The following is a 66,212-nucleotide window of genomic DNA, read 5'->3' as shown; positions in this document are numbered from 1 at the left end:
CATGAGTGTCACTGGTTTCGTTCCTCCCGAAAACCCAAACCAACACAGGAAAGTAAGGAAGCGAGGCCCTGCGGTCTGAAGATGGAATCTACGTATGACTTGGGGACCAGGGAGGAAGGAATGTGGGATCCAGGGCGAATAATGTCAAAAATAACCTTCCTGATGTCATAGTTGTGCTAAGGGTCAGCTGACTGTTGACCAGACCACGCTGTTCCTTTACAACTACGGTGTCCAAGGAAACCCTTCCAGGGAGTCTGGGAGTGGCACCTATTCCCAGGAGGGCCGAGAAGCCAGGAAGTGTCTCCCCTTCACCTCCATGACTGCTGGGGGCCAGTCAGGAAGAGGACACAGAGCTAGCACCAGCGGGATTAATTACTGAACAAATAAAAGGGATACATGCTTGGGGTTCTCATCCCAAGGGATTAAAGGGAAATGATGTCCTTAGGTTCTCGTCACAAGGTCCTTCCACCGACTGTAATTGAGAAATGGACAAATCTTCCCCATCCTTCAACATCCAGATCCCACAAGACACATGCAGTGAAGTAGCAAAGTATGGCCCTCTCTTTGGGGACAGTGAAATCCAGGGCCCAATCATGCCGGGAAAGGGGCCTCACATTCCCTTTGAAAGGACTGTCTGGCGATGGGCAGAATGAAAGCAGGCATCTGGAAAGGCTCATTGCCCTTATCCAACATGTTCAGAGATACGGGACTCCAAGCATCTTCTCTACAGTCAGCAGGCCTTCAATGGCACCGACCGGGATTTGTCGCTAGAGCCCCAAGAGCTCAGGCTGTTCCACAACAAAGACCAAACCCAAACCAAATGAGCCAGTTGAGTCCCACTCCCAGTGACCCTGGAGGACGGATCTTGTAGGACCAAGCCTGTAGAACTGTTCTATAGGGTTTCCTCTCTATGGGAGCAGACGGTCACATCTTCCCGGCTGTGGGTCGGCTGTGGGCTAGCAGCTGAGTACACGGCTGCTGTACCTACCAGCATCCTGTCATGGTGACCAAACACGCCCCTAAATGGTTCCCATCCATGCTTTGCCAAATTACCACAGGACAATTGCATAAACGATTCATCTGAGACTTTTTAAAATGGAAGACTCTTACACATAGAATCACTGGCTTCCTCTCAACTAACCTCCCTGCCAGTAAATATGTATATATTTATATGATATGATATATATGTATACACTTATATTATATGTATTCTTTATGTACACATATACATATGCATACATATATTCTTTGGGTGAGATCCCAGATAGTAAGCCCAGCCCACGCCTAAGTTGTCACAGAACAACAGTCTAGTTCATATCTTCTTACCTCACGTACTGTATCCCATGATTAAGCAGCTCTTCTTAACAACTTCTTTTTAGCCCTCATGACATGAGGGCTTATGGAGCCAGTGGATGTTATTGAAATCTTACAGGGGTCAGCTGTCCTTCCAAAATTGCCTAAATAAAAATATCCTACTCGGATTTTCAGGTGAAAGGTGCAGAAGTGGCAACGATTTCATTTTGGGGTTGATGGTCTCTGGAATAGTCTTACAGTAGCAGTGGAAGTCAGTGAAATTTTGAAGTTTAAACAGACTTTCAACATGTCAAAGACACATTTGCAGTCTTTCTCCAAAGCCCAGTGTCAACATGAGGATTTATTTCAGACGTGGTCTTTCTTACCAAAAGTTGAATTTCATAAGCTATTCTTTATGAGGTATCTTTCCTATTTGACTTTCTTTGTGTGTGTGTGTAAAATATATATAATAACATTCGCTACTCTAGCCTCTTTATAAAGGTACAATTCAGTGGCATTAATTACATTACCAGCATTCACAGTGGCAATGTGATTTACTTTTGTGAACAATTTCATTTCTATAAAATATATTGTTGGCACCTGGTACAACCACTTAGCTTTACAATAACAGCACATTTGAAGAGGAAAGGCAAATGTGCATGATGAAGAAACTTTGAAATCTGAATTGAGCAAATGGATAGAACAAACCAATATATTTAAGGAAACTCTTCCAGTCAGATTTTAAAAATATGTCTGCAAAATAATTCCTTTAACTTCTATCAGAATTTTAAAATATTTTAAATGCATAGAGAAACTTACAAGAGGAAAATACAGGGCCATCACAAGCCCAGTGAGACCTTGTCTCATACTCATCTTATCAGGAGGGACCCGTCTCTGCAGAAGGACATCCTGCTTGGTAGGTAGAAGGACCACGGAATAGAGGAAAGCCCTCCAGGACATGGAATGACGCAGGGACAACTAAGGGCTTATGACTAGCAATGGTTTGGAGGCAGATGCCGGAGCTGGCTGTGTTTGGGTCTGTTGTACACAGCGTCACTAAGAGTCAGAACTGCCTTGAAAGCACCTAACAACAATAACAATCTTCTGATAATCTTCTCCTCCTTCACTTTTAAGACCATTGCATTGGGGGCTCTTACAGCTTTTATAACAGTCCATACATCAATTGTATCAAGCATATTTGTACCTATGTTGCCATCATCATTTCCAAGACATTTTCTACTTGAGCCCTTTATAAGCTCCTCTTCCCCCCCTCCCTCCCCCACCCTCCCACCCTTGTGACCCTTGATAAATTATAAACTGTTATAATTTTCATGTCTGATACTGACTGCTGTCTCCCTCCCCCCGCGGTTTCTGTTGTTTGTCCCCCTTGGGGTGTGGGGAGTGTTACACGTTGATCATTTGACCTCCTCTTCTTCCCCTCCTTCCCTCACCTGCCTCTACTCTCCTGGTATCACGACTCCCATTTCTGTTCTGGAAGGGTTTATCTGACCTGGATTCCGTGTGTCGAGAGCTCTTATCTGTATCAGTGTCATGATAGTGGGGGGGGGGGCACGAGGAAACCTCAAAGAACCAGAGGAAGAGGGTGTGTTTCATCAGTGCTGTACTGCACCCTGGTTGACTCATCCCTTCCTTGTGACCCTTCTGTGAGGGGATGTCCTACTGTCCACAGATGGGTTAGGGGTCTCTGCTCTGACCCCCTCTTGTTCTCAATAACATAGTTTTTGCTGGGGGTATTTTGATGTCTGTTACCTGAACCCGTTGGCACCTCATGATCACACAGGCTGGTGTGTTTCTTCCATGTGGGCTTGCTGCTTCTCTGCTAGATGGCTGCTTGCTTAACTTCAAGCCTTTAGGACCCCGGACACTATATATTTTTTCCCAGACACTATATCTTTTGATAGTCAGGCACCATCAGCTTTCTTCACCACATTTACTTATGCACGAATTTTGTTTTCAGCGACTGTGTCAGGCAAATGAGCTTCACAGAATGCCAGGTTATGAGAACAAAGAGTTCTGATAATCTTCTGATGTTGTTTTACAGTGTCCTTGAAAGTCAGTAATAGAACTTGATCGAGCTAGGAGAGGAGCTATTGCTGATAAACGCCACTAAGTCGGTTCTCACTCATAGCAGATGGAAACCCTGCCATCTACAACAGATGGAAACCCTGTCATCTACAACAGATGGAAACACTGCCATCTACAACAGATGGGAACCCTGCCATCAACAACAGATGGAAACCCTGTCATCTACAACAGATGGAAACACTGTCATCTACAACAGATGGAAACACTGTCATCTAAAACAGATGGAAACCCTGTCATCTACAACAGATGGAAACCCTGTCATCTACAACAGATGGAAACCCTCTCATCTACAACAGATGGAAACCCTGCCATCTACAACAGATGGAAACCCTGTCATCTACAACAGATGGAAACACTGTCATCTACAACAGATGGAAACCCTGCCATCTACAACAGATGGAAACCCTGTCATCTACAACAGATGGAAACACTGTCATCTACAACAGATGGAAACCCTGCCATCTACAACAGATGGGAACACTGTCATCTACAACAGATGGAAACCCTGTCATCTACAACAGATGGAAACCCTGTCATCTACAACAGATGGAAGCCCTGTCATCTACAACAGATGGAAACACTGTCATCTACAACGGATGGAACCTTGTCATCTACAACAGATGGAAGCCCTGTCATCTACAACAGATGGAAACACTGTCATCTACAACTGATGGAAGCCCTGTCGTCTGCAAAGATGGAACCACTGCCATCTACAACAGATGGAAACACTGTCATCTACAACAGAGGGAAACACTGTCATCTACAACAGATGGAAGCACTGTCATCTACAACAGATGGAAACCCTGTCATCTACAACAGATGGAAACACTGTCATCTACAACAGATGGAATCCCTGTCATCTACAACAGATGGAAACACTGTCATCTACAACAGATGGAACCACTGCCATGCCTGCGCCGTCCTCACATTGTTCTTGGACTGGAGCCCATGGCCGCATCACTGTCACTCATCTTGTCGAGGGACTTCCTCTCTTTTGCAAACCCTTTACTATGGTAACTTAATTATGAGATAATTAGGAAAACAATTTACCGTCCATAAGGAGGCAGCAGGAAAGAGGTTAATCTCAGCTAAGCTCATAGTCAGCAAAAGGGGAGGGGGCTACGAAGCTAAGATGGCTCGGGCAGGACTCCTCTCTAGTTCCCTGGGATGACTTCAGGCTGCTGCTGTTAGTCTCCTTGAAAGGACCAATATTAACAAAGATTACTGATGGCTATGCTTGCCCGGTCCACCATGGCTAGGTGTCCCTCTCCACAGGACTATCATAGTCTCATTTCCATGTGGGAGGGATTAAGACCTCCGTAAACACTTACCATCCAGTGCTGTCACGTAGATTCTGATCCATAGTAATCCTATGGGACAGAGTACAATTGCTCCAAGGCTGTCAATCTCTATGAAAATGGATAGCCTCAACTTTCTCCCACAGAGCAGCTGGTGGGTTTGAACCACCAACCTTTTGGTTAGCAGCCCAATGCTTCATCCACTGTGCCACCAGCACCTGTCCAACAAACACTGATGCTGACTCAAAGTAAAGTTATCCAAACCAAACCAAATTCATTACCATCGAGTCAATGCTGACTCATAGAAACCCCCTATGGGTTCCTGGGACTGTAACTGTTTACAGAAGTAGAAAGCTCAGTCTTTCTCCCTGGGAGCTGCTGGTGGTTTCGAACTGCCTACCATGGGGATCACAGCCCAATGTGTACCCACTACACCTCCAGGTCTCCTAAGTAAGGTGATCCTGACTCAGAAAGAGTTTGGCTTAAATCGCTTCATGAAATTAGCAGCAGTATACAAAGGACTCACCCTATTTGCTCCCGATGAAGTTTCAGGATGCCTATCAAGAGCAGTCCTCAAAGTATTTCACGGTCTCAAATTTTATGAGTGAGAAAGCAGGCAGAACAGTTGCACTTGATCTATTTGGGGCCAAAGTTTAATGAAAGATAAAGTTCATCATTTACTCGGGAATCACTCCTCCCTCCCCAGTCCCCAACTTGGTTTTTTATTTGCATTTTTCTTTTGTAAGAGTTAGGACTTTTCAAAATTTGGAAAATGTTTCCTCTGGTCTGCATCCAGCTCATCCTGCCTGATGCTCATTAGGATCCAACGTCCTACACACGGAGAGGCCCCAGCAACAGAGACATAGATTCCACAGACATTCATCCTCATTGAGGATGGAAAAACACCTCTTCTCATTTTTCAGCTTCATAAAAGGCGTAAGAAAAGACAGCTAGATGTCACCCTCCTGGCTAAGAAGCTGATAAAGCTTTCATCAAATATGCCTCTTGGCACTTCCCATAATTGCTTCAAGGCATCATTCTCCCTCTCCAAGCAATTTTAGGAGCAAAAACAAACAAACAAAAGCCCCTAAACTCACTGCCTTCCAGTCAATTCTGACTCCTAGTGACCTTGCAAAACAGTAGAACTTCTCCAGTGGGTTACTGAGATTGTTGCTCTTCAAGGGAGTAGAAAGCCTCATTTTCTCTCCTGTAAAGTAGCTGGTGGTTTCCAATTGCCAACCCTGTGGTTAGCAGCCCAATGCATTACCTGTTATAACAGGTTGACACATGGCCATTTAGACACTGGAGTATCGCCTAGGAAATATTGCTTGGGATCCATCAACAAAGTAGGGAGTGAGGGGTTTCTAAGCCAGACTGATTTAAAAAATGGTTTCTTTCCTAAGGAAGTGAGATTAAGAATGATCAGATAAAAATACATTCCAAAACTCCTTACAGAGTTCTTCAGAAACAGCCAAACAAGCACGCTTGGTACGTGTGAAAAATGATCCCAACAGGAACAGAATCACAGGTAGTACCAGCAATGATCCATAAGATGGCAGGCCTAGATTTCACAGCGGTTTTCCTAAAAGCATAAACGCGCTGGTTCTCTTAAAGTAGATACTGCATATTATCAGTGGCCTGTGATTAATAATAATGCCAAGGGCAATTTACCTTAATCTGTGGCTTATTTGTAAATTAGGAAGCATCGGGATTCTTACACGATCCGTGCCACCTATTCGTTCACATTGAATCAGAAAGCATTATGGCTGAGGGAACAGAAAGGCACCTGGTTGGCTTCTGCTTTCTCCAGATCAGATTCCAGAGCCCTGGAGCACCCCCAGGGGCAGGGGCGGGGGGGCAGTGTAGTGGGTTAGGGGTTGGGCTGCTAACCAGGTTAGTAGTTCAAAACCACCAGCCACTCCTCTGCAGGACTCCCCTAAAGATTGACAGCCACGGAAAGCCACAGAAACGCTCTACTCCCTCCTAGAGGGTTACTGTGAGTCAGCGTTGCCTCCATAGCAGTGAGTCTGGTGCTTGATTGCCTAAGGTCCCGTGGCAAAGGAGTAGCAAAGACAGGCTCAGGATTCCCTTCTCCTCCTCCCAAGGCACCTTAGTCCTTTCCCCCACTCTCTCCAATTCCCCCGGGCGCCCTCTTGAGTCCCGCGGGGGCGCGTCGTCTCCGCCTGCCTGTTGCTTGTCACAGTCTCTCAGGGGTCACTTGTTCTCTCCACCACACCCCTCAGCTCCTGGGCTGCACACGCTGCAGTGTGGGCACAGGACGGGGGACCTGCCCTGGAAGCCACAGGGTAAATACGTCCCATCTCCTTAGGCGATGTTGAAGGGGATAATATTCTTTGTGTGTGAAGACCCCTGGCCCAAGCCATGGCATTTTCGATTGCCTCCTGTGCGTGTGGACGTTGGACATTGAATAGGGAGGACCGAAGAAAAACCGGTGCTGCTGAAGAATACTGAGAGCACCACGGACCGCCAGAAGAGCAAACAGAGGTGCGTGGGAAGAAGTACTGTCAGAATGCCCCTCGGAGGCCAGGTGGCAAGACTTTGTCTCGTGCACTTTGGCTGTGTTATCAGGGGAGATCAGTCCTTGGAAAAGGACATCATGCTTGGTGAACGGGAGGGACATCAAAACAGAGGAAGCCCCCCCGCCCAGAGTTGGATGACTGGCACAGGACTGGCAGCGTGTCCTTCTGTTGTACATTGGGTCGCTGTAAGTCAGAACCGGCTTGATGGCACCCAACAACGATGAATTTTAAACATGAAACACGCAGAAGTGTCGGCGCTTTAGGGAGGACACAGAGTGTCCGCGGGTTGTCCAGCCTTAGGGAGGACACAGTGTCGACCTGCTGTCTAGCTTTCGGGGGGCTAGAACATGCCACACCCTCAGGCCGGCCAGAGAAATGCTCTTCTGTCTGCTCTGCTGGCGGAGATGGTGCTGGGCGCGTGGTTACTGCTGATGCAGACCAGTCCCCCGCGATGGTGTGTAACTTCCCCGTGGGGTTTCCTTGGCTGGAATCTTTGGTGGGGGCAGGTCGTGGGGTCTTTTTTGGTTAGTGGACGAGCACTTAACCCTTTGGCCACTGGAGTTCCTTGCTCTCAGGGACACTTTGATGGGAAGCTCGGAGCAGTCCCTGATTAAAGGTTCCTTCTGAAAACAGTCTGGAGCTCACCTATCTGCCACGAGGCACCCAAGGCCACATTATACTTGTATCTAAGAGACAAAGACTCCTACTCTATCTAAACCTCATGCCAATGGTTTGAATGAATCCAACTTAATACATGATAAGCAAGGATCCCTGGTGACACAGTGGGCTGCTCACCATGTTGGCGGTTCAAACCCACCATTCCCTCCTTGGGAGAAAGATGAGGCTGCCTGCTCTGGAAAAGATTTCCGATCTTAGAAATGATATATAGGGACTCAATGTCAGTGAGATATATATTTATGTAGACATAAAACTGCATCACAGACACAGAGTTGGCAGTGGTGGTGGATGCTTACCCTCAAGTGATTACAACAACTGCTGCTGTAAACCACGGAACTTGTGAGGGCTGTAGCTCCGAAGGCCTCCCTTGCTTTACCAGGCCTCCTTGGATGGGGTTCAGTCTGGCCATCTTCCTGTTGCTCTCCACTCAGGGGAAAGACCTGAGGTTTTCTTCTCAGACAGGGTCCGGCCTGACCCAGGTCCTAGCAGGTTTTCATGTCTATGGCCTGTGTGACAGATGGAGACACGCTCGGGGCAGATCCAACACAGCAGAGCAGTAAACATCAAGCTCTAGAGCAGTGTTTCTCAACCGGTGGGTCACGACCCCTTTGGGGACCCAACGACCCTTTCACAGGGGCCACACGATTCATCACAGTAGCAAAATGACAGTGGTGAAATAACAACAAAATCATTTGATGGCTGGGGGTCACCGCCACATGAGGAACTGTATGAAAGGGTCGCGGCATTGGGAAGGTGGAGAACCGCTGCTCTGGACAAAGGAACCAGGATCCGGAAGCAGGAGAGCAGGACTTTGGGACAATGACTCCCTATTTGGCTCTGTTTTCTCATCTCTGAAAAAAGGGATTGCACTGGGTTAATACAGGAGTGGGGAAAAGCTTAGGATTCTAGCAGTTCTTTTTGACCTCGTGATCCACCATTTGGGGGGCATGATTTGTGAAGGAATGTAAGTTCATTAGCACCTAAACCATTTCCTGGTTAGTTTTTTTTTTTTTTTTGACAATGGGTCATTGTGGTAGTTGACATGTACTCACCTTTCAGCATATGGACTGCTGAAAAGTCGTGGATTAGTCAGTGTCATACAGAGACAAAGGAAGACTGAGAGCGATTCCTGATTCAGTGAGACTGGAGATGAGGCCTCTGGAGACAAGGAGGATGCGGGCTTCACTGCTCTAAAGAATGTTCCTGGGACACCTGGTGAGCATCGTATCAGGTCTGTGGACAACAGTACCCTGCCTGTCCCTTTCCTGCAAGAGAATGGCCTCGCTCGCTGGAATTACACCCTAAAATATGTAGGGGCAAGGGGCATCCTGTCTGCAAAGGCAGAGAGAGCCAGAGCCAAGACATTAAAATGTGAACACTTGGGGAATCTGGGCAAAGGTTCTCTCTGTGTTCTTCTGGTGACATTCACACACGTGAAATGATGTCAACAGAGAAACCTGAAGACACAAAGGGAATGAAACCAAAAAATAGCTTGTTTGATGGTTGCATATAGAACTGCAATGGAAATTAATAGAAAGGCCAAAAAGCAAAAACAAAAACCATTGTGGTGTAAAGGAGCCCCATGCGTGTACGCTTCTCTATTGCTTTGGAATTAGTGAATTTCAGATAGGGGACACATATCTCTCACAACGTATTGCACAGTAAGAAGCATGTCATGCAGATAGGCCTAAGAATTCAGGGCTGGTACGATAAATACTGCTGAAGAATGAACGGCATTTTGTGTTCGGCTTACCCACCCCCCCTTCACACACACACACACACACACACACATACACACACACACGGTTTTAAGGAGCGCTGGTCATGTGGTATTTCAGCGGTTCAAAATCACCAGCTGTTCCTTGGGAGAAAGACAGGACTTTCGCCTCCTGTGAAGAGTCAGTCTCAGAAACCCGTAACGGGCAGCTCTACCCTGTCCTACAGGATTGCTGAGTCAGCACTGACTCGATGGCAGTGGTTACTGGGAAATAATTTGCCTATCATACAACTGAATATTTCAATCATATCAAGACTAGTTGTATAATCCTGACAAATTTAGAACATCTTCTTTCTTATACTCCTTATTAGTGCCCACTTCCCCCCAGCCTCCCCTGCCAACCCCCAAGAAACAATTAATCCAGTGACTGTAGACTCGCCCTCCCAGATTCCATGCCCATTTCTTTGTTTTTCCTCACTCGAGCTCTGCCAACAGTCTGTATTTCAACATCACATGGCTTCACCGACCGCTCACAGGAGAACTTCCATTCAGCGTCTGTAATTGTTCATTTAAAAACGAGGTCGATTTGTCTTCTGTAAATCCTAGTTTCTGACTTATGTAACTCTACGTGAGACGCTGCCTGAAGTTGAGGATTTAATCGAGGGAGGCAGGGAAGTACCCCTGCATTTCCCAGTCTGGGGAACTTTCCAGGTCTCTGGGGTGGGGAGGGGACAGGTGGTGGACTCACTGCAGCTTACTTTAACGCTATGCTTAATAATGTGTTGATTGTGTACGTTTCTAGGTATCAAGTATCACTTACGTGAACATGTGATCATTTCCTTTCCAAAAACCACACTACAAAATCTAGTCTCCCCCACCCCAACTATTTCAGTTGATTAAAGTATTCAACATCCATTTCTTTAGCAGCTAACATATCCTAGACATGGTGCTAAGCACCAGTCACATGAATAAATATAAATATTACAGAAATAAACCGAAAGGATGCCTTCCCCCAGGTAAGCAGTAGGCCAGTGATGAGCATGGAGTCAGACTGTGTGGAAACTCGTTGAAGTCCCGGGACCTCCCAGAGAGCCATGCACATAAAATCTCTGTGACTCTCCTCGAACCTACTGATAATCTTTGCATTGTCTACAGATCTTGCTCATGGGTTGCAAGAGGTTCTTCACATTGCAGGATTGCTTAAACTGTTCAGCACAGATGTCATCCAGTAACACAGAAACCTGTCACACTGGATTTCTACAAGCCATTTGGGATCTCATGAACTTGGGGAAATCTCTAGTTTTAAGATAGTTTTATCTTAAAAACAAAAGGCTTTAGTCATTTGGGTGAAAGTTCAAAGCCCCAGTTGGTTTTCCATCCCACAATTCACCCACATGGACTCAGGTCACTGACTGCAATCCCCACCTTGGAGGAGTTCTCTCCCCCCTGCCGGTCCAGCTGACTGTTCACCCCTCTTCCCTATCCTGTTCGACCTTCAGAGCTTTAGCCTCTGATACCTGCTGCCCTTTTGATCTCAGATGGGGGAGCGTCTGTCCTAAGGCCTAGTGTGTCATTGCTCACCATAAAAGCCTATCACTGGGCTGAAAACTGAGCCACAAGACTGGGTTCCACTCCAGACCTGAGGGTGGCCGAGAACCATAATCTTGGGGGTTCCACCCATCTCTTGCAACCAGTAAGCCAAGTTTTGTTTTGAATTATTGTTACCTTGAATTGTGCTCCACATTCTTCTCCTGCTCCATTCAAGTCCCTCTACTACCGGTATAATCTTATTCAGAGAGGCTGGTAATGTAGCTGGGCACCATCTAGATCTTCTGGTCTCAGGGCCCTGAAGGCTGTGGTTTGCATGGTCCGTTAGTCTACTGGACTCATTTCTATGTATCTTTGATAATCTTCAGGGGGGAGGCTAAGAGTTACTTCAGATGGTCACACACAAGCTACTCTCCCAAGATGTAGGATCTTGTCTTTGTGGACTAGGTTAAGCCCAACTGACCTTGAGACCAGGGTCCTAAGCCTCCACGCCCACTAATGATGCCCTCTCGGTGAGTGATAAAGGCTCTGAAGTTTCTGTAACTCTGCCCCCTTGGGAACTCCACTGTTTACTTGGCGAGATTTGCATCCCATATAAACACATGGTAAAAATATCCTGTCAAACCTGTAGATACTGGTGTCTGAGTCCCATTTGCCTACCCACACCTCTTCTGCTTGTGTGTCTACTCAGCTCCGGTGGTTACTGCGGATCATAGTCATTTACCTTTGTTGCCATGAATGCTTGTGCGCCCGGCAGTGTCTGCCTTTACCTTGATCATTTTTTGTCGTTCTCCCGCCAGGTTTACCTTCTTGGCTGGAATGTAAAACCTTTCACTATTTAGTCAGACCCAACCTGACAGCCTCGTATTGTTGCCTCCTTCTCACTAGGTGGCTTGATCCTCAACTTATGACCAACTTTTCTTCTCGGGACTCTTGTCCTACCTAAGTCGCTGCTAGGATTGCTTCTTCTATATGGTTCAGTTTTGTTTTCTGTGTGTGCGCGCGCATGGGTATGTGTATGTATGTATGTGTATAAACACACGCAACAAAGGCTTCAAACAACTGGTGGAAAATGGAATTTTTTAAAATGGAGAATCTCCACAAACTTTAGTGAAGCCCCCTCCTATGTATCAAAGGGTATACCTATTGGGGGTGGTGGTGTTGTGTTCAGAAAGTTTGTGGAAGTTTTTCATTATCCTTCCATGTCATTTCCCAACAAACTTTTTGAAGCCCTCTTATATAAAACTAATGGGCATAACTGTTACTGAGACCACTCTGACTCACAGCAACTCTTGAGGACAGAGTAGGCTGGCCCTTTGGGTTTCTGAGACTCGCCTGTATAGGGCAATCCCATCTTCCTCCCCTGGAGTGGCTGGTGGATTTAAACTGCTGACCTCCAGGTTAGCAGCTCAATCCATAACCCATTAGGCTATCACAGAGAGGAGGAGGTGGGAAGGCGAATGTGTTTGAGAGAAAGTCCCTGGACGGTGTACATGGCTAGTCCTGGACTATGGAAAGCTGACTGGTCCAGTCCACCCAGAGGTGCTTAGAAGGCAGGCCTGATGATGGTGGGTCTGAAGTGCCACCACTTTGAAAACCCCGCGGAGCAGTGCTGCTTGGCACACCCGGTCAACATGAGTTGGGACTGACTCTGTCACAACCAATGACACACACGCACACACGCACACATAAAAGAGCACGTGTGGGAAAAGGGCAATGAGGACAGAAAACCTTGTCAGTTTGACTTTGGACATCCTGAGTTCTAGGTGTTGGCCCATGCTTATCTTCTCCAAGGACATCCACTTCCTGGCACCCAGCACTCTGTCAGTTGCAGGGAGACCCAGCGGCCTCTTCTCTCCCAGGTCCCAGGGTGTCTGGCCCTCCTGCATGATTGAGGACAAAGATTTCTTAGAATGTGGAACCTCTGATGCTAAAACCAGGACCTTCTCAGACCCTGACAGTGGCCCCTCCCAATTTATCACTGCACGAAAACCACACTGCATCCAGGCCATAGCCACTGAAGGGAAGAACCAGGCTATTTAAGGTGGCGTGTCCATCTGTTGTTACCTGGAGGCAGGGAAGAGTCCGCACAAGGTCAGCAGTTCAATCCCTACAGGAGAAAGATGAGGCTTTCTAGGCCCGTAAAGAGTACCTGTAACCGTCTCTGAAGCCCACAGGGGCCATTCTACCCTGTCCGCAGGGTGGTTATGAGAATGGACTCGCTGGCGCTGAGAATCGGGGCTTCAGTAACAGAGGCCGTCAGCAGCCCCATAAAAGACCAGGGCTGGCACATTCCCATGTCCTCCAATCCTCACAACAACTCCGAGACCCAGACTTGCTTCTCTTCCGAGTACAGAAGACAGTGAGCATCTGGCGGAGGCCGTCTTGGCTCCACCCCTCTGCCCAGCAAGCAAAGTGGCCGACTTTGCACTGCAGCTGCCAAAGAACCTGGCTGTGGTGCGCTCTGCAGCAGGCCGGAGGCGGGGGTTTCTAATGGAGACTGTGCAAAACTGCAGTTTTCTCCCTCTGGCAAGGCCCCTGAAGTGGGTGCTCTGACGTGACCTTGACCCATAGGGAAATGGGCTGTTCATTTGGGGCAGAAGGCACCCCGAGGGAAGGTCTAAGCTCAGAAGTCACTTCGAAGTGGGTGATTTCATTCGCAAAACTGGGACGATGAAGGGAAGGACAAGAAAGTGCAAAAGGTGGGGGCAGATGGTGGAAAGGGGCGCTCCCATAGGCAGCCTGTCATCAGGAGTCCCTGGCAAGGCAGGCGTGTGCCTGTATTGCCAACCCACCTGCTTTCATCAATGAGGAGCCAGCCTTGCCCACAGGAGCCCGCATTGATTCATCCAAGGGATGTCCGAATGGGGAGGGTTAGTAGATGGGCTCAGTAAACATGAACCCCAACCAACCCTGCCTGGAGGGGGATTCCGTCACAACAACCTACAGATAGGGTGGAGTGGGCGTACCCCATGGGGTCCCAAAGGCTGTGAACTTCATGGAAAACAGCTGCTACAGCAGGTAGCGGACCACCCGCTTTTAGGTTTGTAGCTGAGTGTTCAGCTACGACGACGCCAAGGGCTCCTGAAATACAAACCAGATAGCCAATTACTACGAAGGCTTCACACACGCGGAGGGGCCTGGCCTTGCTGGGTATATACATGGTCCACCATTCACCTGTGACCTCTCCCTGTACCCATGACAACTCCCACACCAAGGCAGCTAGCTAGGGAAATTCACCTTCAGTATCATCAGGCGAATCTGCACTTAAGCCAGCTCCAAAGAATAACAATGATCTCGTCTCTCCAGTCGCCATACCAAGATGACCGCAACTTCTCCCAAACTCTTATTCACCCGGGGCACGTATTCTTTCTCCCCTATCCGCCAAAGGGAGGCAGAGGACCGAATCGGGCCCATTTTCGATAGAGTGAAAGATAAGGGAAAGGTTTTGCTTGCTTTCTTTTGCCGGGGTGGCCATCCGGGATGCAAGAAACCGGATACACGTTTCATTTTTGCCTTAAAAAGGGCAAATAAGCTGATACGATGACCACGATGATTATCAGCCAACATCAACCAGCGCCTGCCAGGGCAAGCTGCGTTTAGCCCCTGCAGGCCACGGCCTCGGGGGCCGCGAACGAGCTTCCACGCGGGGCTGAGGGACTTTACGGTTCCCCAAAGCGAAAACGCATCGCCGGCGGGCAGCAGCGGGAGCAGCATGACGTCTTCGCCAGCGCCTGCAAGCTGCCCAGGCAGCAACGCTCTTTCCTCCTCCTCCTCCTCCTGCAAACGGAGCGGGCCAGGCGGGCACACACAAACCCTGCGACCGCACAGTGCGCGAGGCTCCGACCTCCGGCATTTCTCCCCCTCCCCCCACAGCATCCCCGGGACCCGACAAACCGCCCCCCCCCGGGGGGCGAGTACAAAAGGGAACGCAGACAAAACTTGTACTGCAAAGTCTTTTTTTCCTACAAGCCGAGGAAAGGGCGCCCGCGTCCGGGCCGCCCCGCTGCCCCTAGTAAAGATGGCGGCCGCGGGCGGAGCCGCTCCCCGGGAGGCCGCAGGCAGCGCGGCCCGTCGCGCCCAGTCCCGCGGAGCCCTCCACGCCCCCCGCGCAGCCCTCCACGCCCCCCGCGCCTTGACGCATTGCAGGTGCCGCGCGGCCAATCAGGAGGCTCGGCTCTTCCCGGCCAACCACTGCAGGGTCGCGCTGGCCAATCAGAGCGTCCTGGCCGAAGGGCCCGGGGAAAGAAGCCTCGGCCGCGCCAACGAAGCAACCGGCGACGGAGCGCGCCTGGGAGGGGCGGGGCGAGCCGGTGTGTGCCCCTCCGCCGGAGGATATAGTGCGCGCCCCGCCCCGCGCGCCCCGCCCCGCCCCCCGCGCGCGCGCACGTGAAAGCCCCCGGCGGTGCGTTCGCGTGTCCCTCCATCCCGCGCGCCGGGGCCGCTTCCCGGCCGATGCCCTCCCATGTGATGCCCTCCGGGGCGCGATCGGGACCCTGGGCCCAGCGATGCTGCGCTGTTTGCGGCAACCGTCGCCGCCCCCCGATGGCGCTTTGTGGGAGAAAGCAGAAATCCTCCCCTTTCTGGAAACCCCCACGAGAACCGCCAGCAGCGGACCCGTCGCGTTCCGGTGGCCTTTTATCTCCTCCCCGGGGCAAGGCGGGTCACCTGGGGCCTCGCAGCCTCCGGCCGCGGCTTAAGCAAACGGGGTGGTCGCTGACTGGCTGGTCGAAGCTTCTGGAATCCCAGCCTGGGAACACCCCAACGGAACGCGCTGCCGTTGAGTCCGTTCCAACCCCACACCGAGCTCCACCGGAGGTGGATTCTGACTCGTGGACGTGCGTTAATGAGGCGAAATCTCCGTGGGAGTAGAGCGCCTCACCTTGCACCCGCGGAGCCTATCGTCTCCTTAGGGTGTCTTCCAAGGAGTGTCTTCCCAGGGGATCTGCCGGGTTCAGTTCACGGCGGGGAGGTCACTTCAGAGGGTTATGGCAACTGGTGGGGGTAGGGGTGAGGGTCCCCCTGTTGTAATCTTGATCCCCCCCCCCTGCCCTCGGGAGACACAGGGCAATCACGGGCTTATTAGGAAGAAGTTTTAAGAAAATAAAAAACTGCACTGGCCAGGAAAGTGGTGCCTAGGAATATGTCGTCCACCCCACTCCCTGCCCTCCCAATAATGCCCCTGTTCATTCTTGGAGGGTCGGCAGGGCTGACTTGGGGAGAGTTTCCTTGGGAAACCTGACCTCGTCCACCCTCCAGCCCCGATCTTGCCCCTTCTGATTTCTTTGTGGTCCTCAAAGTCAACATTTTAAAAGAGCATGATTTGAGTTCCCTTTGACACGGGCGGGTCTGAAGAGCTCAGACTGGTCTGGGGAGGGTTCGAAACTCATCAGAGGCTCTGCTGCCCAGTCAATCCTGACGCATAACCCTATAGGACAGAGTAGAACTGCCTCTGCGTTTCTGAGGCTATCAATCTTGATGAGGGCAAAAAGCCTCATTCTTCTCTCTCCGAGCAGTTGGTGGGTTCAAACTGCTGACCTCTGGGTGAGCAGCCTAACCATCCCCCACCATGGCTCTTTGGGGAGGGCTAGAGAAATGGAAACACTGCCTTCAGAAGTGTACAGACCTACAGAAAGGATTTGTTGAGAAACCATCGCTTCATATATGTATTATAAATCCCCTTATTGGGGGCTCTTACAACAATCCTTACATCAATTGTATCAAGATCTTTATACATATGTTGCCATCATCAATTTCAAAATATTTTCTTTCTGTTTAAGCCCTTGGTATCAGCTCTTTCCCCCCACCCTCCCTCCCATCCTCCGGGACCCCTGATGTATTGTTATCTTCATATCTTACACCGACTGCTGTCTCATTTCGTCCGTCCGCATTACTGTTGTTCGTCCCCCCGGGGAGAGGGAGCATCGCTTCATATTTTGATACTTTTGATAAATGGTCACATGCTTTGCAGCAATATGTTTGGACTCACTCTCAGTAATTTTTAAACCACTGTTCTCCAGGGAACTTAGCGAGGGTGGGGGAAGGTTACTTGGCTAGCTCATTAAGGATGTAAGAAAAATGAAATCTCGCAGATCCCTTAGAACTGCCATTTCACGTCCCAAAGTCTGCTTTTGGCTCGGTCGGGCTTGGGTGATCGAGTGGCTTCTGCGATTAAGCTCGTCTATGTCCACATCCAGTTTCTAGACCGGGCAGCTAATGGTGTTCTGAGTTTTACCACCAGTCGCGGCAGAACTGCACCCATGCAAAGGTTGTCCTTTGATCCCAGGTGCCGCTTGCCAGTTGCTGTTTATTGCTGCTGCGAACACTTGTGAGTCCAGCCTTGTTCAGAAAGGCGAGCGGCTGCGGTTCTCTTTCTGGAGGCGGTTTGTAGTCATCCTCAAAGTAGCTTGCCAAGGGAGTGAATATCTTGGAACTTCCAAATGAACATTTCACCATAAAAAATACCTGCCCAAAGGAACAATACATCATGCTTGTTTTGCAATGTGCACGGGGGAGGATAAAGCGTACCCCAGCTGCTTTTGATCAGGCCAAACCACTCTGATGTGAGGAAAGAGGGCAGTCAGGCTGTGCCACCGACAGACACACTGCGGATTCTTGGCTGAGCCCCTGTGCTGCTTGAGAGCCCCGTTTCCTCTCTGTAGAAGGAGAATCGGGTGAGATTATTTGTAGATTTCCTCCCAGCTCTAATACTTGACTCTGCTGAGATGGAGCCCAATCTTGGCATCTTAGGTGAGGCTTGTGGTGACTGGCGGCCATCAGATCCTCTCCGTGTCCAATGGGATGGGAGCGCTACGATCCACAGGGTTTTCATTGACCGATTTTCGAAAGTGGAGCGCCCAGCCTTTCTTCTTAGTCCATCTGAGTCCTGAAGCTCTGCTGAAACTGTTCAAGAACCACAGCAAGGTTCTACGGAGGGCGCTGATCGACACCAAACCCAGGTCTCCCGCAGGGGAAGCAAGAGTTCTACCACTGAACTACCAGTGTGCCTCCTGTTGAGACTCACCTGCTTCCATTTCCAGTGCTCTGTGCTTTCCCATAGACCTTCATGTTCATCCGATCGTCATAACTGTAGAGAAGGGAGGGTTTACAGTAAAGTCTGACCCAGGTTGCCTAGCTGTGGACCAGCGGGGGACAAGCTATCCCTTAGGGCCTACTCAATGGTGAGCTGATTAAAGACAGGGCCTGTCCAAATCACCGTCGCATTGCTAGCTCAGTGAACACCGCGTATGTTCTAGGCGCTCAATAGAGGTTGATCAGATGATTGACTGACAGTGGTCAAGCAGCCTGATGTGAAAGGGGTTGACTTCCAAGAAAACCAGTAAGTATTTACAAAATATATGCATCAAGCGTGGTTTGTTTGGTTTTCCATAGCACAACCAGGACCATCGTTATTTACATTTGAATTGCCTCCACCTTTAATTTTTTAATTAAGGCAACATCACCGTCATGGGACATTCATAACATCCACTTTAACATCAGGGTCTGTCTCAAAGGGTTCCGCTGTGTGCGTTCCATCACAGCCTTTGAGAAAGGCCAAGATTTAGAAGAAAGGGTATTTGAAAAGCCTGCGTGACTCAAGCAACTAGTTGGCCTTTCTGTTCCATTGTTGCTGGTTCCCAGTCGGGTGGTCTCTGTAAAGACATCATGTCCTCTGCCCAGCTTCTGATCTCTCTCTGCAATTTTGGGGAACAAATGTCAGGAGTGATCAGCCAATCTGAGTAGGCAGAGATAGCCTCATGTGGTCTAAGTCTTTTTACTTAATTGTCATCCAACCAAGCAGGCAATTCCCTAATGTTCTTGATCTCTAACATTTCTAAAAAGGTGTGGCTTCTCGGACTCAGTTGGACTTAACTTCACGTCTGTTGGTGCCCACATCTCCAGGGGTCTCCTAGCTGCTGGGCAAAATCAACCCAGGTGTCATGAAATTTATAACCAAGCACAATACTTCCAATCATGAACATCTCAAGTCTGGAAGGAACCAGAGAAAGCCCTGCTTTTCTATTTTCCAGATAAGAGAGCTGAGTCCTGAGAAGGGGCCAGTTAGGGACACAGCAGATCTCCATTTCAAAGTGTTCAAAAGCCAAGATGTCACTTTGAGCACTGAGGCATGTCTGACCCAAACCATGACCTCCCGGTTCCCTCATGTGCATCTGCAAGCCGTGGAGCCAATACGGAAATTCAAAGAAGCGTTGGTGGCTTTGAATGACAGTGAATGATATTGAATCTGCGTTCCATAGACGGACTGCCGGAAGAACCAAGAACTGTCTCAGAAGAATGGTCCTCAGGAGCGGGGGTTTTATTTCGCTTGCTTTGGACATGCTGTTCAAAATAAATGAACTGGTTGCTGTCTAGTCCAGTTCAACTTCTATGGCCCCTATAAGATAAAGTGGATCAGCTTCGGAAGGTTTCCCAGGCAGGGAGTCTGCATAGGAGCAGAGCACCTCATCGTTCTCCCTCAGAGTAGCTGGCGGATTCGAACCTCTGCAGGACCAATCCCTCGGGAAGGACATCACGCTTGGTAAAGGCCACGGTCGGCCCTAAGAGGAGGGCGCCTAAGGAGGTGGATTGACACAGTGGATGCAGCAAAGGGCAGAACGATCGTGAAGACGGTAAACGATCAGACAGGGTTTTGCTTCTGTTGTACACAGGGCCACTCTGAGTTGGAATTGGACCCGGGGCATCTAGCCAGCAGCAAGATGCATTCTTCCCTTTGACCTTTGAAAAAGTTTTCATCTAAGATCTTCATTAGGGAGTAAAGAAATTACATCATCCAGGGGCCTCCAAGGGACTGTGGAAAATCTTGAGATGATGTCGCTTTGGACTTTGTTATTCTGTTGAGGGATTGGCTGTCCTGGGTCGTTCTCCTTGCTAGACCTTATCTATCCTGCTGGTTGAAAATCTGTGACCTTCATCGCGTTTGCTGACACTGTCTGTTATTAAGCCTTATCATACTTTCTTTACTGCTGGTTTTTCCTCCTGCTTCAGGCCAGCAGCATTACCTTCTCTGAGTCCCAGGAGAGGTCGTGATTATTAATTTCTGAATGGGTAACACACAAGCGAAAAGAAACGCCGTTTCACACTTGCAATTCTTACATGAAATGATGGCGCATTTTAAAAGATGCTGGAAGTTCTAATAAGAAATGCCGCTGTGGGGTGCCATGGACTTTGGTGACAGAATACAGCTGTCCCATAGAGCTTGGCTGTCATTTCTATGGGCACTGCCTTCCCACAGAGCACACTCAACATGCCAAGCAGTCGGGTCTATTCTGATTCCTATCGACGCTATAGCACAGGGTAGAATGCCCTCTGTGGGGTTCTGAGACTGGAACCCTGTAGGGGAGTAGAAAGCCTCATCTTTCTCCCTCCCACAGAGAAGCTGGTGGATTTGAACCACCACCCTCTCAGTTAGCAGCTAAGCACCTAACCATGGTGACACCTGGGATCCTTTCATAAAGAATTAAAAAAAAAACAACAACACACAAACAAATGAACAAACCCAGGCCTATGACCACCTGCACGATCCCATCGGTCTTTTGGAGCAGTAACAGTGCTTTACAGCTGCGCCACCAAACTAAACCAAACCAAGCCCACTGTTGTCGAGTTGGTTCTGACCCGTTTGGACCATCAAGGATGGAGTGGAACTGCCCCCACAGGGTTTGCTTGGTTGTAACCCTGTGGAACCATAAGGAGCTTTGACCTCCCAGTGCTCTGCCAGGGCTGAATCACGGCAGCACCGGGGCCCCTGTCACCAAGAAGCACCACGGACACAGCTACACTTCGCATACCGCCGTCATTGGCGGTCTCTTCCTCTGCGCGCCGAGCGAAACAGGCGTGATCGGTGCACCTTGGTAATACTCGCCCACGGCCCCAGCAGCACCACCCAAACCAGCCCGCTGTCTAGGAAACAAATGTCCACCAGCAGAATGAGGATGGGAAGGACGAAGGACTGGCCTGGTGGGAGTCTATGCCATCGCCAGACAGACCCAAACACAAGAAACCAGACTCGAGGCCAGTGAGGCAATGCCAACTCACAGCCACGCTGTGGGGCAGGGGAGAACTGCCCCTTTGGGTCTCCAAGACTTTTCATCTTTAAGGGGGTAGCCAGCCACATCTTTCTCCCACGGAGCTGCTGGTGGGTTCAAATCGAGCACCTAGTGGTTAGCACCTCAGTGCACGGCCCACTAGCCCCCCCGCCACCGCCACCCCCGGCTCCTTAACCTGGGGCCAAACCCCAAAGTGCAAAATACCCACAGGCCTCAACCGGCGGATCAGTTCTACAGCTCAGCTTCTCTTTCTGAGGACTTGAAAATTAGCGGTGCCTCTGTCAGAATCCCCGGGTAGAGGGGTCGCAGGAAAATAGGGCTTCTATGCTTTGCTGGGGTTTGTTTCTGAGGTCATCTTCTACGTTTCAAACAGGTGCAACTCTGAAACATGGTGTGGCAGGAAAGCGCGAGGGCCCTGATACACGGAACTGTAAATCAGTTCTCTGAGTAACAAATCTCTTCGGCTGGAAGACAGAGATGACTCAGCAGCATTCTGTGGGAGTGGTGGAGGGAGCTGGCCTAGGAGGGCTGGTTCCCACACAGCTCCACCCCCAGGACCAGCCTTTGGGGGGTGCCCAGTGCAGGGGGACCGGCTTGGGTCTTTACAGTGCCCTGCCTTTGGTTCTGGAATGCTGTCGGACCCACCCTAGGTCATGGTCAGTAGACGGATAGTCTAACAGTAGACAGAGTCACACCTTCTATGTGTCCAGGGCTTCGGGTTTACAAACGAGTGCAGTTTCTTTTCTCTGGGGTAATCCTCACCTCCGGCCCTTGAGCCCTGAGATCCTCACACCAATGTGACAGATGTCAGCCTCGGGGAAGCAGGCATTTCAGTTCATACCTCACTTTCCACAATCTTCTCCTCTTCTTGGGAAATGAAGATGTTCATTGTTAAAGTGATACAGGGGATAAAGAAAGCCTGTGGAAGCTTGGATGAAATTTCTCTTGGTTTAAGGGGTGGGGGGAGAATATGAAGAAGGAGACGGGCACACGCAGACTTGGTTTGCAGAACTTGAAAACCCATCTGATGGTGAATGTCCTTTTGGGGGGGACCTGAATGATTTAATCAGTACGTGATATTTGTTGGGTACCATTGAGCCTATTTCGACTCACAGCCTGTCCTCTGGTAACGAGCTGAGCTGCAGATCTCAAGGCAGGGGTTCGAAACCACCAGCCGCTCTGAGGGAGGAAATGTGGCTTTCTACTCCCGTGAAGAGTTTACAGTCTTGGAAACCCACAGGGGCGTGTACCTTGTCCTATACGCTGGCGATGAGTCAGAATCAGCTCCAGGGTGAGTGAGAGCGATAAACCAGAAATGCCCCACGCTTGCCACGCCGTAATCTCTCCCGGAGCAGACTGCAAGCTCGTTCTCGTGCGGTCTCACCAGGCCAACCACTGTAGGTTAGCCTCGCTCCTAACCATCGTGCTCCGAGGTCCCCAGTTGTTAATGCTTGTTGTCATTGCCGTTCCTAGGTTTTATTGAGTCAGTTCCGTCTCATAGCGAAACCTGGGCACAACAGAATGAAACACTGCCCAGTCCTGCGCCAGGCTCACGATTGTTAGGTTTGAGCCCATGGTTGTAGATACTGAGTCAGTCCATCTCTTTGATTCCCCCCCCCCCTTTTTTGCTGATCCTCTACTTCACCAAACATGATGCCCTTTTCCAGGGACTGGCCTCTCCCGAGGGAGCCCAGGTGGCATTGTGGTTACGTGCTAGGCTGTGATCTGCCTGGTTGAAACCACCAGCTGCTCCTTGGGTGAAAGATTGGGCTCTCTACTCCCGTATAGAGTTGGAGTTTTGGAAACCCGCTGGGGTGGGGGTGGGGGCATGCTATGTATGCATCAGCATCGACTCAATGGGCAGTAGGTTTCGTGAGAGGTCTTTTCCTGACAGCATGTCCAAAGTATGTGAGAAGTCCTGCCATCTTCGCTTCTAAGGTGCATTCTGGCTGCACTTCTTCCAAAACAGATGTCTGTCCTTCCAGTAGTCCATGGTCCTTTCAATATCCTTTGCTAGCACTGATTCTTGCTGACTCATCATCCAACTTTCACATGTGTAGGTTATGCTTCCAGACAACCAAACCAAAGTCACGGCCCTGGAGTCAATGCTGACTCATGGCGATTCTGGAGGACAGTAGAACTGCCCCTGTGGGTTTCCGAGGCTGTAAATCTTTCTTTACGGAAACCAAAAACCTCATCAAGGACTGATGACATTGCAGAAAGTAGTCCCCCGTGTGACCCACTATGCCACCAGGGTTCCTTATGTTAGGAGTATGATTACTAGGCAGTGACTCAGGGTCTCTGCTTAGAATGGATGCAACTCAAGAATCCTTCCTACTGGATTTAGATAGATAGTCCCGCTTTTTTCATTCAAGCGCATCTTCTCTTTGGCCCTATTTGTCTCCAGTTCTGGAAATAAGTGGAAGATACAGCTATGTAAAAATGTGAAGAGATTCTCGGGGCTATAGACAGGGGCAGACTGGGGTCCAAAGCGGGACAGTCCAGCATGTGCCTAAGGTGATGCGGATGCCACTGAGTCTAGGGAGATTGGTGTCCAATGGCAATTCAAAATTCAAAGATTTCCTTTTCGATCCATTTTGGAAAATTCACTTCTCGTGTCCTCTTCGTGTCCCAGAAGTAAATTAACTTCAACACCAATCAATTAAAGAATCAATTGGTACCCATTGAGTCCAGCACTTTGCTGAGCTCGGCAAGTATGAACCCGGTGGTGATGCTACTCTTCAGTCGAGGCGATCGGATACACGAAATGACCCCAAGTTGAAGTGGACCAGGGAGTTTGGAATTCAGGAGGGTGAAGTTCATCTGGAGTTGTGCTAAGCAGGACCATTTGAAAGATGTGTTTGGATTTAAGCTGGCCGTGAAAGACCCAGGAGAGTCAGGCGGGTGGTGGGGATGGACAGGGGCACTCAGACACTAGGAATGGCCATTCACTCAAAGACCACAGATCGCTCCAGAGCACCGGTTCTCAACCTGTGGGTGGTGACCCCTTTGGGGGTGGAACGACCCTTTCACAGGGGTCGCCCGATTCATAACAGTAGCAAAATGACAGTGATGCAGTAGCAACGAAAATCATTTTATGTCTGGGGGTCACCACCACATGGGGCATTGTATGAAAGGGTCACCGCATGAGGAAGGTTGAGAACCACTGCTCTAGAGGGTAGGGAGTAGAGGAATTTGCCCGAGACACTGAATTCATGTCTGTAAGGCAAGAAAGGAGGGTAATGCTGAAAAAGAAGGTTGGCAAATTTGTAAATGGCTTTGAATGCTAGGGACACTGATTTAACAGTGGGGTGTGTGTGGAGGGCACTGCCCAGTTCTGAGCAGGGGAATGACACGATGAAATGAACTGTGACCTTGTCATTGTCACCATCGCCGTGTCCAGTGCCGTCGAGCTGGTGCCAACAGAGTGACCCTACGTGATGTATAACAAGAACGACACAGCGCCGGGTCCTGCGCCAGCTCCCCAATTAGTCGCACGTTGGGATGAACAAGGAATCATGGACGTGGTCTTTAAAACCTGGTGATCCATACCATTCTTGTTTCTCCCCTTTCATTCATCTCTACAAAGGTGCTGTCCAATAGGGCTCTCAGTGAGGATCGACATGTTCTCCTCTGTCCAGTAGGATCACCACTACCCATCTTGGCCAACGAAACCCGGGAGGTGAAAGTTGTGAAAACAAGGCACTGCGTTTTACATTTGAGTGGATTTTGAGCAATATTGTCACGGCTATATTGGACAGCCCTGTTCTAGAAGGCAGAACAAAGACCTCATGATGACTCAAAGTCCAACCACACATTGAACCAACAGAATCCTCCACTCATTTGGAAAGGGCTAGGCCCACGCTTTGGTCAAAAGGAAATGCCAGGCCAAAAGACATTGCTACCAAGTGGGTTCAGCCTCACGGGACAGAGTGGAACCACTCCACAGGGTTCCCAAGGCTGTGTACCTCTACGGATATGGGCATCTTTCTTCTGAGTAGTGGCTGATGGGTTCGTGTCACCAACGTTCGAGGTTTAGCATACGGGCTCTTAACTATTGCATCCTAAAGTGAGCTTAGGTCAAGCCATGGCATTTCTCTCGCCTCACGTGCACGTGAAAGCCGACAACGTGTCAGGAGGGCTGATGGAGAATGGAGGCCTTAGAATTATCGTGTGGGTGGAAAATAGTGACTGCGTCATGGACCGTCAGAAGGATACACAAACCTATCCTGGAAGAGGCTCAGCAACCCTGTGCTGTAGACGTGAGGATGGCGAGACTTCACCTTACATACTTAGGACATGTTCTTGGAAAGGACCAGTCCCTGGAGAAGGACAGCAAGCTTGGTCAGTGTAAAAGACAAAGACCTTCAATGAGATGGATTGACCCAGTGGCTGGAACCTCGTGCTCAAAACATAGCAGCAATTGTGAGGCTGGCAAGGGCTGGGCCGTGTTGGGCTCTGCTGCACGTGGGGGAGCGGGAGGGCTCTGGGTCTGTATGGTTTCCTATGGTGCTGAACAACAATTTTCTTTGGTACAATCCACAACAGTCAGAGATTAGCCTGATATGTCATTATTCTTCAGCATTTAAAAAATATATATATCAAGACCTCTGCTTTTTGGGCAAATTACAACCCACTGCTGTTCTGTTGATTTCCATTCAAACGAACCCCGTAGACCACAATCGAAATTGGGTTTCTGAGGCTCTAAATCTTCACAGGAGCAGACGGACTCCTCTTAATGGAGTGGCTGCTGGGATCCAGTTGCTGATCTTGCAGTAAGCAGCCCACTGTGCTACACCAGAGCTGAGTCACCTCAAAACCAGTCGCTCCAGGCCACGCCTCCCTCCAGGGAAGAGTTGTTCAGTCCTTAGCTCCTTTGTCAGTAAAGTGACTGTCGTTTTGTGGGTAAATCTTATACCTGGTTTAGTATTATGTGGTGAAACATTGCTGGATATCATTTGGGGGTTGACTAACTGTTACTTTTTCCATTTGGATCAATAGGAGGACAATGACGACCCAAGAATTTCCAAAGTAGTATGACGACTGCAGTTGTTAACCGGGCAGAGGCATTCCCACCCACCCACCCACCCCCACCCACCCCACCCTGTCCCTAGATAACTTGCTAAACAGCTAAAGCAGGAAACCATGATCTTATCTCTTTGGGCATTTTAGACTCTGAATTCATGTGCTGGTCCCTCAGTTCTGTGGCGCTGGTGGCTGCCTGTGACTTAAGACCTCAGGCGGTTAAAGCACAGCGCTAGCTGCTGAGGCTTCAGTCATGGGTTTTGTCTAATAATGGCCAATTACTTTCTCTGTTCTCGCTCCCTCACCCCAGCCTGCAGTGTTCCATATTCATGACCTTGGTCACAAAGGTGGCCAAGGCCAGGGAGGGAATAAATGAGTGCAAATCCATCACCACAGCTACCAGCAAAACAAGCAGACGTCCTCTGCTGTTTAGAAAGGAAGGAGGTTTAATAAAAAACAACAAAACAAAACAGGGATGAGGGCCACCAGTGCAAGGCGAATGCTGCTGTTTGGAAATGCTCTTTTCTGGATGACCCAAACAGCAAGGTGAGCACAGGTTTCCTTGTGCTTGTTTACTAATCTGTGGTGAACACTTTCCTTTGTGTCGACCACATCAAAGCTTCTGCTTCCAGGTGTGGCTGGCATTTGTCTCTTACGGCCCCATTGCCCCTTCCTATAGAATCAAAGCCACGTTTCGAATTCAGTCTCCTGGCAGGGATGGCGTGTGTCCATTAAGCAAGGGAAGCGCAGGTGGACTTGTGCAGTAACAGACTTATGCTTTTTACCACGGGTGCTGGCTTGATGGCTACTGACTTACCATACAAACATACTTTATAATCATCAATGTTATCATCTTAGACACAGGGTATTATACCTGGAAGGAATTTATCGATCAGGTTCCAGTCTCTTGTTTGACATATGAAGAGGCCTTCAAAAACAGTTTGTGGGGAAAGTTCCACTCTCTTTAAATTCCATTTCCCCCCATCCTTTTTGGAGCCCCCTTGAATAGCCGTATTCTTTCTGGTGGGCTCAGAGGGGTCCGGTGATTTGGTTGGAGCAAGAATGATTTTTCAACCCTTGAGTTCCACTCTTGGGGCTGCAACTCTTCCCACTTGTCTTCCATGTAATGTTATTTTATTTTTAAAAGTTCCTTTCAGTGTCATGAAAAGGCCCATAGATGCTGGTGCTCTGAATCAACGATGGCATCCCCATAACGGACTTCTTTTCTCAAGTGGCTGTTGCTCCATCAATTAGGACGGCGAGTCACATAAACGAGTGTTTGACTTTTATGAAAACCCAGTGATCCTGCAAGCGGCTAGTCAAGAGACCTCGCTCCATAAAATGGACAATCCCAGTATTCTCCCTTTAAACATTTCAGATACTGATCTCACCAATTTATAATCCAATATGAGAACCCCAGAGCCACCGCTTGCCCCATCACTGACTCACAGTAAGATTTGGGCAAGTCACTTGACCTTATGTTTCAGGGTGTCAAACTGGCCATCAAACCGAGTCAAGTATGACCTCATTCCCGACCCAATAGACTTGAAAGCTAAGAGGTGCTTTGATATATGAAAGAACCACCAAAAGAGAACTCTGGCTGGTAAAATCTAAAGGATCAGAGTGATGAATTTGACTATAACAAGGGAAATCATTATCCTGTAGACACACCCCACCCAGTTTCAGCAAGTCACTGTCCGTTCGCTGTATTTTGTTTGAGAAATAAGAAGAAGGAACAGAGGGAAGATCATTAGTTCTTCAGGATCAAAATAATTATAAAAGAATTGACCGTTAAGAAGCTCGGGAATCCTTAATAATTCAACGCATTTCATTTCAAGGCCATTATTCCCTTCCATTTATACAATGCATGCCAGGTTTTAAAAAATGTGTTTAACTAACTGCTGTTGGAAAGGCCGGATAGAAGGATCTAAATTCCCGCGGGAACAGAGCTGCTTTAATGATGTGACCGGCCCTTTAGACCGGCAGCTCACTAGATTATTACATATTCCTTAAATTGATTTTTTATGAGTCCTCTGCCAGTTATTTGCAGCTCTCCATTAATATGTACACTGGACTCCCACTCAAGTGTCCCCTTCTCCCCCTCCCCCAGCAAAGGATGACGGGTATTACTATTTGGGGGCAGATTTGTAAAGTGAATTATGCACTTCTTACTTGCAAAGAGAAGGCAGCCCTATTCTCTAGCTTGGGGCTGCAGTGTGTTAAAAACAAACAAAGCAAAGCATGGGCGGGCAGCCTCGCTCTTCTGCAGCTTTCCAGAAGGAACTTCAGAAAGGAGAGCAGTCCCCAGACGGAAGACACACTGCCTGGGTGTTATCCTGAGAAGTCCTGCAGCATGTGCAACTTGCCTCCACATTCTATAGTCTTTGAAAAGATCCTTCTAATCTACAGACTTCCTTCAAAGCCAGAAACAAACAGCACTAAGCAGAGGCTTTCCCAGCAGGGTGTCAATCAAACACGTTGCCACATTCCCTGAAAGAGTAACTTGCACTGTTGCCCGGGCCTGTAAACAAAAGATCAAATTCTGTGTTCTGCCTTGGCCGGGATAGAAACTGCAGCATTTTGTCAGCTTTTTTCCCCCCCTTCCTTTTTCTTCTTCAAATTAGAAAGAAAAAACCCCAAACCCCAGCTCGTGGCTTGAAGTGAATGACAGAATACTTGTTTTCTACTTTACAGAAAAACGAAAAGCCTCTGTCAATGTAGTTACTATTTTTAAGTATAGAATCAAGATTGTAGGTTAAAATGCAGTCTAGCTTCAAAGTAGAGGCAATCTGTTGTGCGCCCCAGCTGTAATCTAGAGGATTGTTTTGTCTTAAACCTCACCTTTGTTGCTGTGGGTTTATAAAGATTCTGATCTCTCTCAAGAACAGGAAAAACGCTTGTTTTTAGCACATGTTTCAGGGTCTATAGAAGCAGCACAGGTCGGTTCATTTCAGTAAGCCTGGTGCCTGAACGAATAGTATTTTCCATAGGAAAAAGAGAACGAGGATAGGGCTGGTGAGGAGGATATAGTATGCAGGATACGACAGATTATTCCGTGGAAACAAAAAAAAATTAAAATCAGGCCGGCAGAGCATATGCAATGAGCGCGGCGTTAGCAATTGAGCACGTATCATTTGCACACGTGCTGTTTCAATTTTGGAAAAGACAAACGTCCGACCCTTTTCTTCCGCGGGGAAACCTGTAGCTCAGCCTCGCCCCCTGCAGCCCCGGGCAGCCCCGAGTGTGTGGTCAATTGTGCGCCCGCGGGGGACCCTGGGCAAAGGGCTTGCGAGACCGGCTGCCCGGCGCCCGCGATGGCATAGTGGGTCCGTGGGGTCACACCTAAGTGGGGGTGGGGTGAGGGGCGCAAGGCTTCCCCGCCAGGCGCAGTCCCAGGTCGGGCGCATGCAGGGGTTCCAGGCTGGCGCCAAGGGCCCCTCCACGCACCTGCCCCGCAACCGCGCGGCCCTCGCGAGTCCCTCTCGGACCCCGGCCGGCGGCGGGCGCGCAGGGGGCGGGGGAGGCCGGGCGCGCCGGGGGGCGGAGCCTGGAGGGCGAGGCCCGGCCGCCGCAGCACTGCGCCGCGCGGGGCGGCTGCGGCCGCGGCGGAGGGATACGGAGCACCGGCTATATATAGCGCGGGACGCAGGCTCGCACTTCGGCAGTGGTGCTGGGAGTCTCGCGGACGCGTCGCCGTTACAAGCAGTGGGCAGCGGCGCAGGAGGCGACGGCACCGCGCACACCGCACCGGGCGCTCTAAGCAGCGGCAGCAGCAGTCGCAGCCGCCGCCACCGCAGGAGCAGCAGAGGCCCCCCGCCATCACAGCCCCTGCGCCGGTGCAGCCCCCCTCGCTCTCTCTGCGTTTCCTCTCGCCGCTGGCACCATGGTAGGTCGGCGGCAGCAGATGCCGGCGCAGCAGCTGCCCATGCTGCTTTGCCGCCTAGGCTTTCGGTTCGGTTTCTGGTGGTGGTTGTGTTTCCCGCACCAGTTGGCGAGGGATTTCTCTCTTTTCCGGGTGTTACGCAGCAGATGCGGATAAGGGGTGCAGCTTGGATTTGCATCTCGGCTTCTTGGGCCGGGGATCCTCATTTAAATTTCGCTCTCGGAGCTGGCCGTGGCCGTGGGCTGGCAGCTTAGGGGCTCCGGCCGCCGTCGCACCGGGGCGGCCTTCCGCCCTGCACTGCCCCCGGCCCAGCACCCACCGCCTCCGGCGCACCGCACCCGGCAGCCAGCAGCGCCGGGCCTCCCTCGTCGGAGCCCTGCGGGCGGGGGCCGGGCGGGGCGGAGCGCTGGCCCCCCACCCCGGCCCCGAGGGCGGCGGGGCGGCGGGCGGCGCAGAATGAATGGATTGGGGCGAGCCCGTGGCGCACATTGCCCTGGCGGGGGTTTTGGGGGGCGGGGGGTGGTCTTCGGCGCCCGCCCCTCCCCCACCCCGACGGATCGGCGGGGCGCCCTCCCGAGCTGCACTCCCCTCTTCCTCCCGGGGGGCGCACCGCGGGCGTGGGCTGGGAAGGAAGGAGCCGGGAAGGGTGGGGTGGGGGCAGGAAGGCGAGGGGTGGGGGGCGGAGAGGGCGGAAGCGCGGGCCGGCCGCCCTGCGCGCCCGGGCGGGGCCCCGCGGCGTTGCCGGGCTCCCGAGTTCGCACCCCTGCGGCCCCCCACTGGATGCGGCATTGCGGGCGCCGCGGAGCCCGGGAGGCCCTCCCGCGGGAGGCGCCCCGCTCGCGCTAATTGGGGCGGGGGGGCGGGGGAGGAGGGAGCTGGCGCGCGGCGCGGTTTCCATTAGAGACGCGAAGTTGCTGCTCCGGGAGGAGGCGGTGCGGCGGGCGCGCAGCCGGGGTGCAGCAGCGGGTGGGAGGCGGGGTGGGGGGTGGGGGCACTCTTGATCCCCGCCCGCCTCGCGCTCCCCGAGGCGCGGGTGGGAGTTAGGGGTCAGCCCTGGCCGGGCAGGGGCGCGCCGTCCAGCGCTCACCTCCTGCCCCGAGGGCGCACACGCGGAGAAGCCCTCCCCCGGGTCCGTGGCTTCCCGGCGGCTGCGGGTGGTCGTGCCCCGAGCCGGGCGTGCGTTCCAACGCCCCTTGCCTCCTCCTTGTGGGCTCCTGCAGTGTTTTATGGCTTTGTGGGTGGAGTGGCCGCACCCGGCCACCCGGGTTAGGGAGCACCTTTGCCCTCGAGGCCGGCATGGTTGGTGGAGGGGGCGGGGGGGGGCGGAGAAGGGGAGGATTCGTGGTTGTCGAGGAAGGCAGATGCGGAGATGGGGCTGTTCTTCCCCATAAGGTGACAGTTTCTCTTGCGAGGCGTGGCAGCACTTCCTGTTCTACTAGACAGCCATCTCCCGGCATTACGTAAATCATCGTGTCGGTCCAATTCAGAGAAAACCAACTTGCAGTGTCTGGGGTGGCTAGACAACCCAGCCTCAATTTGGCAAAAGTAGCTCCCCCGACCCATCCATACCTTCCAGCACCGATGTGAAAGTTTCCATTTTAAGAGAGAACGCACAGCGCGCCCTCGGCTTTCTATTCGCACTGACTTTGAACCTGACTTCATTAGGCATCTTTCATTAAAACCAAAATGCTTAGCAGCGCTCCTTGAGATCTCGAATTCCCCTGGCTGAAGACATCGGCTCCATGCTGCAGAGACCAAGTAATGCCAGTGGTAATTACCTTGGTGGCTATTAACCAGCTCAGCCAACTGCATTGCTTAGGAGCAGTTCTGACTTATGTCATCATTAAGGGGGTGAGGGAGGAGTCAATAGCTCTTCCCCTCCAGAAACTAGAGAGGGGGGTGTGCTTCATCTTTGCCTTTTTTTTTTTTTTTTGCTAACAGATCAGTTGTAAGACTTCTAGCCTGGCCTTGTAATTCGACCCTGGGCACTAGCTCTTGTAAATGGTGGGCTTTTAACAAATAGCAGGCTAATTTAAGTGATTGGAAAGCACTGATTATATAGAAATAAAGTTGGGGGAACCCATTTCTGTATTCCACCCCCTCCCGCTCCACACACACTTAATTGTATCTCATAAAATGGATCTCAAAGCCTGTTAATCCAGCCCGGTGCCGTTATGTAACACCAGTTTGGGGCCCTGGAGTAATAGCAGCAATGCGCTAATAGCCTGACCCTGGACTAGATCCTGGTGGCCAGCTGCAGTGGCCCTTCTTGGGTGCAGGTGGAGACTGCGGTGCGGTGGGGTTTCTGACGCAGTAGGTGGCGCCCTTCCTCAGAACCTGCCACTGCGGCCACGGCCACAGAGCCGCTTGCCACTAGAGGTGCGGTTTTTTTTTTTTTCAGGTTACAAGCTTCCTGGTTGGACCTTGGTTTGCACTGTACACTGTAGGCCCCGAGGAGAGGAGAGAACTCCCATCGGCAGATGTTTGCTACTTTTTTGCTGTCTTTTGTGTTTTTGAAATAGCATAAAGGATTCACTCTATTTTAATTGCTTTTGCTAAAGGACAAAGCTGGTGATCTCAAAGGTTGATTTTGCTGTCGAAGGTTGCCCTTTGAAAGTGAGTAGCGTTGTGTGTTGACTGGGAAGACCATATTGTCCGAGACTGAATCACATCTTTTCTGTCTCCGTGTAGGCTGATCAGCTGACCGAAGAACAGATTGCTGGTAAGTAGAAGTCTGGGAGTAGCACTTAGTTTTAGGTCCGGTCTCCCCCAGTCCGTCCTACAGTCAGAATGGATTTCTAAGAATTTGTTCAAATGAAATAGCTCAGGTCAGGTGTTCACCTTCCCTGCCAGTCTTTTGGGGGCATTAGAATCAAGTGGAACTGAGACTGCCCCATTACTGTGGCTCTGAGCCTGCTCCCCGAAAACCCTGAGTCTCAGCAGCAGGCCTTGCGGTGCTCTGCCGCGCTTCCTGTCCGCAAAGGAGGGGAGGGAGGGGTGTTAGACTGCTGTAGCAGAGAGGGGCCTTCTTAGCCGTTGGCCTTCCATGGAGGGCTCCTTTTGATTTCTCTGTAAGAAACCAGAAATGCTGCTAGAACATTCTGAACATGGCCGAGAACACGGCTGGCAGACTCGGGGATTCCCATTTAGAGTAAGCTAGGAAACTAGGCGTTGCGACAGCTGCAGAAATGTAGCAGGAAGGGACCTTTCGGCGGCACATGAACTGGCCCTCTCATGTGTGGCTATTGGACTCGGGCTTGGCTCAGCTGCCTTTGTAAAGCTTGGGGAAGATAGTAGTGTTGGGGGATTGGCCATCAAGAACATGGTGTGCATTAGGACAGACCTTCCTCGACCTGGGTTTCCGCAGCTAGACAGACCGCATGCACAGACCGCGCCTGTCTGGGACGACGCTCCGGCGAGCACCGGGAAGTGCCTGTGGTGGCGGTGTGCCGCAGAGACGCGCGCTAAAGGGTGACCCTTTGCTTTCAGAGTTCAAGGAGGCATTCTCCCTCTTCGATAAAGATGGCGACGGCACCATCACAACAAAGGAACTTGGAACGGTCATGAGGTCTCTGGGGCAGAACCCAACGGAAGCTGAATTACAGGATATGATCAACGAGGTGGACGCGGATGGTAAGGCTCTTGGCTGTGCCAGTATCACGTTAACTCGAGTTCCGGTGGGCCTGGGGGGCTGCCTTCCCGGTCTCCAGCGTGGAGCGGATGGGCAGAGAGCCTTCCTGTGGCTGCCTTTTGGCCACAGGCCGCGGTAATGCAAGATCGTGGGCCTGTCCTCCGCTTGGCTCGCTGTCTAGGATGGTTCCTGATAGGTTCCCCACATGGTTGGTTTCTGCTTGTCAGGACTGACAGCCCAGGCCTGTAGCAACTGCCCTGTGAGTCTGCACCGAGGCCTGTGCAGGGAGTAGCAGCAGCCAGGGACCTGCTGTGTAAACAGCTGATGGCTTCATGGGAGAGGAGAAGCCCCGGAGTGTGGGAGGGTGATGTTCCTGTACAACCCAGCAATTGAGCCCTAGGTGTATTGTCGGAGCAGCACGAGGTGTGGAGGCAGGGCGGGGAGGCCTGCAGGGAATCGAGGCTAGAACCGAGCTGGAGCGGAAGCCGTGCAGAGTCCGAAGGAGCAGGCACTGAGGTCTGGGGACTCCCGAGGAGCTGACAGCACCCCTCCCAAACCTGTATCTGGAAATCCTACCTGACATAGGTGTGCTGCTTATGATGTCTAGAATCGTAAAGCATGGCCTTTTAAGCAGAGCCCAGGAAGGTGAGCCTTTGGGAGCTAGATCATGGATTACAGCCGCGTCAAAGTAAATGATACTGTGGGAACAGTGATGTTGGAGAAGTACGCCCCATGGGGTATCGCGGAAATGCCCTCGTCTGCTCAGATGCCCAGGGCTTTGGGTTAGGCTCTCTGCTGAGAGGCTTGGGGCTGTTTGAGGGCCTTCGTTCTTAACGAAAATCAGATCACCCGTGCTTTTCTCCAGTGACTGCTAAGATGCCCCACCGTGTGGGATCGTGGGACAGCCCTGCCTGGTCCTGTTCTACGTAACCCCAGGAGACCTGGCAGTTAGCGAGGGTGCCGAGGTGGGTGGTGCCTGGTGGGCTTCGAATCCAGCCTTGGTAACGAGATCGGACAAAACCTGAGGACTCCTTCAGGGCTCTGAAGCTGCCGCCAACTGTGGTTGGTTGGTGTCATCTCTGTCTCGGGCTTCAGCAGGTTAGACTGCAAGGACTTGAGGGGACAGCTAGGTGGTGCGGTTTTGATTGAGCCCCTCCTAGGTGATTGAGATGACGCGTCCTTGTAGAAGCGTTGCTACCGTTTTCTAAGCATTTGTGGTCTGAGCTTTGAACACAGGCACTTAACGGGACATAGAGGCTTAATAAGAAACTAACTATTGTAACATGGATGAGAAATGGAGTGGCCCCTCGAGGAGGTTCTAAGACGGTCCGGCCAACATGTCCCGGAGTAGGGCTGTTTCCGCATGTTTTGTGCGCGTGTGACCAGGTTCTAGGCCTGGGGTGGGGGAGGGGCCGTTCTCAGAATGGGGAGACACCCCCTCCCTCTGACTTGGGAAGGTCCAGCTGTTTGCCGCCTATCTGGCCAGTGGCGAGGGACGCCGTCTTGCTGGATCCTGTGGAATGGGTCTGTGGGAGAGGAACCTTTCAGACCCAGAAAGAAGGGGGAGCTTCTCGGGGTTCAAACTAAGCATAAAACAGTGGGTCAGTTTCTTCGCTCATAGAACACCCCCCCATCCTGCGAGCCAGTGGTTCTGCGGCCCTTCCCTTGGCGACATTCATGGAGGGCTTGTTTTCACACCGGCTTTTGTTTTTGCATTTGAGGCAATGGCACCATTGATTTCCCAGAGTTTTTGACCATGATGGCTAGGAAAATGAAAGACACAGACAGCGAAGAAGAAATCCGCGAGGCCTTCCGAGTCTTTGACAAGGTAATCCAGTGTCCACGGGGCGGCCAGCTCTTACGCGTGGCTTGGCTGTTCCCCCGCCCCCTTTGTCTTTCTACTCTGAGCGCCCACGCCAATCTGTTGAGAGGTACAACCCTCGGCCTCGGTGCTGCCGTCTCTACGTCTGACTTACAAAGAGCCGGACTTGTGTCACTAACTTTGGGAGCGAGACGAGGCTTTCGGCTCCCTTGAACAGTTACGGTCTCGGAGTCCAAAAGGGCAGCTGTCCTCTGCCCCCATCCTCTGTCGCTGTGAGTGGGCATTGCCTCACTGGCCGTGAGGGGTTTTTTTTGGTTTTTGTGTTTTGGATTGTTCATTTTATCAGTCGAGAATTCCGAGCCAAGTCTCTAATTGATGGTCCTGTTGGCTTGGGGATGGAGCATGCCCTGCCTTTCCTGCGTTGGCCGCCGTACGGGCATGTAGTGGCCAGAGGTGGGAGTCTGGAGATGAAAGGACTGGGGATGGGAGCCGAGTTGGCCCTTAGTGAGCTGGCTTAGTTAACCTTAGAAAGGCCGGCTTGCCCATGCCAACCCACTGCCCGGTAACCAAGAGCTGCCGGTGGTTCATTCGCAGGATGGCAATGGCTACATCAGTGCGGCCGAGCTACGCCATGTCATGACAAACTTAGGAGAAAAACTAACAGATGAAGAAGTAGATGAAATGATCAGAGAAGCAGACATCGACGGCGACGGACAAGTCAACTATGAAGGTAAGGGGCTCCGGGCACGGGCTCTGGGCGGCTGCAGGAGCCACGTCCCAGCTGTAGCTTAGGCAGAGCAGAGGGCTCTGTTCATTCGAGCCTGCTTTCCAAGATGACCAAAAGTTAAAATTATTTGTCTTTACAGAATTCGTACAGATGATGACTGCAAAATGAAGACCTTCTTTCACCTCCTTCCTCCCCCCCCACTAGAAGAATCAAATTGAATCTTTTACTTACCTCTTGCAAAAAAAAAGTTCATTTATTCATTGTTTCTGTATAGCAAAACTGAATGTCAAAAGTACCTTCTGTCCATGCGCGCGTGCGCACACACATACACACACAAATCTGCATGTATTGGTTGGTGGTCCTGTCCCCTAAAGATCAAGCTACACATCAGTTTTACAATATCAATACTTGGACGAACCTTACTGGTAAGGAAGCTCTCAGTGGGCTCCTTCAGGAACCGTTTGCTAACGGCGCGCACACTGTCTGGGCTGGCCAGTTTCCCATGCATGCGGCTTGACAATTGAGCACAGTCAGGCATTTGTATGAAAACTGAAAAAAAAATATATATATATAACAAAAAAAAGAAAAAAAATCTAAAACCTGTTCAAATGGGTTCGAGTTCAATTTGTTTAGCCTAAATTGTCGTAGCTGGTTTACCGAAAACAAACACAATTTAAATGGGTGTACCTCAGGATGACGTGCAGAGGGAGGGGGTTAAGGGTGGGTGGGGGTAGCCTGTTGAAATGTGGCCCCACTGCTTTGGAGGGTCCTCTGAGACACCCCTGGGCTCCAACACATGGTGGCGGTGACACCCCCTGCCTGCCTGCCTGCACTGGCCTAGTACCTTATTTGTGCTCTGGGGCCTGGCGGGCACTGTCCCCACCAGTTTTTAAAAAGAAACCTTTACCAAGGGGCATCTTTGGACTCTCTGTTTTAAAACAAAAATTCAAACAAAACCCCTCCGAACCGTGACTTGGAGCCGGCAGTCGGCTGTGGCCGTGGCCCTCAGCACAGCCACCGACACTGCTGTTCAGAAATTACCATTGACGTCCATTCCAAGTTGTAAGTGCTAGTCTCTCTCTTTTTTTCCAATAAAAGACCATTAACTTAAAGTGGTGTTAAATGCTTTGTAAAGCTGAGATTGAAAGGGGACAGGGCAGTTTAGAGGCAAGTGTACAGTTTAAATCCCAGAGGCGCAGCCCACCCGCGCCCCGGGCTCCCTGAGCGGAGCCTGAGACCTTTCCTGAAAGCCCTTGCTTGCTCCTCTTCACAGCCGTGCAGGTCAAGTTGCATTTTTGCAGGCGTGGGGGGTGGGGTGACTGTTGGGCCCCTCTCCTCTCCCCTCCCGCGGGCGGCAGAGCTCTGCGTGCTCTCCTGCGGGTACTCTTGGTGTGTGGCCACGGAGCCACTTGAAGCCACCTGTGCAGGAAACCTGATGGAGTGTGTCACCCGATCCTCGCGCCATTGTGGGGGGGGGGAGCGGTCACCTCTCCTTCAGCCGTCTCCTCGCATCTGAGTCGCTCCTTAATTCACACAACTTAGTAAATGTGTGATCCTCCCTTGGCATTAACATTTTTACATCTGACTTGATGGCTTTTCTGACCCCCAGCCCCTCCAGTGGAACTACAGGCTTAACCTTCTGCATGAAAGAACTCCAGCTTGGGGGGCAATTCTGTGTTTCAGGAACCTGTGACAAATGCAAGGGTTGGTCCGCGGCTTGGAGCTTCCCTGCAAGACATTGAATGCTTTGGGAACGAGGGCCCCTGAGCAGTTTGCCGACCCTTGGCTGGTGGTCCTGCTCAGCTAGGAGGTTGGGATGGTGCGTGCCCCTGAATGTGGCTTTCGCGTGCTGGGGAACAGCAGGCTGCTCGGAGGCAGCGAGCACCTCCAGGCAGCCAGCTGGGCATGCTCAGGGCTGATTTCTCGAGCCCCCAGCTTCTCACTCCCTTACTCCCCATCTCTGGCGTTTTGCAGCTTGCTCAATTTTTGTGCCAGGGTTGGGTCAGAGCAGTGGGGAGGGGAACCCTGCCCCGCTGTCTGCAACTGGTCCTAGGAGTGAAGGTTGGGCCTGCGCACCTGAATGCCGCGCTGGTCTGTCTGGGTGGCGAGAGCAGGTGGCCAGGGCCTTCCAGGGTATCTGCTGGAGGGAGACCTCTGGATGGTTCTCTCGGGGGGGTTGTCGGTCCAGGGTCAAATTTTAGACCTGTGGTCAACGACCAGATCTTTTCCCAGAAGCTGGGTGGGACTCAGTTCAGTAGCCTGTCCTGAAGACTACCACTGAAACCAGATTCTTACATGGCCCGCAGCCCGCCGGGGAACCAGAAACCCTTCCCCAGGGCACTCGGTGTTCCGAGTGGGCCAGCCTTTCCCCCTGTGCTCCTGGGGACAGCCAGACGTGGGGTCAGGTTTTGTCATTCGCTGCTGGTTTTTTGAGAGGAATGAGCTGCATGTCGGGCAGTACGCAGGATGTTGTCAACACTTTCCTGTGAGGTCTCGCCCCTACTAACTGCTGTATAAATATATACATATATTTATATATATAAAGTGACTAACTGACATCCTGCTTTAGCCTGAGACTTGCCATAAAGCAGCTGCAACAAAAACCCAACAGTTAACCCGCTGAGAGCTGGGCAGACTCGGTTTAGTTCTCCATGCTTTGGGGTTCGTGACGGAGCAGGGTGATCGCGTCCCCATCGCTTGCGGTGGGCTTTGGGCGCCCTGCTCCCCAGGAAGGTTTCTCCCCTCTCCTTTTTTCTCTCTCTTCTTTCTGACAACCGGGTTTTTGCTCGCACTCTAACTGGTGTCTTACGGCAACTTAAAATCACACTGAAAATGAGCTGTTGTACATATTTTTATATTCTCTTTATAAACGCATGTCTGATTGTACTTGTACCAATATTGTAACGAACGGCTCCCCCCTCGGCCTGGCACTGCTGCGGCTGTGCCAACGGCAGAGGCAGGCCTGGAGCGTGCGGACTACTGGCCCTGAACACCGGGCATGGGGACGGGGACGGGACGTCTACATCACCACGGAATGTCAATTTGGTCACCACTGCTCTTGGTTCATCCAGTTCCTTTAAGTATCTGAATTACTTATTGTGTCTCCGAAGTACATTTCCCCGTTCAGCAGTGACTAGATCCCACTGCTGTCCTGTCCCGGCACTCTATTTCTTAACCCCTTGAAGTTACTTTGCTGTCCGTGCGTCCGTCTCCCTCGAGAGATGGCGGCAGCATGGGTGGAGTGTGTGGGTTTTCCGATGGACCGAGTTCATGAAACATCTGTAGCGGTGTTGATGGCGGCCCTTTGGTCTCAGAGGGAAGGGGGCCGGCCATCATGGCGCACGCTCGGCCCCTCGACGAGAAGATGCGCTGGAAGGCTGCTGTCAGTTCTCAGATGAACCTGCCGGGAGACTGAGACCCACCTCTGACGGGGGACCAATGCTATGGGAATTGTAAATAAGTTTTATTTATAAACCTGGCACTGTATTCAATAAACATTTCTGCAGCCTTTCATCTCTAACTGCCAATTGTGTAGGTTCTTAGCCTGCCTAGCCCCCGCACCCTCCCCCCCTCCATTCCGAACGAGGAACTTCCCACGAACCTCTTCCCACCGGGCCTGCAGCCTAGAGGCGGAGTGGGAGGCTGGCGGACCATAGTGTGACCAGCGGATGGCTCAGCCGTGCCTTGGTCTGGTAGTGCTAGGCAGAGGGTGCACACCTGAGAAGGATGTTTCCTTTGACCTCAGTGTAGAGTCTCTAGGGGTCGCGTAAGTGAGCGTACTTCTTCAATAGGATGGGAATTGCGCATCAGGGGACTGACCCCCTATGCCATGTCCTAAGTGGGTCAGCTGAGGAAAACGGGGTGCGATGCAATATCATCTGAGCCTTGGGGTTGAGACCTGCCCCCATGATCAGTGACCCCCCAGTAGGAAAGGTCACCCCCTTGGTAACCAGCTGTTTTCAGAAAGTTCTTTCCAGGCTGCCTCACCTATTTCCTTTCCTGCTCAGTACAGAAGCAGGAAAGCAAGTGTGTGTGTGATTTCCAGGGTCTAGGCGTGTGCGTGCGCGCGTGTGCGTGTGTCTCCCAGGGTCTAGTACAAGGAGGTGGCCCCCACCACCTGAACAGCATCCTTTGAAGCCAGGCCCAACTTCCAATTTTGGCTATGCCCTCAGGCTGGCCCTTCACCCCTTCTGGGCCTCAGCTCCCCCTTTGGCAAGGTAAGACGACATCCCTTCCACTTGTGGTTTTCCGCTAAGCTGCCTGGGCATCAAGTATCATTTCAATGGGTGGAAATGTTTGCCTGAAAGTGGGAGGCAGAAGCGAGGGTGGGGGGTGGGTGGGTTGTGGGCTTTGAGCTGACAGGACAGCATGGCAGGGCCTCTGCTGCCTGTGCTGGGCGTGACGTGGCATGGAGGGTAAGTCTGCCGTTAAGACTGATGCAATACTGGGCCGCGGATCAGAGAAACTGATGATTAAGTGACTTCCACCCTCCTCGCAGGACGGAAATAGGAAGCTGCCACCGGGCTGGGAGACAGTCCAAGCGATGACGTCATCTGGTTTTCCAGCAGCTCTGCTTCAGGAAGGAGAATACATGCACACATACATTTCCGATGTGAACACACTTCCCCTGGCCCCGAGGGATGGATGCCTTAGAAGGACATGAGCTGGCTTTTATAGCTTGATGCTTCTTCCCCCCTGCCCTCTACTCCCTGCACCGAGTGGGAGGAGCCACCTTCAGCTCGCCCCACCCCATTCCACCCCCTACCCATGTCCTGTGCCACAGCTCATCAAGAGTCCCCAGGAGCTAGCCAACTTTCCCATCTGGTTGACAAGCCTGCATTTAGGCTAAAAAAAGGGCAGTTTCCATTATAAGGATGACTTCCATTCAGCCAGTGTGTCAGCAACCTTTTGGAATGAATATGATGTCTTTACACATTCCAACTCACTCGTCAGATTTTAGAAGTCTTAATGTTCCCTTTTACTGAGAGGAAAGGGAAATCCAGTCTCCGCCGCCAGTAAGAACATGCCTTAGAATAATTTGTTACATCTAATCCTGGCTGTCAAGAGACATGTACCCCAAAACCCACTGCCTTCCAGGTGATCCCAACTCACAGTGACCCCATAGGACAGGGCAGCACCACCTCTGCAGGCTTCTGAGACTGCACATGGGCGGGAGCAGAGAGCAACTCTTCACGGCTCAAACCGCAGCCCAGTGCTTGCCCCACTGGGACCAGGGTTCCTGCTAAGCACAGGTAACAAAAAGCCCACTGCCGTCCAGCTGATGCCAACGTGGTGGCCCTGTGGGCCAGAACCGCCCTGCGGGTTTCCGAGACTAACTACGGGAGTAGAAACCCTTAATTAGTCTCGGAGCCAATGGTGGTTTCAAACTGATGACTTTGTGGTTAACAGCCCAATGTGTAACCAGTACGCCACCAGGGCTCCTCTAAGTGAATGTAGCTTGCTCTTAATTGTTTCCCTTCACGTTTTTGTATTTTGTGATTTAAGGTACTTTATAAGTAACCCGACTCGTGTCAGAATCAGGAGTTGACAGTTGAGTATAAGTACTTTTAAAAAAGTGGAAAATAAATAATTGCAACATCATCTTTGTTGAAAGGGCGGGTTGAAGACATGCTGTAGGTCAGAATTGCCCGTAGTACAAGGATCCGGATCTAGTGGTTCCTGGACTTCCTGGAATGGGTCCAACGACAAGAAGCCCAGCTTGTTCTCACAACCAGCAGCTCATTCCCACGAAAAGCTGTTTATATTGCGTGTGGTTTGTGACACAGAGAGATCCGTGCACCTGTAAATCTGCGTGGAACATTCCAAAATTTTTCTGAGCAGATGGATGCAAAGGTATTGTGTGCCCAATTAGAATATTACTGTATGCCTAATTTCTTTTTTATTAGTCGGGATTAATCCATATATAAAATCATTCCACAATTCATGACATTCTTTATAGTATTCCAGTGTATACTTGTGTACATGTCTATGTCGGGGTGTGTGTACATATTGGCATACATACATGTATTCTAGTTCTTTTACTCATGAGAGAGCTGAAATAACAGAAAATTCGCCATTATCAAGCGTAAAGATTGAGTGGACTTTAGCATATTCACACATCACTGCTATCTGTTTCCAAGGCATTTCAACACCCCCCAAAAGCCTTGAGCTCCTCAGATCCCTACTCCTTCCAGCTCCTGGCCGCAGTTAACTGCTTTCTAACTGTGGACCTGCCTGTTCTGAACCTATCATATAAATGGAATCATGTACTCCACGTTTCTGATAGCCTTTTAATCACTTCTTAGACGGTGAGAGGAGCCCAGGCTGCATAGTGGTTACGCTTTGGGCTGCTACCTGCAAGACCAGCAGTTCGAGACCAGCAGCCGCTCTGTGGGGAAAAGACGGGGCTTTCTACTCCCGTAGAGTTCCAGTCTCTGAAAGTCCCGGGCAGTTCTGCCCTGCCCTAGAGGGCGGCTGTGAGTCGGCGGTGGGTTGCTTGGTTCTACTGTGAAGTGTTTCTCCACATCCTTAACTTCTTGAAGGTCATGTCTAGGAGTTGACTGGCCATGCAGAGCCGGGTGCTGGAGGGGAAGCACTCAGCTGCAAGCGGCGAGCTTGGTGGCTGGAACACACCAACCCCCCTGTGGAAGGAAGTTGGGGTCTTCTGTTTGGGCTGAGATTTGCAGCCTTATCCCCAGCGCTCAGGTCTCAGCCGAAGAGTAGACAGGTCTGTAAGGAGAACAATAACACCTTAGCATAATCAACCATTTAGGATCAGAGGGGCAGCCTTTACCCCAGGACCAAGTGCCCAAGGGTCCGGAAAGTAGAAGAAATAGAGGCGGGAAACACAGGGAGGGCTCGGCATAGGTGATGGTACCTTGAGGGGATTGCACTGAATGAGGCGAAACCACAGTCCGGATTGTTAATGTAAAACTGATGATCTACGCCACAAATTTGTACACGATGCACAATAAAAAGCAAACGACACAGAGGCGAGATGCACAGCCTTGGAAATCCTATGGGCAGGCCTGTGGAGTCCTGTACAGTCACTATGGGTCAGAACCGACATTGGTGGGTTTGTGCCTCGCCTTCCACTAGTAATGTGGCACAACACAGTTAACCGATGCCCTCCTGTAGGTCATTTGGCACATTGCATTTTGAATAGTTCTGTGGGAATCTTCCTTGTGGGTTGAAATCTGCCTACTTTTAGCGTCTACCCACCGGCTGGAGTCCCAACACCAGCCTCGGACCCTGCACTCACACAGTTGCTCACAATCCCCCTTCACGTCTTTCAGGTGACACATCCTCCCCATCCCTTTGCCTTGTTAACCATTCCTGAGAAGACAACAAGATCCCCTTGTTCAAGGAGCTCACAAGATCTGCTCACGTTGATCCCGGTGCCAGTCGCACCCTGGTTTCGCAGGTGCCTGACTCTTGGTCTCCTTCCTCACCTATGGGACGGGGAAGCGTCCTCACAAAGTGGATGTAGGGGTCAGTGAGAGCCATGGGAGCCTTCTAGAGAGGGGTGAGCTCCTGGGAGTTGCCCCTTTCTCCATGCCACGGATTCCTCCCACCGAAGGAAGTGGAACTGATCCGATAGTTGCTTTGGCTTGATCTGGCTGATGTTGGTCTTTGGGGGTCTCCGTCTCCTTCGTTAAGAGCAGACAGCCTTCTGTTTCAGCATCTGCTCCTCATCCCTTTGCAGGTCATCCTGGCAGCTGCCGGTGGATCGTCTTCTGGCACCTGGCCCTCTCCCTGCAGCTTTTGGGCAGGGCTGCGGGGCCCTCAACCAGGCCAGGCCTGAGGGCTTTTCGTGGCTCTCCCCCTTGGTGCCTCGAATGGGGACCATTGGCAGCCGCTGTGGGCACTGGCAGGCTTGTTAGCCTCTGGAGAATGATGGAGGCCTTGTTCCTGTCAGGTCAGTCCCCTGAAAGCAAGAGAGGGCAGTGGTTAGAACCTGTCTTCACTGACACCCATAATCTGCCTCTTAAGGAGTCCAGATGCTATCGTGGTTCCTGTTGGTTTGGATCTGCCTCTTTTTTTTTTTAATTGGGGGCTTTTACAGCTCTTGGAACAATCCATACATCATCTGTATCAAGTATATTTCTACCTATGTTGCTGCGGCAGTTACATAAGCTGTCAACTTGAGGGACGGGATAGAGTCTAGCCTGTCAGTCAGACCATAGCCAATAATGTGGCTGTGTGGGGCACGGCCTTCTCTTGGGGATTCTGGGAACCCATCTTCCTCGCTGGAGGCAGGACACACTCTCTCTTAAGCTTCAACTTCTTGCTGACGAGACGCATGCAGCCACACTGGTCCCAGCCAGAGCCCTGCAGCTGGAGGAGCCACATGGAGGCCCACGCCAGCGCTGAGATGCTTCTACCACTACTTGATCCACAAGACGTCCCACCCACTGGCTTGTGATCTTCCTTCCTACATTCGACGCCATTGCATGTGTTGCATGAGTCTGAAGACGAATTTATAGACTAGTATCAGACATTTGGGCTAATATCGGACTTATGGACTTGACCTGGACTGGACCGGGATGTTTTCTTCATGTACAATTACTCTTTGATATAAAATTCTCTGACACACATATGCGTCTCCCTGGATTTGCGTCTCTAGTTTTCCGGGACTAACACAGTTGTCATCATTATTTCTCTAAACATTTACATTTTATTTGAGCCCTTGGTATCAGCTCCTCTTTTTACCCTCCCTCCCCACCTTCCACCCTGTGACCCCTTGATACATGATAAATTTTTACTAATTTCATATCTTACACTGACTGCTGTCTGCCTTCCCCTGAGGTTACTTCCCTCTACCCTCCTGGTATCTCTACTCCCATTTCTGTTCCTGAGGGGTTTATCTGACCTGGATTCCATGCTCCCTGAGCTCTTGTCTGTACCTGTGCACATGCTCCAGTCTAGCCCTCAGTGAAAGGCAGGATTGGGGTCATGATAGTGGGGGGTGAGGACGCCTCCAGGAACCAGAGGAATATTGCGTGTTTCATCGGTGCTATACTGCACCCTGGTTGACTCATCCCTTCCTTGTGACCCTTCTGTGAGGGGATGTCCCATTGTCTACTGATGGGTTTGGGGTCTCTGATCCGACCCCCATCATTCTCAACAGTATGTTTTTTTTTGGTTTGTTTGTTTTGTGCCTTCTGATGCCTGTTACCTGATCCCGTTGACACCTCATGATCTGCACAGGCTGGTGTGCTTCCGCCATGTGGGCTTGTTGCTTCTCTGCAAGATGGCCCCTTGTTTAACTTCAAGCCTTTAAGACCCCAGATGCTATATCTTTTGATAGCCAGGCATCATCAGCTTTCTTCACCACATTTGCTTGCGCACCCATTATTTGTCTTCAGCGATCGTGCTGGGAGGGTGAGCTTCACAGAATGCCAGGTTGTGAGAACAAAGTGTTTTTGTGTTGAGGGAGGGCTTGCACAGAGGCCCAAAATCCATCCACTTCCTCAATGTGTTGCCATATAAATATATGTATCTATGCCAATACTTCAATTTTTATGAATTAGTGAATTTACATAAGTGCACACCTATGCTTGTACCTCTAGCTATAGGTTTGTTTCTTAGATCTTTACTATTTCCTCTTACCTTCCTCCTTTCCCACCATCATGTTCGCCCTTCTTCTGCCTCTTAGTAATTCCTCTAGCTAGATTGCTGTTGCTCCAGCACCCCCAGGATCTCTACGCCCTCCTTGATGTTGATTTTAATTCCCTAGTTGTTCCCCTGTGTATGGCGTTACTTGCTCACCACTCCCTTCCCCTGCCTCCTCCTCCCCCTAAGTGCTTCCGGTCCTGTTGCTTCCTCCTCGGCCTTGCTTCCCAAGCCTATCTTGTTATAGGTAGGCAAACCAACCATAATGTAGACAATACAAAAGGAAAACAAAAAATGAAATAAATAAATGAAAATAGAAATAGAAAAAAAATATAAAGAAAAATAATAATCACTAGCGAAAAAGAAAAAATGCTGAAAAAGCATAGATAATTCCAGGTCTGTCTGCTGACCTTGAGGACTGTTTCCCCATTGGTCTTGGGGGGTTCCAGGAATTGCCTCTCCTCACCAGAAGCCTATTTTGGGAGCTCCTCAGGGGCTTCATGGCTTGGCTTTGCCCCTGTTGCTGACCTGTTATGTTCCCTTCTTGGTTTGCCCCCCTGTGGGGGGGTTCAGGCCGGACTCACCCCGCCGTGTGTCCGCAGCATTGTCCTCTCTCACGGTATGCTCCAGTGAGGGCTCATCGTGTCTCGAGCTGTTGTCAGCCCCACAGGCCTCTCTGTGCCTTAGCAGCTCTGTGCAGGGACATCGTCCCTAAGGCTCGGTGTGCTGATATGGGGTCTAGAACCCCACTTTCTCTTTTCCTTCTTGGCTTGCTTCCGGTCTCTCTCCCCAACCAGGAGGTTTTCTGTTGTCTTCCAAGCACGTTCTCCTAGGGAGAGGTCAGTTTGGCGCTGACTGGGGCCGGCCCTGTAGCCCACTCTGGTCATGTGCTGCTCCCTGTGGCTATGTTGCCCTCGAGGTTTGGGGTGCCGTGGCGGGGTCTGCATGCACACTCCCGATTCTGTGAAGGCAAACCAATACTCCCGCCTGGGTGGGTCAGTGCTCTGCTTCCCCAGTGCCATCATCTCCCCCCTACCCATTTTCCCCTTTTCTCCCTCCCCCTTCCCCCTTCTTTATGTTGGAAGGACATGTACATCCTTGGGTTTGGCCTGTCCCCCACCCGACTGCCTGTACCTCCACCCATGGGAGGCCTGTGATTCAGCGTCTGACTGGTTCTTGAGACGGTCCCAGCCCCCAGCTAGAAAACTCCTCCCTGTGTGACTGGACCTTGTTCCAACTCTCCCAACCCCATAGAAAGTGAGGACATCTGGTCCCACTCACGTCCCTTCCAAAGCCTGGACCTTCGATGGGAACATACAATATTTGGTTTCAAGATCCTCTAATTATGACTCAAGGTCAAAGTCACTCAGAGAGTTGCCCTCTGTTTCTGTTGCCTCCCTAAACCCCAACACGGAGTGATGGACCAAGGGTTGGCCACGTTTAAGTGGGGCTTCCTCTTTGCTGGGATCTAGAAGGGCTCAGGGTCTGCATACGCCGTACCAACAGAGTACATTCTTTTAACTCAGCCCAGCCTTCCCGTTCACTCAGCCACCTGTAACCAGAGGCATTCAGAACATACTGTTGTCATTTGTTTCCTACTGGGAGAGCCAGCTGTCTGGAGGGAAGAGATGGCCTGGGAGATAGTTTATTTTCAGGTTTGAAGATGGTCTATTTCAGGTTTGCCCACAGTGTTCATACCTCTGGATCGGTGGACTGCAGAAGAGTGGAAAGTGTGGTCCCTACCTTTCCGGAAGCTTTTACCTGCTTTTTGTACAATAACACCTGCCAAGCATCATGCCAGGGAAGTCCCATATACCAACTCAAACACTTAAGGACTGATGGAAACTAGCATACAAATTAGCAGAGCGAGACCGGACAACCGCAAATCCACCATCACAGAGATCTTTAACCCCTGCTCCCTGTCACTGAGAAACAAGCTGACCGTAGAGGAGGATCCAAACCACACAATGAACAAGTCTGACCTCGTGGATATGTGTGGGACGTCGCAGCCAGCAAGTAAGTACACTTCACGGGCACAATAAAGCACCCGATACATCTGCAGAATTTAATATCCTTAAGGTACTATAAATTATGTACATTTACACTCAGTCCATTCAGTCCCCTTAATGTACAACACAAAGTACACAATACATTAATTATCCAAGGAGTATTTATTAACATTGACCACATAACGGATCATAAAGTAGATCTACACACACACACACACACACACACACACACACACTCACTCACATTGGCCATGTTATCTAATGGATAGAAAGTAATTCTCCACTTACAACCTTAAAAATACCTATTTGTTTTGAAACTTCAAGTGCACCTCTACTTGCATGTGCGCCTACAAAGAGATCCTAATGGAAATAAAACAATGTTTAGGACTGAGTAGAAACAAAACCGCTACATTTCAAAATCATGGGATCCCATTAAAGTGTAGTAGTTAGGTATCTATAGCCTTACAATGTTAAAGCTGCATCTGCTCCACCTCTGCCTGAAGATCGAGGGAAAGTAGAGTCAGTCCAAAGGAGGAGGTGGGCGAGCATTAGAGACCGCCACTGAAATTAACAAGGTCAAATACAAAAAGTGGGCTCTTTAAAAATATTACCTGGCACCACTAAGGGAAGAAATGTTAGGTATGACTCCCACACCACACAGACCCCAAGCCCTGGAGTTGGCTCTGCCCTACAGTGGCTTTGGAGGACAGAGGAGAACTGGTCCTTAGGGTTTCCAAACCTGTCAGCTGGACAGAGACTGAGTGTCCAGGATGGTGGGTAAGAACCACTGAGCCTTCCAGTGAGCGGCCAAGCCCTTAACCAGTGCAATACCAGGGCCCCATCTGAATGAAACATCATGTAATCCCAAACAAACCATACACGGTAAGCGTGCCATTAAGCACTGGATGCCAAGATATAGGAACACTTAGATCCAAATGAACAGTTTCCAGGAAGATGGGTTCAAAAAGAAGCAGAAGCTCTAAAGCAACCTCTCACCATTAGAGAAATGGAACCAGGAGATAACATTTTCTCTCCCTGGCAAATGGCTCTCAAACGATGTGACCCTTGTCGTGGTGTGAAGGAGTCTCTGTTACGCCCCTGGGAGGTAAGCAGACACTGTGAACTTGCCTGTGCCAGTTGACGAGCCCGCGCCTCAGGACACTGACTCTCGATTCCTGTGCCCGGAGATCTGGGGACCCTGATTTGGGGACGCTGATGACGTCTCTATACTGGCACAGCCTCTGTGGATACTTCTAAGGGCAGTTTCAGTTGGGCCTACCCTTCCCACTGTCCCTACCAAGGGGCTAGACAGGTGAATGGTGCTATTGGAGCCTCCAGGGCAGGTGATTTACTAGTTGACTATAACAGAATGACTTCATCAGATGCCCGTGGGGCAGAAGAACTGCCCAGCTGAGCCCTGTCTGAATTCCTGACTCACAAAAAGCAGACGAAAAAAAATAAAATAGAAGTTATTTTCAACCACTGATATTTGGAGTGAGAGATAAGCACAATCAAAGCCCCGAACCCGCTGACCTTGAGTCAATACTGACTCATGGCAACGCATATGTTAGAGGGCAGCGCTGCTCCGTCACCCTTGGCGGGGCTTTGTGGCTGCAATCTTTACAGAAGCAAATCACTTGCCCCTTCTTCCTTGGGAGGCGTGCCGGTGGCATAGTGGGTCATGTGTTGGACGGCTAACCACAAGGTCAGCAGTTCAAGCTCTCCAGCTGCTCTGGGGGAAAGTGAGGCTGTCTGTTCCTGTAAAGGCTTATAATCTTGGGAAGTGGTGTGATGAGTCGGACTCCAGTCCACAGTGGCGTTTGGTGGGCGCTTCCCTGGTGCAGGGGGTCGAACAGCCAGTCCATAGGCTAGCTATTGAGTGCTAGCTACCCCAACAAACACAGTTCTTCTCGAGAGTAAAACGCACTAAAGGATGACTCTGGACACATCTCCCCAAGAAGATTTGTAAAAAGAAAGCAAGAGGGGAGGGAGGGAGAAGAAATGGGGAGCTGCTATAGGGGCTCAAGTGGGAAGAGAATGTTTTGAAAATGATGATGGCGGCACATGTGCAAATGTGCTTGACGCACTGGATGGATTGTGATAAGAGATGTCAGGGCCCCCAATAAAGGTATTTAATTAAAAAAAGAAAGAAAAGAGGGGCTTTATTAAGACTGATGATCCACAGTATGTACGCATTCAAGAAGGAAAACAATAACAGAGGGGACGTGACATTTGTGCTGGTCTTCTGTCAGTGCAGATGCAAAAATCTCAACAGGAAGCTCAATCCAACAACGGATTGAATAAGACACATCCAGACCCTATTGGTTGCCAGCCAACAGCTCCCTGACTATTTCACACGGAGGGAGAGAATGTGCGAGGAAGGGGAAACCAACCTCCACCCACCCCTCTGCCCTTGAGTTGATGGTGAATCGGCGCGGCCACACCAGCGGTTTCCCTCTATAGGGTGTCTGAGACGGCGAATCTTTCTGGACGTCTCAGACAGATCTGTCTTTCCCCTGAGGAGTGGCTGCTGGGTTTGAACCTTCAACCGTGGAGATCACAGCCCACCCCCGGGCTCCTTGTAGGAATGGAAGGACAGGCCCATCAACCTACCTGGTGGCAGGGCAGCTGTCCTGAGCCTCAGGCTCTCCTAGAACTGGGGTGGGTCATGCCTTTGCCTCTCCCTACTTGAAGGGACACTGGGCCAAGCAGTAAGCTCCAACACGCCCTGGCTCCTCTGTGTCCCGATGTAAGCACGCTATGGACTGATTTCTCTGGACTTCGTTTGCTATCTGGGCCCCACGCTGAGCGGGGCTCTAAACCACCGATGCCGCAACACGAAGGCATAGCTTTCATCAAACTGCCTGGGTGGGCCAGGGCGGCTGTCTAGTGCAACGGGCCCACGTGACTTCACAGGCACATATCGCAGGGCGCAGGTCCAAAGAGTGACTGACAGGGAGGTCTCCCCATCAGGTCCTCCCCCTGCCCCCTGCTTCCGGGTCGAGCTCACCCTTTAGTGGGGAGATGAGTTGGGGGAGGACCCACGGCTCCAGGGAGAGGCCAAGACAGCAGGAGGGCACTGCTGGGGGTTGGGGCATCTGCTTTGGAGCAGCAGGTAAGGGTGGCTTCCAGGCTGGCCTGTTTGTCCTGCGCGGAGTGCCGGCACGGTGCACCTGTGAGCCCTGGCAGGGACCCTAGCCTACACCAGGGCACACACCATTGTCGCCTTTGCACCACATCCTGCTGCCTGGCTTCCTGACCGCCAGCAGCGATTTCCTCCCTAAGACAGAGCCCTGCTGGCTGACCGGTGGCACGGCTTGGCGCCAGCCTGCGCACCCCCCACACACCTGGCTGTGACCTGAGAAACTCCTGGGGGACGCCCCCCTCCCGCCCATCTCCAAGGCCTCACCCGTGTGGAGCCCCCTGCCCCCTCCCTTGGCCCCAGCTCGTGTCTGAGTCTGAGTGTCTGCTGGGAGAGCAGGCTGACTTCTGGCCCGGGGCAGGGCAGGGGCTGGCAGAGTTGGAGCCGGGTAGCATCCCTGAGAGAAGTGGGCCTGTCTCTTTGCTGCACAGAAGAATCTGGACCCCAAGGAGGAGGAGAAGGGACTGAAGTCGCACGTGGACAGGTGGGAGCTCCCGGGGTGCCAGAAAGCCACACAGGATTGGATGCCCGTTGCTGTAGGCTCAGAGTTTACCTGAGCTGCGCCCCATCCTCCAGGGCCCCCTGCCAGGAGTGGGGGTGTTCCTCTGACCCCACAGCTGGGGAGCATATTGAGACCTCTTCATCAATGTCCTGCCCTAGGTATTACTAAACAAACCAACAAACACCCTAACCTAGGGCCATAGGGTTGTCTTGGCTGTAGGAGCCCGGGGGCGGCGGAGTAGTCACACATTGACCAGTTGGGCAGTTTGAAACCCTTGGTCACTCTGAGGGAGAAAGTCGAGGCTGTCTGCTTCCACTGAGAGTTACCGTCTCAGAAACTCACAGGGCCAGTTCTGCTCTGTCCTGTGTGGTGGAAATGAGTCTGCATCGACAGATGCTGGCCATGAGGTTGAGCAGGGAACCGAGAGAAAAGTGTTGGTGCCGCCCCAGGGACCTTGGGGAGACATCTGAGCACAGCAGGGCCCCAGACTCAGCATTGGGCCCTTGGGACAGCCCGGCTCAGGGGCACAAAGAGGGAGATTCCAGCTGGCCCTCGGGGAGGTGTCCCAGCACCCACACAGACCTGTCCCAGGAAGGCGGGAGACCCCTGCGGGCCTGGGCCTGAGTGGACAGCCCTGTCTTGAAACTTTTGTTGTGTTTTCCCTTGTGAAAGTTGGCACAGCACATCCGTTTTCCTTTCAACAATTGGTGCACAGATTGTTCGCTGACACTGGCTACTGTACCTGCTAGGTGCCAATATCCCACCCTCCTTCCACCTCCCTTCCCCGTGGTCCGTCCTCCAGCCTCCCTGGCCCTCTTTGCCTTCCCGTCTTTGCCTGTTTGGCCTCTGTGAGCTGGTTGTTCTAAGGAGCATGTGATTGTTTATTTCCTAGGCCAGTCTGCACGCATCATTCGGCTACGTACAGGGTGACCTCCTGGACCAGTGGACATCCTGGGCTTGGATGGGTGGTCTGTAGGCTGGGGGCAGGTAAAGCAAGAGGGTGGGGGCAGGGTGGGGTCTTGCTCTGACTCCTGACGTCTCTTGGTGAGTTCTGGTCCCAGGGGTCGCCTGCCCCTTGCTCTCTTCCTGCCCAAGGACTTGGGTTTCTGCTCCAAACCTACTTGAGAATCTACCAAAAGCTACCTTGGTTTCTCCAGAAACAAATCGGAGAGAACAAAGAAGCAAACTTCTCGGTTTCCATGGGAACCATCAAAATCGAAAAAGCTAAAACAACAGTTTAATATCTCAGAGCTGGGTGGCTGAGCTCCCCACCCCACCCTACCCCACCCCCAAACGCACGTGTGTGCAAACCCCACTGCACCCCCATTCGTCTGGGGAGCCCAGGCCCAGGCTGGGGAGGCAAGTGACCCGGGGCCTCTGTGTGTGTGTAGGGGGGGGGGGAGGTGGTGCGTGGAGTCCCCAGAATTCGCTTCTGGGGTTTAAATTAAAACCGAATAAACATTTGGAATGCAAACGATCCAGATCCTCTCGCTCCTCCCGCTGCAGATGGAAAAAACAAACAGGCAAAAGCTCTTTGTTGGATTCTAAGGGAGAGAAGAGAGGAACGTGGGGGTGGGGGTTGATGAAGCCAACTGTTGGGCACTGATGTGGGGGTGGGTCGGGGGAGCCGGGGCCGGAGATGACTGGAGCCATCTCTTGGCCACCCCGTACTGTCCCGGTTCTGTCTGCAGGGCCTGGGAGGGGAGGCGCAGAAGCAAGGCTTCCCTTGTGCGGAGGGGGCTGTCGTGGGGGATGGGGACTCATGTGCTTTCCTGCTTGTCAGGGCCACTGAGGCCTAGATGTAGGTCCTTCCTCTGCCCCCAAGGGCGGTCCCTGACCCCTAGGTTCAGGAAGCCTGGTGCCTCTGTTGTGCACATGCTCACAGTTCTCATGGCCTGAGTTGCCCGGGCACAGGTAGGCATAGCCCCTCTGCCCTCGGCATCCAGGGTGGCCTGGCCACCTGGCCAGGGGTCCTTCCATCCTGGGTCCACCAGGGCCCTGAGCAGGTGGCTGTGGATTTTGCCTGGTTTCCCCCTGCTTGGAGCTCTGGCGGAGGGGCTGTGGCACATCAGACGGACTGGGTCAATTCATGGAAATGTTTTCACCAAGGACGTTTTTCCTCTGCCGGTCTGTTTCCTTCCAAAAACACACTCTGGGAGGCAAGCAGTCTGCGGCTGCAAGGGAGTGAATAGCAACTTCCTTCCACCTCCCGCTTCCTCGGCCCTTCCTTCCAGCACCTTCGAATACCACTCCCCACCCCCACCCCACCAAGCTCCCAAGATGGAAGGTTCTACCCAGGCACACACGGGGGTCCCTGGGCCACCCCAGAAGCCAGTGTCCTTGGGCTCTTGCCTTGTGGGGTCCCCTCCCATCAGACTGGGACCCTGAGTTGGAGGTGGGCACTGGGTGGAGGTGGGCACTGGGTGGAGGTGGGCACTGGCTTCAGGACGGAAGCGGGACCCTCCTGCAGAAACAAACGATCCCTGGCCTTGAACGCTGCTCGCTGCCTACTTTGCTGGGAAGCAACACGTGGTCGCGTGGTCGGCCCAGTTTTCAGCCTCTGGAAACAAAAGATGCTGGTTTGCACCCCCCTCCCAAAGGCAGAGGCAACAGGAGAGGAATCTCCCTAAACACTGCAAGATCCCTCTTGCTTTGCATCTGGGAGGTTTCATGGCTGTTGCCCTGTTTGTTTGTTTGTTTGGTCGGGTGTACACAAGCCAAACCAAACCAAACCAAACCAAACCAAACCAAACCAAACCAAACCAAACCAAACCAAACCATTGACTTAGAGTTGATTCCAATTCATCAGGCCCCTACAGGACAAGGTAGGATTGCCTGCGGCCGTCAGTCTTTGTTAGATGTGGGGTGTGATGAGGGATGGATGAGTCCCATGCGCAGCGGCGTTAATCACATTATATTTCATGAGGTTTCTTGGGGCCCTTTCTCCTGAAGACAGGAGTGGCAAAAAGTCCCAGGGTGAGGTTTTAGCCCCAGCCTTTAGTGGGTGTTGAGGAGGGACTGATAGAGAATGGATGGTGGGTGATTGGGGGTGCTCGGTGGGCTCGGCTTAGCTTTCCAAAGGAAAGAAATTGCCTTAACTACAGCTATGATTGCATGAGCATCTGTAATAGCCAGAGCAACCCTGGTGGCACAATGGTTAAATTCTCAGCTGTTGTCCAAAAGGTTGCCGGTTCAAGGCAGCAAGCAGTCTGTTTTAGAAAAGTTGTACAGCTTTGGAAACGCAATGAGTCGGTTCTCCTGTGTTCTACAGGGTTGCCGTGTTAGTCCGGGGAGACTAGAGAAACAAAGTCATAGACACTCATATGTGTATAAGAAAGAACTGTATATACAAGAGCAATTGTATATTGAGAAACATCCCAGCCCAGTCCAGATCAAGTCCATAAATCTGATAATAGCCCATATGGCCGATACTAGCCCATATGTCCAATACCAGTCTATAAATTCCTCTTCAAACTTATGCAACATATGCAATGACACAGAATGCAGGAAGATCACAGGCTAGTGGGTGGAAAGTCTTGTGGATCCAGTGGTGGTGGAAGCATCTCAGCGCTGGCAGGGGTCTCTACGTGGCTCCTCCAGCTACAGGGTCCTGACTTCAATCAGCATAGCTCCATGTGGCTTGTCAGCAGGAAGATGAAGCGGGGAGAGAGAGTGTGTCCCACCTCCAGGGAGAAAGATAGGAAGTTCCCAGAATCCTCAGGAGAAGGCCATGTCCACACAGAGGTCTCATTGGCTATGACCTGATTGACAGGCTAGACCCCACCTCTTCACTCAAGCTGATAGGAGATTGTGTCACTTCCAGTTGTCCTATGAGTTGAAATTGATTGACAACATTTTTTATTGTTTAGTATTACCCTCTTGTTGGAGTTCTTCACTGGTGCAAACGATCGTAAAAAACCCCATGGAGTGCAGCCCAACCCTGCCCCACACGCGGTCGGTTTTCTGGCTGCTGGTGCTGGTAGTCGTGTCCCTTGTGAACTGCCTCAGCCAGCAAACCACCAATCCCATGAAAAGAGTCCTCAGCAGAAGGTCCGTGATGCCAATCTTCTTTTCTCTCCTCTTTGTGAGAATGGGGGCGCCGGCAGCCCTTGGAGGAACCCTGGTGGTCTACTGGGTTATGCTGCAAACCACAAGGTCAGCTGTTCAAAACCACCAGCCTCTCCTTGGGAGAAAGCCGAGGCTTTCTGCTCTTGTAGAGACTTTACTGTCTTGGAAACACACAGGGGGCAGTTGTACTCCATCCTATAGGGTCACAATGAGTTGAAATCAACCCAATGACAGGGAGGGTGGGAGGGAGGCAACCCTTGGGTGTCACTCTGAGTCTCGATGGCCCATCCTGGGATACCACGCAATTCCAGAGAGCACCAAACCCATACTGGATAAGGGAGGGCCTCACAGTGACCCAATTCCCCATCTCTAGCCCCGCCCCTGCCCCAGCATTGGCAGGATGTTCCCAGCAGCCCCAAATACTGTCCCCATTCTATAGAGGAGGAAACCGAGGGTCAGAGTGGTAAGTGGCTCATAGCAGAGGCCAGACTGGAATGCTGGTCTTCTGACTCCATCCTGAGGGCTTCTTCCCCCACAGCCGGTCCAGATGGAAGCCCAGGAAACCAAGTGGACGTTGGCAGAGAATGAACAAGAGGTGCAGGGGCCAGCTGCTGGGGAGGTTGACCAGGCCCACTCTTCTCCATCCAACTGGCCCTTTTCCTCTGGATTAAAACAAGGAAATTCCCTCCTGGAGCAAAATTGGATTCTTCCATGGAGGCTCCTCCTCCAGTGGAGAAGAGTCCTTCAGGTGGGAGGGGAGGGAGGAGCTGCTGGTGGGTGGTTACCCAGAAGGCTGCAAGGCTCGCTCTCCAGGGCTGGAGCGGGTGCGACAGATGCCTCAGTGTGCATTTCCCCTTGTGGGTGGCAGGCTTCTAGTAAAGTCTTGATGAAAGGTTCAGTCAGCTGATGGACGGGACTTGAGGGGCACAGAGGAAGAACCAAGGAACCCTGGCACTGCAGAGGTTAAATGCCCGACGGCGAACTTAGAGGTTGGCAGCTGGACCCCACCAACAGTTCTGAGGGGGAAAGATGTGGCAGTCCACTTCTGTAAAGACCACAGCCCGGGGGAGGCTGCTCTGTCCTTCGGGGTCACGATGAGTTGAAATTCACTCGACAGCTTTTGAGGGTGAACATTGAAGGGGAAGCCACACCCCTCACAGTGATTGGTCAGGCGACCCTGAGTGAGGGTCAGAACCCCAAACCAAACTCACTGTCAATGAGTCCAGGCTGACTCAGACTGACCCTAGAGGACAGGGTAGAACTGCCCCTGTGTGTGTCCGAGATGCGGATAGTTTATGGGAAGAGAAAGCCCCATCTTTTCCCCAAGTAACCCCTATGCCAGTGGGCTCTTTCAGGGAAGGGTCAGATTTCTCAATAATTGGAGCACAAGGGACCAGGCATCTTGTGCATATGGAGACGCCCCTTGCGGCCAGCTATGAGAGTTTAGGGTGTTTATTTAGGGCGCTGTGATCAATGCTCGTGGATGCGGCATATAATCAATGCCGCAGTCAAGTGATAAAACGCCACAGTGCATTGGGCACATCAGCTACACAAGCCCTCTTTAACATGTCGAAGAGCAAGGGAGTCAGGCCGGACCCAAGCCCTGGCAGTTTCAACGGTCTCGTCTGCATGTGAAAGTCGGACCTTGATTCAGGAAGACCAAAGAAGAGGCAATGCACGTGACCTCTGGTGCTGGCAAAGAATCTGGAAAGCACCATGGACTGCCAAGAGCATAAACCAGAAGTCCAGCCAGGGCGCTCCCGAGACATGAAGATGGCAAGCCTTCGTCCCGGGTGCTTTGGGCACGTTCTCAGGAGAGACTAATTCTTGGCAAAGGATCGCATGCTTGCTAAAGTAGGGGGTCAGTGAAAGCGCTCGACAGGACGGGCTGACAGTGGCGGCAACAGTGAGCTCAAGCCGAGCAACAGTCGCGAGGATGCCCAGGACGGGGCGGTGTCCCCTTCTGTTGGACACAAGTTCCCTATGCGTAGGAGCTGGCTCAGTGGCCTCCAACGCATAGTTGGTTAGGCACAGGGCTGCTAACCTCAAGTCAGCGGTTCAAACCCACGCTGGAGAGGTACGGCTGTTTGCTCCCTTAAAGATTTTTAAGTCATGGGACAGTTCTACCCTGTCCTGTAGGGTGGCTATGAGTTGGGATGAACTCGTGGCAGTGCACGTGGCTGCTTTTGTTTTGGTCACTGGGGTGGTGGCCTTGTTCCTGTGGCTGCCTGCCTAAGGCTTGAACTGGTGGTGGACGGATTACAAACTACAAACTTGAGCTCTTGGAGGGCAGGCAGTCTGGGATGGGACCACAGGATTTGACTGAACAAAGACAACGGTCATGCGGTCGCCCGCTCTGCTTCCTTCTGGTTCTGGAAGCTGAGTGAGCAAGTGGAGGCCAGGACACCAAAGCAGCAAGCACGTGTCACGGACAGCCCCCTGGCCCTTCCTGCGCCATCTCCCATCCTCCTGGGCGGGGCGCAGAGGATGGTTGGGTGTCCCCAGCGCTCTGACCAACACTGAAAATGGAAACCAGGGGACAGGCTGGTCCCCGCCACCCAGAACAAAGAGGGCCTGGTGTGTCTTAGTCACTGCTAATTTCTGGCAAATTACAGGCCTTGGGTGCAGGGCTGCCTGTAAAGTTCCCACTGCTCCAAGCGGGAGGCAATTTATTCCAAGGGAAACGGGCTGCAACGGCTGACACGATGGGTGTCGGGGGAGCCTCTTGCACATGCTCACTGTCTGAGCCGGAATCTTAAATGCACCTGCAGCGGGGCCGGCGCTGCCCCCACCCCTGTTTGTATGCCTTTGGAGAGGTTTGTAGATGAAGCTGGAAGGGTTTATGGAGCTCAGGAGTCCGTGTTTGTGCAGCCTGGAAAGCTAACCAAGCCACTGCTGCTCCCGAGGCTGAGCCCAGGCGAGAGGCGTTGTGGGCGGGAGGAAACAGCACGTGGTTTTCCAGGCATTGGGACAGTTCCTAAAGGCGGGCAGCCGGGAGGGGGAAGGGCACGCTGGTGGCTCTTCCTTCCAAGATGGTTGGGTTTGCATACAAGCCTCCATCAGCTGAAGGCAAACGGAGGTTCCTGGCCCAGTGTGGCTGTCAGGGCTCATGGGGCCCCTGCCCTCAGTGGCTAGTCCTGGTTTCACAATGTGGTAGGGGAAGGGGGCAGGAGGAGGACCTGGGTATCTGAGCCGGACAGGGACGGTCCCGCCTGGCTCCCACCTTCTGGACTCATCTAGATGTGGAAGAGGTGACACACAAGCTCTGGTGGCAGAACAGTTACATGCTTGGCTGCTAAGAGAAAGGGTCAAGCACTGACAGAAAGGGCCAGAGGTTCTGCGGAAGGGAGACCTGGTGACCCGGGCCCAAGAGGGCGGCTGTCCAGACGAGCCCATGGGGGCTCTATGATGCTGTCACGCGGATCACCTGAGAGGAACAGGAACTAGCTGGCAGCTCACCATGGCAATACGTGGACAGCAACGATGCTTACAAAAGTCCTTTAAACCGATTGTCCACTTCTTCTTCCTTCCCTCCCTCCTCCTTCCTTTCCTTGCTTTTTCTTCATAGAAAAAGGAAGAGGCGAATGCACAGTGTGTGAATCACTGTACCGCAATCACCTGGGTAGATAACAACCTGGGTGAAGAACTAGAACAGTGGCAGCCACTTTCCCACGCCCACTCCTTCCACCTCCTCTCCGTGCACATGGCTTTCCTTAAAAACCCAAATTCACGGCCATCGAGTCTATTCCCACTCATAGTCACCTTACAGGATAGAGAAGAACAGCTCCTGTGAATTTCTGAGGCTGTAACTCTTTACAGGAGTAGAAAGCCTCATCTTTCTCCCAAGGAGCAGCTGGTGGGTTCGAACTGCTCGCCTTGCAGTTAGCAGCCTAACCGGTAACTCACGGCACCACCAGCACGGCTTTTATGATGATGATTGACCTTTAAAAAAACAATAGTCTTGTGTACCTTGTACGGATCCCAGTTGAGCCCTGCCTGTTTCTGAGTTCTATGTAAATGGACCCATAGGTGTGACTGATATTTGTGTCCAGCATTTTCTATGAATGGCTATGAGATTCATCCATTTTCCATGTAAAGAAACAGGGCCCCAGGGATGGTGAGTGAGACACTGGTGGTCCCAGGTATAGCAAGGTGGAACCAGGGCATGGGGCCTCCCCTCCAGTTCAGTCCATCACCCACAGTGTTCAGCTGCTGGTGGAGGTGGGCTGCAGAGGGGAAGCCAGAGCCCAGGAGGGATGGCCCATGTGGCGGAGCCAAGGGGCTGGATTTCTTAGAGGGGTCAGGTGCATGGCTCATTCTCCTGTAAAGGCTGTAAGTGATGGGGTCACTTCCCAGAAAGGACATGAACCCGGATACACCTGAATCAGGGAGGTGGCCCAGGACAGGGACGCTATTCTGGAGTCGGAGCTGACTCCGCATGTCATGGCAACAGCAGCATTGGTGTGTGTGTGTGTGTGTGTGTGTGTGTGTGTGTGTGTGCTGGACAATGCAAGCCAGCAAAAACCATCCTTTTCTTGCTCTCCTGAATGAGACAGAAAAGTCCTGTCACCACTGAGCTGGGCTCCGAGGCTGTACTCCATCTGACCATGAGTCGTCTACCTGTTGGCCGTTCTTCGATGGCTTAGGACTTGCTGTGATGCTGGAAGCCAGGTTACCGGAATTCCAAGTCCCTGAAGGGTTACCCTCGGTGGACAGATTTCAGTGGAGCTTCCAGATCAAGACAGACTGGGAAGAAGGAACCGACAGACCACTTCGGAGCGGTTAGCCCCTGAAAGCCTTATGAGAAGCGGCAGACTATTGTCCGATTTGGTGCCAGAAGATGAGCACCCCAGGTTGGAACATACTCAAAATATGGCTGGGAAAGAGCTAGGAGCCTTCTAAAGTAGAGGTGACCTTAGTGACGTGGAGAGAACAAAGCTTTGCAGATGGGGCACAACTCAGAATGGAGGAGAAACAGCTGCGAACATTCATGACTAACTGGAACCTGGAATGATGAATATGTACATCTCACAAATTGGAAGTCATTAAAAATGAAGTAGAATACAAAAAATCCTAGGCACGAGTGAGTTGAAAGAGACCGGTATTGATCAATTTGAACCTGACAGTCATAGGGCTTATATGCTGGGAATGACAGAGTCAAGAGAAAGGTTGTCACATTCGTCACGATAAAGACCATTCCAAGATCTAGCTTGAAGTACAATGGTGCCTGTGAGCAGGTAACATCTGTACCACGACACAGAAAACCAGTTAGTAAGCTCGGCAATCACTCTAACACTCTAACACTCTAACCACTAAAGCCGAAGTGGAGACATGGAAAATTCTACTAACTGCTTCAGTCTGAAATTGATCACATGTGCAATCAAGATGTATTGATAATTACTGATGATTAGAACGTGTGGGAAAGTTGGAAACAAAGAGGAAAGAGCCATAGTTGGAAAATATAGCCTTGGTGATTGAAATGTGGCTGGAGATGGCATGATAAAATTTCGAAAGACTAACAGTTTCTTCACTGGAATACTTTTCCTCCTAACAATGTGAACATCAACTCTACGTATAATGGATCTCCCAAGGATGGGATCCATAGGCCTCAGAGTGACTACATCTGTGGAAAGGCAATGGAGAAGTTCAGCATCCTACCAAAACTAGACCAGGGGTCACTGTGGAACAAGTCACCAGAACACTTAATTGTGCTCATGCGGAACCTGTACATGGAGCAAGATGCAGTCATTTGAAAAGTGAATATTTTGTGGATGAGAATCAGGAACGGCGTATATCAGGGTTGTATTCTTTCGCCATCCTTATTCAATGTGCCTGCTGAGCAAATAAATCCCAGAATCTGGACTCTGTGGGGGACACAGCATCAGGACTGAAGGCAGCCCCATGGACAACCTATGATAAACCAAGGGCACTTGCTTGCTTGCATAAAGCAAAGAGGACTTGAAGCACATACTCTGAAGATTAAAAAAACACAATCTCCAGCATGAACTACACTTCACTCAGTCTGGGTTACATCTCATTGCGGAAAAAAGGGGAGACCTGCCCCGTGAGTTTCCAAGGTTGTAACCAACAGACAACATTCCGACAGAGAAGAGGTCGCAGTGGATGCACAGTGGATCCTCATGGAAGCAGCAATCAAGACATCAAGCCAAGCACTGCGATGTGCAAAATGCTGCTCCAGACCACTTTAAAGTGCTGGAGAACAAAGGTGTCACTTTGAGGACTTGGGTGTGCTTGATTCCAGTCATGAGGTTTTCAATCGCCTCATAGGCCCGTGAAAGCTGGAGAGTCAGGAGAGTGATGCACCTGCATTACGGCGCGGATTAAGAATACTGAGAGTACTCTGGATCCACAGAAGAACAAATCTGCCTCCCAGGAAGCCCCGCTAGGATGTGCCTTAGGAATGTGGATGATATTTTGTCTCGCATACTTTGGACATGTTGTCAGGTCAGACCAGGCTCTGGAACAGGACATCATGCTTGGTAAAGAAGAGGGGCAGAGAACAAGAGGGAGGCCTTCCAGAGATAGACTGACACGGTGGCTGCAGCAATGGACTTAGGCACATCAGTAAGTGTGAGGATGGGTCGCTGTGAGTTGGAACCCATTCAACGGTACTTACCAGGACCCCAGTCTTCATGAAAGCAGACTGCCGCACCTTTCTCCTTTGGGGCACCCGGAGGCCTCAGGCTATCGCTTGAACTACCTTTCCCAAACTACGGTCTATATTTTACACGACTCCTGCTTCACATCTTGCCACTCAAATCCGGACCGATGTCAACTGAAACCCGCCCGTTCAGTGCAGTACAGCCTCCACTCTCTGGTCAATGGTTGGCAAACTGAGCAGATGGAAACATTGGTTGTCCTCCCTAGGATTTCTGTTTTCCAGAAACCCTTGTGCTTGTTTCGGAGGCTGACACAAAAACAGCATATCATCGAGAAACTGGACAGCAGCCGGTTGCCCCAGGGACCAACATCCCCGGCTCGGCCTGGAGAAGAGTTCTTCATCTGACAGCCGGCCTCGCTTGACCCCCCACCCCTTCGTGAGATGCCCCCTCTCTGGCCCCCCTCCCCCTCTCACCCATCCAACCACCAGGAAAAACACCTGAAAACAAGAACCATTTCCAATCAGTGGCACCAGACGGTTCCCTCTCCTCGGCCTGAGTGGGGGCTCTGGCAAGGCAGCCCCAGGGTCGTCCAACACTCCGGTTTCCAGAAGCTCTGCTTTTTGCAGCTGGAATGTGACTGCGGAAGGGGTGCTCTTGGCTGGAGGGGGTGACGGGTCCCCCGGTGGGGGTGGAGTTGTTGCTGTGGAGTTGGTTTGGATCTCAGCACCCCATGTGTGTGGAGTAGAACTGCCCCGTGGGTGTTCCAGGCTGGGGCTTCAGAAGCAGAGCCCCAGGCATGTCTTTGAGGCACCTCTGGGTGGGGGTCCACCGGCCAATGCTTGGGTTAGAGTCCCAGCGCTTAGTCTTCTGTGCCGCTCAGGGCCCCTCCTCCCCATGCATCACAGCAGGGGTCCCCGAGCCTGGACAGGGGCTCAGGGTGCTGAGGATCAGGCCTTCTGTGGGGAGGCTGTGACCAAGTCCCACGTCCCTTTCAAGAGGACACTAAGATCACCCCCAAACCCTTCCACCTGACGCTGGGGGGTGAGCACTGGGCAGGAAGTCGGAGCCCTGGCAGTGGGCTGCTCAGAGGACACCCACTTTGTTCACTCCTGAGTCTCAGAAGGACCCCGTCAGGTGATTCTCAGAGTGACCAGGTAGAGCGTTTTCAATACTATACGTCTTTGTTTTAAATCATTTTATTGGCGGCTTGTACAACTCTTACCACAATCCATACACTCATCCACTATGTCAAGCACATTTGTACATTTGTTGCCATCATCATTCTCAAAACATTTGCTTTCTACTTGAGTCCTTGGTATCAGCTCCTCATTTTCCCCCGCCCACCTTCACCCTCTCTCCCTCATGAACCCTTGATAATTTATAAATTATTATTATTTTTTCATGTCTCACACTGACCCATGTCTCCCTTCACCCACTTTTTTGTTGTCCATCCCCTGGGAGGGGGTTATAGGTAGATCATTGTGATCGGTTCACCTATCTCCCCCTACCTTCCCTTCACTGTCATGGATCGCTACTCTCAAGATTGGTCCTGAGGGGTTTACCTGTCCTGGATTCCTTGTGTTTCCAGCTCTTTTCTGTACCCATGTACATGCTCTGGTCTAGCCAGATTTGTAAGGTAGAATTGGGATAATGATAGTGCAGGGGAGGAAGCATTTAGGAACTAGAGGAAAGTTGCATGTTTCATCGGTGCTATACTGCCCTGACTGGCTCGTCTCCTCCCCGAGACCCTTCTGTAAGGGGATGTCCAGTAGCCTGCAGATGGCCTTTGGGTCTCCCTCCGCACTCCCCCTCATTCACAATAAGATTTTGATACTGTACATCTTTATGGGAGCAGACGACCTTATCTTTCTCCTGCAGCGCGCCTGGTGGGTTTGAACCTCCGACTTTGCAGCTAGAGCCCAGTTCTTAACCTACAGCCACCAGGGCTCTTTGATGGAGGCCCCAAATGCACATCAAACTCACTGGCACGGAGTCCATTCTACTCACAGCCACCCTAAAGGACAGAGGGGAACTGGCCCGGGAGTCTTTGAGGCTGTAGCTCTTTATGCAATTAGAAAGCCTCGTCTTTCGCCCGCCCAGGCTGGCTAGTGGTTTCGAACTGCCAACCTTGTGGTTAGCGGCCCAAAGTGTCACTGCTGTGCCACCAAGGTTTCTGACAAGGTAGGGCGAGGCTTAATAACATGTTCGCACTCACTGAAACCCAAACCCTGGTGCCCGAGTCTCAGAGGGTGACCTTCCTGGTGCTTTCTCAGCAAACCATGGGCCCTGCTGACCCGACCCCGGACTCATCCCTCCAACCCTCGAGGCTGGGCCATGGGGGACAGCGGAACAAACCTTCCAGAAAACAAGCCGCTTTCTAAAAGATGAGCCTGTCAGGCTAATCCGATTTCCTTTCTCGAGATCATGAGATTATGTGAGAACAGCCAGGCAGAGAAGTGAGCGCCACCGCCCCCGCATTGCCTAGCAACAGAGGGGGGGCCCTAGTGCCCTGTCTTCTGTCTCTCTCTGAATCAACCCCACTCTACCTCTGGACATTTAACCCTGAGTGGGTACACTTCCCTTTCAATCCCCGTACTACTGTCCGGACCCCAGGGTCCAGCCTGCATCCACTCAGTGCCCTGCAGTGAGAGATCCCAGGGGAGGGGTGCAATCAGGCCACTCTGCCCCCCCCCCCAGCTTGGGTTGCTGTAAAGTGGGGTCTGCCCACATAGCGTTGGGTACCGGAGCTTTGATGAGCTGGACCTAACTCCATCGATCTCAGATAGATGACACGCCCAGGTTTTCCACCCCCATCTCTGTGGCCTTTCTCCCCCAGAGACCCCGGGGTGGGGGTTGGACTGCCCTCTTTGTGCCACTAGCGCTCTGTGCCTTCCCCTTGCTGCCTCTCTCGCCACCATGAGCCGATGCGCACTCCTGGCGACCCTGCAGGACAGGGGAGAGTGGCTGAAGGTTTCCGAGACAGTCACTGGAGTAGAAGGCCCTGCCTTCCTCCAGCCCTGCTGCCTGACTGCTTAAGCCCAAACAAGCAACGAGGACTCCTGCCCCTGAAGAACCACCTGGTCATTCTTGGGAGCCAACAAGGCCCTGGGGTCAGAGCAGGGTTCAGGGGGGAAACGTCCCCACCTCTATGGTTAAGCTCAGGGTGGCAGTTTCAGGGAGTGGGGAGGGCCCTTGGAGCCTTCCCCGCCCAGCCCCTCCTGGGCCAGATGAGAAAATCCGGACTTGGATCACGCGTCCCAGTACATGATAGAGGGAAGATTCAACCCCTGGTGGCGCCGTGGTTGGGTGTTGGGTTGCTAACCAGAAGGTCAGCAGTTTGAAACTACCAGCTGCTCCAAGGGAGAAAGATGAGGCTTTCTACTCCCATCAAGAGTTACAGTCTTGGAAGCCCAACAAAGGGGCAGTTCTACCCTGTCCTAGGGGGTCACTATGAGTCAGAATCGACTCGATGACAGTGAGGTGTTTTTTGCCTTAAAGCTAAGTCTAGTCTTGAGTCTACTTAGCCCTCCTCACCTGGTACCAGCTCAAGAGGATGGGAGCTTCAGCAACACGCCTCAGCACCCCAAGGCTCCCTCCGCCGGCAATACCGACCAGCACAATACCTCCAGAAAAGGACCACATCCCATACTTCAAGGAGCCTTGAAGGTCACTGACTCGCTGGCAGCGGCATTCTCAGAGGACTTGCAGCTACTGCATGTAAGAACGGGAGCCCAGCAGGCTGGCTGGGAGGGACACAGCCCAGCCTGGCCTTCGTCAGCCTTAGCTATGGGACCAGGACTCCACCTTGGCAGCTTGTGTTGTCTGGAGGGGGTGGGCAGGGAGGGTACATTTATCCTGAGCTCTCCTCTCTCACTCAGTTCTATTGACACAATGATACAAGTAAACCAATAGTCCATAGCC

At 51.7% G+C, this 66,212-nt stretch overlaps 1 protein-coding gene across 1 annotated transcript; it reads left to right on the top strand.

The window, feature by feature from the left end:
- Positions 1-29,926: 29,926 nt before the first annotated feature.
- CALM1 (calmodulin 1) lies at positions 29,927-39,852 on the top strand. Its single transcript, XM_075531963.1, has 6 exons — positions 29,927-30,155; positions 32,844-32,874; positions 33,642-33,785; positions 35,505-35,611; positions 36,200-36,335; positions 36,472-39,852. The coding sequence occupies exons 1-6, from the start codon at positions 30,153-30,155 to the stop codon at positions 36,498-36,500; spliced, it is 450 nt and encodes a 149-aa protein (XP_075388078.1). The 5' UTR covers positions 29,927-30,152; the 3' UTR covers positions 36,501-39,852.
- Positions 39,853-66,212: the final 26,360 nt, after the last annotated feature.

The sequence above is a fragment of the Tenrec ecaudatus genome, chromosome 14 (assembly GCF_050624435.1).
Source record: "Tenrec ecaudatus isolate mTenEca1 chromosome 14, mTenEca1.hap1, whole genome shotgun sequence".
NCBI lineage: Eukaryota > Metazoa > Chordata > Mammalia > Afrosoricida > Tenrecidae > Tenrec > Tenrec ecaudatus.
The sequence above is the reverse complement of the archived record's forward strand: the minus strand, read 5'-3'. Positions and strand labels throughout refer to the sequence as shown.

Coding starts and splice junctions, on each gene's coding strand:
- CALM1 (XM_075531963.1), top strand. Junction 33,786..35,504: donor CAACGAGGTGGACGCGGATG/GTAAGGCTCTTG, acceptor TTTGCATTTGAG/GCAATGGCACCATTGATTTC. Junction 35,612..36,199: donor CCTTCCGAGTCTTTGACAAG/GTAATCCAGTGT, acceptor GTTCATTCGCAG/GATGGCAATGGCTACATCAG.